Source organism: Mastigoproctus giganteus, chromosome 10 (assembly GCF_048544385.1).
Source record: "Mastigoproctus giganteus isolate SK-2022 chromosome 10, ASM4854438v1, whole genome shotgun sequence".
Taxonomy (NCBI): Eukaryota; Metazoa; Arthropoda; class Arachnida; order Uropygi; family Thelyphonidae; genus Mastigoproctus; species Mastigoproctus giganteus.
This window is the reverse complement of record NC_143584.1, coordinates 185,540,174-185,612,262: the sequence shown is the minus strand read 5'-3', so window position 1 is coordinate 185,612,262 and position 72,089 is coordinate 185,540,174. Positions and strand designations below refer to the sequence as shown.

General features: G+C 42.2%; 2 protein-coding genes across 2 annotated transcripts; both read left to right on the top strand.

Moving 5' to 3' along the window:
* The first annotated feature begins 18,901 nt into the window (after positions 1-18,901).
* Positions 18,902-24,867, top strand: LOC150079629 (thiol S-methyltransferase TMT1A-like). Its single transcript, XM_090383146.1, has 2 exons — positions 18,902-19,228; positions 24,634-24,867. Exons 1-2 carry the CDS (start codon positions 18,902-18,904, stop codon positions 24,865-24,867), a joined length of 561 nt encoding a protein of 186 aa, XP_090239272.1.
* Positions 24,868-49,966: 25,099 nt separating this feature from the next.
* Positions 49,967-55,068, top strand: LOC150079628 (thiol S-methyltransferase TMT1A-like). Its single transcript, XM_090383145.1, has 2 exons — positions 49,967-50,587; positions 54,835-55,068. The coding sequence occupies exons 1-2, from the start codon at positions 49,967-49,969 to the stop codon at positions 55,066-55,068; spliced, it is 855 nt and encodes a 284-aa protein (XP_090239271.1).
* Positions 55,069-72,089: the final 17,021 nt, after the last annotated feature.

Genomic DNA, 72,089 nt, shown 5'->3' with positions numbered 1-72,089 from the left:
TACCAAGGAACACCTGAATTTTATATCTGATCTACTGCACTCTGCAATGTTACCCTTTTATCCCAAAGACGTGGATGTGGATGACAATGCAACAGCGCATGGTGCCAGAATTGTGCAAGAAAGGTTCGAGGTATATGACACGGATTTCCACCATCTTCCCTGGCCCCTACATTCATATGATATCAATCCTATTAAGAATGTGTGGGATATTCGGGAGAGAGACATATGCTATGGATGCTGGATTTTTGCTGGCACTTGCTGGTGTCCTCCATGAGTGCGGGATTTCGTCCTTCAGGGCAGACAGTGATTATAGTAGCTGAAGTCCACCACGTTTCACGCTTAGTTGTGGCTCAACTCATCTTTGTGCAGACAGGTATTGGGCAGGATTTCCAGGTGGAGCCTTCCTTTTTTTTTTTTTTATGAAAACCCCAAACACGAAAGGTATCAAAACCTATAGTACTTAGTACCGTGCATGGATTGGAGGAGAAGTATGGGGGGAGGGGGAAGGGGATGTCGGAAACTTTGCTCTAGAGACTAAACATGGGTTTCACCACTTCAAGCCTCCCATAAGCAAAGTGGTGGTATTTCACCGGTTGATGAAAGTCATCTACCACCTACGGTGGAAAAGTGGCCAGAAACATTACAACAGCATACACAACCTGCAGAAATATCTGGCCGTTTTACAGATTCTGTATTCATCAGAGTGTATGAGGTCCTAACCCTACAACATCGAAGCACTTTGATAAGAATGAAATCCTGAAGGGATCCCAACTTGGGTCTGGGAAGGGAATGTTCTGCTTAGCAAATGTGGTTTATTAATATGATGAAGTACTAAAGTTTTGGACGATTTTGATTTGTTGGCCCATCAGGGACTAAGTGAATGAAAAGACAGAGGGTGGTAATCAATGGGCATTCTTCAGGGTGAATTAATGTAACGAGGTTTGTAATTTTGTTTAATAATATCGATAGTAATTTTTATTCTAACACATAGGCAAACTTAGATAAACAGTACCCAGATGCCACATTTTAGCTATGTTTATTATCTTTCAAAATGGCCGCCGTATTACTCTATGTACGCTTTCCTTTTTTAAATAGATTAACTACTCTTACCGTTAAAAAACGAAATATTAAATAACACATTAATTAATAAATAATGGATATAATTGTTATAAAGAATGCCTACCCTCAACCAAGGAATAACATATCGCTGAATTCTACAATACATTCTTACTTGGAACCATTTCAGGAAGTACACTAATACCTCCTTTGAATTTCAATAATTCCAGCGAGTAAAACAGTGATTAATTTTAATTTAGCTATTATGGAACTATGCCATAAATCATCTTCTTTTCCTATGGTTTCGAATCTTGGTATATCTACATACCAAGATTCGAAAATATACTGCGCTAGTGGCAAGAATCGCACGTCGGGACTGGGGATTGAAGCGACGCGCGCTCACCCTCTTCTATAAGGCTATGTTCACCCCCATAATCACTTATGCATCTGGTATCTGGTTTCCAAAGGCCACCACAGCAGTTAACAAGAGGAAGCTTGACTCGATTCAGCGTGTCATCCTGCTCACCATCACCGGGCCTGCTGCACAGTCAGCACACTTGCCTTGCAAAGTGTTGGCCGGCGTGCTACCTCTAGATCTAGAAATCATCAAATGTGGTTTGCTTTATATGCTTTCCAAAGGTAAAGCCATCTCCTGTCTGGATTTTACCACCGACCCCTCAAATAACATCAAGGCCGAGAAGAAGCGCCTCACTGCATACTTTCAGCAGGTCTGGCAGTCTAGGTGGACACAGTCTACAAAAGGAGAAGTCACCAGAAAATTCATTCCTACAATAGCAACAGTATACCCAAAATCTCCCACATGGTTCTCCCCTGGCCTATACGTCACTTTTTTGTTAACTGGCCATGGATCTATCAGAGGAAAGCTCACTGCACTCGGGATCACCGAAAACCCACAATGCCTCTGTGGTTCCCTCGAAACTTGGGACCACCTGATGTACGACTGTGAAATATATGAAGATTTGAGATGCCTCCTCCTGACTAGGATACATTACCTTCCTAAAAACCAAGAACAGCACATCCTCCAAAGAGAAGAAGATTATGTCGCCTTTACGCGCTACGCACAAGATTTATTCGCACGGCGGAAGACCCTACCATGGATATAGTCAATATTCCGATCATCGTCAAAACCAAGAGAAGCCAACCACCTATATTTTGGGAATCGATGCAGAGGCCTACCAGCAAATGAGACTACACCACCACCACCAAATCTAAGAAGATCCAGTATAGGACAACCACAGCTACATTCCTATCTATATTCCTACTGATTTAGACACAGATCACCGGATGACATCACCACTGAAATTGACATCACGACCGGACCTGAATGAGAAGAGCAAGAAGATTTTGCCAAATGGCGATCCCGCTTGTGCTTTCTTGCACGGCAACTTTTGTCCCTTACTTTCGCCTGATGGATGTATTCCATTGTACCTGGAGGATGCCTTCTTCATCCCCCATATTTCTACCTGTCCCCCCCCTTTCTTGACTCTAAAGCCCACCTGCTCTAACTTTTTTTTTTTTTTTTTTTTTACATTGGTCTCTGTCAGGAAGCTTAGGCGACCCTGCAGAGACTAGCCAGAGAATAATGGGCAGCCTGGCTACCTCCTAGCGGTGTGTGCGGGCAACGTGGGATTCCATCAGGGGCCCTGCGGCCAAATGCCAGGACACCCAACAGAACCCAACGCAAAACTACGTATTCAACACAGAACACTTTTCTGGCATTTACAGTAGTTCTGTATTTCTTCACAGTGTACATATGGCGCAGATGTGGGAAACCACAGGGGGCGCCTGACCCTAATACTATGCACACTATGCACACTATGCCTTTCGGAGCCTTCTAAATAGGTGCCTGACAGAAGGCACCTTTCCAACATCCTGGAAAACGGCAACCCTGAAATTTATATTGAAAAATCCCCCCAAGCCACCACAAATTCCAACCTCCTACAGCCCGATTGCCTTGCTCTCTGTAATGGCCAAGCTACAAGAACGCCTGCTCCTATTTCGCTTAACCGCCAGATATGAAGAACAAAAGCTTCCACGTGACAACCAATTTGGATTCAAAGCAGGTAGCAGCACAGAAGATGCCATTAACAGATTAATCACTCAAGCAACTCACACAGCCTTTAAGTACTCCCTTGCAATCATGGTAGACTTCGCTGGGGCCATTGATCAACTATGGTGGCCCAGTGTTCTTCGGAGGCTTGGGCAATCATATGTTTTCAACAATCTGTACAACAGTTTAAGGTCATATTTAACTGGTAGAAAAGTCCAAGTTACCAACAGATTCCAGACAGTGACCAGGTACATCGATCGAGGCTGTCCGGAGGGCTCTGTGCTTGGCCCTTTCCTCTGGTCTATTGTCCTGGATGAGTTCCTGGGCATGGACCTGGGAGGTGTTGAGTCCTTGGCCTTCGCGGATGATCTTGTCCTTTTGGTATGTGCTAACACCAGGACGAACCTGGAGAAAATGGCAAATGGAGCACTGGTAAAACTTCAGAACTGGGCAGCCTTGCACAACCTTACCATTTCAGGAGAGAAAACAAAGTCCATACTCCTTAAAGGCAGGCTACAAATCACAAGACCACCTACAATAAAATTAAACTTTATGCCCATACGGCTGCACACTGAAGTCAAGCTCCTAGGTATCTTCTTAGACTCGGGGCTTACCATCCACCACCACCTAAAGTATCTAGCCAACAAAATTCAAAGGTACAGTGCTATGATAAGGCGCGTCAGCAGGGCAGACTGGGGGCTGAAGCACAAAGCATTTACTCTGATATACCAAGCGGCATACGTGCCAATTGTGTGTTATGGTGCCTCCATCTGGTACCGAAAAGCCGTCCTAGCAAGAAATAAACGTAAGCTGGATTCAATCCAGAGATTCATGCTCCTTTCAATTTGCAGGGCGTGCCGCACCGTCAGCACCCCTGCTCTGCAGGTATTAACTGGATGTCAGCCACTATACTTAGAAGTGGTTAAAAGAGGGCTTTATTATCACTTAAGGAAGGGAGTTCCAACCCAACTGCTAAATTTTCAACTTGACATCACAAACGGCACCAGGCAGGAAAGACAACGGATAACCCAACATCTACAAGAGATATGGCAACATGACTGAGACACTACAACAAAAGGCCATCACAAAACGATTCCTTCCATCCATAAGTACAACTCACCCAGAACCTCCACCCTGGTTTTCGCCTGGCCTCCATGTGACCTTTATCATCACCGGCCATGGATCCTTCCAACAAAAACTGACCGCCATGGGAATCGAAAATGATCCACGTTGCCACTGCGGCGAAGAGGAGTCCTGGGGGCACCTCATGTATGAGTGCCCCAGCTACGACAACATTAGGCTTAATTTCCTCACCACAATACAGAGAAACCCTCGCAATCAAGAATCCACTCTGCTAATCGAGGAAGATACCTATAAGGCATTAACCACCTACGCGCAAGAAACATTTGCACTTAGGCGAGCTAAGATTGCAGAACTCAGAGCCCAAGAACTAAACAGGACCGACGTGGGATAACTCTCTATTCCTCCGGAAAAACGCAGACATAATCATGCAAACCCTAATAGGGTAGGATCTGTTGCGGGCACCATCCAAGGTGCGGGATGCTGGCACTCCTCGGAGTGCGGGATTTAAAAGTCATCGCAAACCCGAAATGGGTAGGATATACCGCTGGCACCGATCTAGGTGCGGGATTGCTGGCACTGACCTCAGTGCGGGATCTACAGTCACTATGCCATTGGCAATTACACAGGGGCACCTGTCCCCTGTGACTTTTAAACCCACACTCTTTCCTATACTTCGCCTAAATTAGGGTGGATTTATTCTCCCCTGTCAACCGACCCAAATTCATTTCCCCTCAAATCCTCTCTTCTTCTATGCCCCTCTCCCTCTCTCTCTTTTTTTTTTTTAATCTATTACTTTTTTTACTTATTTTATTTCTATTATTTTTATTTATTTATTTTTTTTTTTTTTATTTTTTTTTTTTTTGGTCTCCGTCAGGAAGCTCAGGCAACCCTGGCGGAGGCCAGCCAGAGTATAATGGGCAGCCTGGCTCACCTCCCAGTGGTGGTGGCGGGCAACATGGGGTTCTCTTAGGGGCCTTGCGGCTAAGCAGCCAGAGACAGAACAACAGACCACAGCACAACTCTGTCATAAACCAGACACCACACTTTTTCTGGCTTTTACAGAGATTCTGTAAATTCTTCACAAAGTACCATGGTGTAGATCTGGGAAACCACCGGTGGCACCTTCCACAAAACACTAGCCACTATGCCTTTCGGATTGGTCTCAGGCGCCGATAGCAAGGTTTCCTACCTAGAAACTGGGATTTTTCGTCCAGCAAACAGGCAAATCGACAATAGAACACACGCAATTAACAGACATCAGACGTAGCACGGCAGATGAATTTAATTATTCGGGTGGCCTAAATATAATAGTTTAGTTTTTTTTTTTTTTTTTTTCTTTTTGCCTTTCGAATTCTTTCAGAATTTTCCACTATACAAGTAGCATCGTCCACAGTTGTCCGATGCAGAAAATCGCAAAGTACTGTGCACCTAGCTGTTAAAATTGGGCCATAAAATGTACCTCTAAATTTTAGAAATTTTAGAAACTTTTCTATTTACAATGACATCATTTATATAATAAATTTTCTATAATGATACCAGTAGGAATGGTGCCATTATAGGAAATATTCATTTGTAATGATCATAAAAAATATTTTGTATTCAAAATCAAGATGAATTCCAGGACATCAAAATGTCTAAAGCTTTGGCTTCTCCGTTCCCAATTCTTTTAACCAGAGCTGTATACATTCATTGCAATCTTCTGCACATTTTGTGGTTGGCTACTCTTTTTGGTGCGCAGTTTATAGAACTCGAATACTTCATTTCTCTTTTCGTACAAAGCCGTTGTGGGTTTACAAACATAGGAACTCCCCCAGTGGAAGCTAAGACGTGTAGTGTCTTTGTTATTTGCTAAATTTTAATTATTAAAATCACTGATGTATTAGGATTCTATAAACTATATTTGGTTATAATTTCATCTGGAGGTTGAATATTTCGTTCTTTTGAAATGTGTTTTATCCCGCAGGTATTATCGACATTTTTATCTCTTCGCTACTCCTTACCATACGTATCTGACATACATCGTGTGGAGCGTCTATTATCGGCACGAACCCGTTCCTGGAATGCTTATTAATTTACTCAATATCTTCACCACCCACCAGAGACATGCATCAGTTAATATTTCCATTTTACTACGAAATTCTTCAGAATTTGTTCCCTATTACTTTGCACGTAATGTGTTTCCAGAGATCGGTGGCCAACTTCGTCAACTTCTGTTCTTTTCTTTCAGTGACAGCAGAATCGACAACTATAGCCATGGTTCTGATGCTTCTTCAAGTATTCAAAAGGCTATATGAGACCAAATGTGTCAACGCATTCTCCAATAAAAGGATCAGTATACTGTTTTATGTTACGTCCATCTCTTACTACTTCTCAATGAGCCTTTCGATTGTATCAGAGGCTCCTGGTTTTGAATATCAAGGTAAGAATTCATGGTTTGGTTCTATAATTGCATTCGATAAACTCTGTAGTAACAATTTTTTTCTCTTGAACAGGTGGAGCTGATACAGTTAAGTTCTCAGCCAGTTGGTTCTGTTGGAATCACGTTGTCGGTGTTGTCATCTTCCTCTGGGCTTATCGTATTCAGCACCAGAGTCATGTGATCCTGTTCAACTTACGCAAAAACCCAAAAGGTTAGTATCATTCACTCAAGTTAAGATTTTCAGAGTGCAATGAACAGGTAACACTTAAATACCTCTCATTCAAAGCTTTTCGTCCGAAAATTTTTTAAAATCATACTCCATTCAAGAATGGTTTATCCACCAGTAAAAATGTAATATTCATAATATTAAAATACTCATATTTATAAATATTAAATTTATTACTTATGAATATGTGTTCTTCGCAGTCATATATTAAATAATTTTATATAATCAGATTTTTATTAAACTATATTTTTATTTTTCATGGCTGCTTCAGGCAATTCGGTGGTGTCTTCGAAGTACTTTATACCAAGCGGTGGATGGTTCGAATTTATCTCGTGCCCACATTACACCGCCGAAATTATAATGTATCTGGCAGTTAACCTCGTTCTAGGAGGTCATAACACCGCCTGGTGGTTGTTGTGTGGCTTTGTAGCGTCAAACCAAATATTACTCGGAATATCCACGCATGCGTGCTACAAGAAGACCTTCGAGAATTATCCGGTGAACCGCCAAGCTGTAATTCCATTCATCTTTTAGAAATCGGAAAGATGAAAGAGTGAAGGATCTCAGAAGAATATTTAAGCACACGAATAACAACTGGTACAGTGTGTGTCTTTTGTTTGCTATGTATACATATACAAAGGGAAAATAGAGAAATGAAATCTTTTAATGCTTTAAAAATGAATATATTATGGACTTGAGTTTCTTACTGGTAGTTTTAGTCAGAACCATCAGAATTTAATTTTATGTTTTACAGCAACATCCCTAAGTTAGAATTTTCGCCAAGGGATGGCGTAAAGCAGGAAATAGGATATGGTGCAAGGAAGCATGAGGCTTGTGCCGCACCACCGAAAAAGAACCAAGAAAGAGAAGAATGATGATATTCAGCTCAGGACCCTGGGCGTGCCAAGCCCATACTCACCAGATGTGAACCCCTTGGGTTAACGGGCTGCTATTCTTAACTACAAACTGACGAGGTCACTTCTCAGTCCACTAACAATTCCAACGCCACTTACCGTGCATTCAATAACCACCAGAACAAGAAAAAAAAAATCCAAGTTCCATTAAAATGCATAAATTCACCTAATAATTAATTATATGTCACGCTGATGCAATGCACATTCCGACTGAGCACGTTAACAGGGCCCAGTCATACAATCAGCAGAAGGCTGGTGACCAAACACAGCTGCAATCTTGTGAAGTATTCCAACCAGAGAACCCCCAGAAAATAACGAACACTCCCTACAAGCCCAAGAACTAAACAGTAATTCAATTAACGCCTATCGAGCTCTGCCCACGTCATATGCTGTTATGCTTACCAACAACCCTTCCAGGGATATTTACGTCCCATCAGAAGATATACAAACTTCCCTCATTACAACTCTGGACCAAATTCCTCTGGATGCCTTCGAGATACCAATATTAATTGCCTTTCCCATCACGCAAATATTCATAACCAGATCTCCTTACTCCGCAAAGTCACAGCCTCCAAACTTCGTCTAACACTGGCCGAGAAATATAATATCTCCGTAGTTTCCACCAGAACCAAGATTTTCGCCTCCAGAGTTGGACCTAGAACATCTCCCGAATCTATAAGGAGAATGTTTAACGAGGAACATAAACCTCTCAGTTCAGGTTAAACGGCTTAAAGCCGGTAAACACTCTATGCCTCCTTCCTTATAATGTGTTCACCTGCTGTCTATCAAAAAGTTGTAGATCCAGCCTTCTGGCCCCAAGGTATATATATCAGACTCTTTTCTTAGAAAATGAACCCCCATCAACAACCTCAACTAATTCACACTCAATAGCCTCAACAACCTCAATAGCAATGAACCCTGCAAGGGAACAAGCATGAATGCCCCACATTCCGGGTAATTTCTCAGAATGTGCGCACCATAATTCAAAATTATACCAGTGGTGACAAACCACAACATCATCAAATTGGTACCATCAGCCTTCAATCACCGATGATTAACAGTTCGGTAATGCTCATCCCAACATGGGTCACGAATCGACAAACTGGAAAGCCTGCCTTGAACAAAAATACTAGAGACATCTGCCTTAAAAAGATCCATAAAAATTGCACAGAGTCTTGTACCAGAATGTTAGAAGCTTCCGCAACAAACTGGATACCATTGATCAAATTCTGCTCGCTAGTGATATTGATGTCCTCTGTGTCACAGAGACCTAGCGTGATAAAGATCAAGAATTTTTTATATCTTGTACTCCATCTGGGTATAAATCAGCGTTTACTTCTAGAGTTCGCCAATGAGGAGGCGGTGTTGCCATTTTCTTTAAGAGCTCACAGTCCTCACTTGTTAATCAAGTTTCTAGTCAAACACCAGCATATGAAGCTCTTGCTGTTACTCTCAGCTACCATAGCATCCTCATGACACTATCCATGAAAAATCAAACTGGATGATTAACCAGGTTCATCATTCAGCCTTGCACTTTGTCTGTGGAGACTTTAATCTTGCTCCCCAGCTAGCTAACCTTCAACAAATGCTCCTATCAAACCTATCTTGTACAGGGTAACAAATGATCAACGACCTTCCACCCAGAGGTAACAGCCAACTAGATCTCATCCTTACCTCCTTTCCTTGCACACCTGATTAGTCAAACACCAGCATATGAAGCTCTTGCTGTTACTCTCAGCTACCATAGCATCCTCATGACACTATCCATGAAAAATCAAACTGGATGATTAACCAGGTTCATCATTCAGCCTTGCACTTTGTCTGTGGAGACTTTAATCTTGCTCCCCAGCTAGCTAACCTTCAACAAATGCTCCTATCAAACCTATCTTGTACAGGGTAACAAATGATCAACGACCTTCCACCCAGAGGTAACAGTCAACTAGATCTCATCCTTACCTCCTTTCCTTGCACACCTGATTAGTCAAACACCAGCATATGAAGCTCTTGCTGTTACTCTCAGCTACCATAGCATCCTCATGACACTATCCATGAAAAATCAAACTGGATGATTAACCAGGTTCATCATTCAGCCTTGCACTTTGTCTGTGGAGACTTTAATCTTGCTCCCCAGCTAGCTAACCTTCAACAAATGCTCCTATCAAACCTATCTTGTACAGGGTAACAAATGATCAACGACCTTCCACCCAGAGGTAACAGCCAACTAGATCTCATCCTTGCCTCCTTTAATTGCACACCTGATTACCTGCCAGAGAATTATTTTAATTTGGACCACGAGCCAATTATTGTTCTTTTACACATACTTGCTCCAAACGTCAATGTTATGAATTCAACTAATACCAGAGTTATTCCCAGATTTTTGTATTTTAAGAGTTATTCCCAGATTTTTGAGCATTGCTAAATATGTTGAGGCTGCCTCTGACATTTCGTGGTCAGTGCTAGAAAACTGTGATCTTGAAATTGCAGGGAACTTGCTTACGAATTGGCTTAAGACGATTGCGACGTTTACAACATCGAAGAGAATTTCCATCATGCCTCGGTCCAGAGTACGATGGACTCCCATTCTTAATATGAGCTTCAGATTAAAACAGCAATTGCACAAAATGTGGAAGCAGTCGCAAATTGTTCAAGATAGGACAGCTTACTCTAGAGCCTGTGCAATATTCAACAAGCTGAAATCACAAGCAATTAAGAATTATATGGACACTACCCTTCGTAGAATAAAAACCCCCTACTTTGAGATGCCTTCTGATTTCCCTCTAAATCTTGTATCTCACCAGTGGCTAGATTTTATATCTAGATTTCCCTCGAAGTCAGAAGATGGTGCTGATCTTCAGACTCCGAGAACTGGAATCCCTCCTGCTACTGCAGACACCCTGAATGCAGTATCAGTCTTCAGAGAACAGCTTATTGCTACCATAAATTCTACACCGGCTTCTGCTAAGGCAGGTGCTGATGAAATACCCCAATTCATTATTAAACGTCTTAGCCCATACATTTTGGGGGTCCCCTTCTAACGATTTTTAATGCTATTTTGTGAAGTCATTTCTTTCCCCAGCAGTGGAACATCTACCTTGTGAAGCCTATACCCAAAATTCAATCTACTCCTCTTCTTAAGCATTATCGGCCAATATCAAACGCCTGAAGTCTTCTAAAACTTCTGGAGAAGGTACTTCTCCCCGTTCTAACTAAACAACTTCTTCCACATCAGCCTCATCAAATCTACTACTCCCTTAATCATAGATCCACTGTGACTAATCTCTTCGCCACCACCAGCTATATCCTCTATCCGTTTGAAACTCATGCAAAGCATGCAGTCACCTATGTAGACCTCGAAGCAGTTTTCGACTCAATAAACGTTTCTGCATTGACGAAGCTACTTTCAGACCATTATCAAATCAAGGAGACACTCTACAGTTCCTCACTTCACTCCTTCAAAATAGAATAATCCGGCTTACTGTCCACGGCTAAACATACGAGCGATGTGTCTCTTCAGGCGTGCCACAGGGTGGTGTCTCATCTGGGCTCTTGTTTACAGCGCTTATCTCTCCGCTTGTTAATTCCAGGCATGATACTCTATATTATGCTTATGATATGAAACTCTTCACACTGATTTCTCCACATGATGATCTGCTCACGATAACAGCATGAATTAACAATATACTCCTGGAATTTGCAAACTACCTCAACCAGTTCAGACTAAAAATGAAACCAGAAAAGTCTGAATTATAATATTCTCATTAAAGAAAACGCCACCAATATCCAGCCAACGCTATGTAATTCTCCTATTCCTATCGTCAATAAACATACTGATCTCGGGGCTGTTTTTGATCCTAAGCTCTGCTTTGGTAACCACATGGAAAAGCTGCTCCCCCAGTCAGCTCGACTCCAATGGATGGCCAAACAGCATTTGCATTATATTGATGAAGTAGCGACTACCAGAAGACATATAAAAACCACAGTATACTACTCCACTTCTATATGCTGCAGAGGTATGGGCATCTGCTGCCCCTAACATAATTCGACCACTGTTTTCTACTGAGTTTTGGCTCTTAAAATGGACCATAAACAAACATAAACTTCCTCCACAGTTAAGGACAACTGAAATGGGCAGTTTGATAAAACTTCACAGGCTTCCCACGCTGATTAAGGTGAAACGCCTTACCACAAGTGTAAAAATAATTACTGGGAAGATTTCGTCATCATCATTCTGGGACCTGTGCTCTTGGTGAGTCCGTCAGCCTTTCCTCAGAGCGACTCCAACTCTGTGCCCACATCGCAGCCATCTCCACCTATCCGATAGGTTTCTGCCATTTCAGCTACTTTCATGTGCCCAGTCTTTGGATGCTGACCTTAATAAGTTTTCTTGTGACAGGGAATACAGACGCCATATCCTTAAATTGTACTTTCCTGTCACTGATCCATCTCCTCGAAGCTCGCCTTAATGCGGCAAGCCAGCAATATGACATGAAGATGGCTTACTAACTTTTCAGTTTTCTACCTATGCATTCCTTGTGGCCGTGAAGGGCAACATTGCAATGTATCCATTTGTATTAGTCAACGTTGGTGAAGTCAACGCATATTAGAAGAAACAGTTGGAATACACTAGTAATAAACAATTAGCATGAAATATCACTGTGAGACCAAGAGTTCGAATCAGCAATGGAACACTTCGAATTCGCTTTTATTTGCTTTTCACTCAATTTCAATTGCTAAAGCATAAATATGAAGCAATTACAGAGCGCCATAACGTCAATTCAGTCAGAAACTTAACCCATGACGTTGCGTTAAGAGAACGCGAATTTTCACACAGAATTTAATATCGAGGCTCATCTATAGCAGTACAGCTCAGAAGTGCTGAATATCTCATCTTCAACTACTTGAAGACCACTGGAATTCATCAACAGCCAAGGGTGCTCTCTGACGACGGTGTGTTATCTTTCTTTGTGAGAAGAGGGAGCAGATTGCCATGGGTAGAACTCCGTGGAAAGTTTGGAGAAGCAAGAATAACGTCTTCCATGCAAATTTCCATCATATGGTGCCCTCGTGGATGGAAAAGACCTGAGTTCGAGTCCAGTCCTGTCGATGAAGTGAGGAATTTTTATTGGCCTATTTCACAACGTGGAACAGTTAGTCGGTGAGACGATGGTAGCATGCTTTTTTCTCCCAGAACCTCGAGTTTCGTCCAGCGAACAGAAATCAACAGCAGATAAATTTACAGACAGTATATTCATGGATCAATATGGCCTTAGTCCCTGACGCTCCTAAAAACCTACTACAACAACTATCGTACGGTATGTTTCCAAGAATTTTGTAATGCAGATTCCACTTTTCTCTCTAACCGCTAACTGTGGTCATGACAGACAACCCCATGTCTTCTAATTTCTCACTTAATTCTCGCATTTCCAAAGATTCTGTTCAATTCTCTTTCTCTTTCTCTTGTATATCAATGATCTTCTTCCACCGTTTAGAAACGCTGTAAACAGATTTTCTGGCGACCCACCCTACATTCACCTTCAAGGTTGAGAAACATTTCTGTTCCCGAACAGCTACAACTTCTGAAAAATCCACGACAAATTCGATAAATACTGATATTCAAATTTCACCACTCGGCATGGTTTCGATGTTCTTAAACTAATTGCTGTTTTTCAATTCAAAATTTTTTACGCTGATTTCAGAAATGGTATTTGTTTTTTTCTCACGTTTTTTATTCGTTTTTTCCTCTCGTTTTTTATTCGCTTTTTTCTCTTGTTTTTTTTCCCTCTCAAATCACTGAAATTGACGTCATAAGTAGTAGTAAATGCCCGGAATTTGTAAACAAAATCTTCACATGTTACAAACACTGCCTTTGGTCATTTGCTACTTGACCCTGAGAGCACCATTCAGCATTCAGAAGTGTTAATGTCAGTTTTTTTTGAGGTTATCGTGTCGAACTTGTGCTGAAAAGTTAGTAAACATCTCACTCAAGGGTTTAAACAATCCGAACTTATTTTGCTATTCTTATTGAAGTTATGTAGTCCTCAAGCAAAGGCAAGATATAGAATTTGTAAAAAAATTTGTATTGTGCTTATTTTGGAGTGAAACTCCGTGTCTAATGTAAACAATGGATGCCACACAAAGTTTGCCGAACCTGTATTGAAGCATTGAAATTGTGGAAAAATAGCAAAAAGAAGGCTATGCCATTTGCAAATCCCATGATTTGGAGAGGAAGCCTACAAACCACTGTGATGACTGTTACTTTTGCTTAGTTAATGTAGAAGAATACAATAAAAACAAAGGGTAGGAAGAGCATTGTGTATCCTAATGTCTCCTATGCCATTAGACCAGTCTCACATGGAGGTAACCTACCAGTTCGATGCCCTCCACGCATATTAAAGGATGTAGCAGTAGAGAGTGCTGAAAGCGACACTTTTGAAGGGGAAACTGAAGTCTGAAAGCCTGGAGACATTGAGTCCGGCCCTCAATGTTTTCAGAGCATGAACTCAATGATCTGATAAGGGATTTAAATTTACCAAAGGAATCTTCAAAACTCGTTGGCTCTAGACTTAAGTCAAAAAATCTTTGGGCACATGGGACGTTTTTTTTATGGTACAGACAGAGAGAACGAGAACTAGTCTCCGACCTTTCTGAGGATGATTCAATGTTTTTTTGCAGTAATATAAATTAACTATTTAGCAATTAGTTACAATCTAGCACAGAGGAGACTTTTTATTGACTCATCAAAGAAGAGACTCAAATGTGTGTTGATACACATTGGAAGTGAATATGGGTCAATTCCAGCGGCTCAATCTGTGCATTTGAAAGAAACATATGAGAAATTCAAAACGATGTTGACAAACATTAAGTATGAAGAACATGATTGGTTGAAAGAGCCGAAGATACCTCTGTAATATGCTTTTTGTGTGAGTGGGGGGAAGAGGTAAGCATTCGGGTGTCAGGGTCTGGCCAAAGTTGGGCAGTTTGTTGCCTGGATCAAATAACATAATTCATAAACCACTGGTACACTCCAAAATTGTCCTACTTTCACCCGTGCACATCAAACTGGGTTTTATGAAACAGTTTGTGAAAGCATTACATCAGGAAGGTCCCTGCTTCAACTACCTTTGTACTAAATTTGTTTTAGTATTAGTATTGGCCACATGGTGCAAAAAAGCCTATGGCTTATGCTGCACCAGCCAAAAAAAAAAAAAAAAAAAAAATCCGAACGAAACAATGATATAAACAAAATCAAAAAAATAATAATAATAATAACAATTAATAAAAAAAAGGAAATTAAACCTATCATCCTAAGCGCTTCCCTAACCCGAAAGTACTATCCAGATGACCTTTGAATTTCCCTAAACTGTCAGCCTCTACCACCCATGTAGGCAACTTGTTCCAGTAATTTATAACTGGCTGGCTAAAATAAAACTTCCTGCAGTCAAATCTAAACATTTCCCCCCCCCCTTAACTTGAATTTATGTCCCCTAGTTCTATCATCATTTATAATCTTGAAAATTTCGTCCTCATTCATTTTACTGATGCCTCTCATAGCCTTAAACACCTCAATCAAATCTCCTCTAAGGTGTCTAGTTTCCAAACTCTGCAACCCACATATTCGAAGTCTTTCTTCATAAGGACGCCCTTCTGACGATCTCACCAGGCGAGTTACCCGTCTTTGCACCCTTTCAAGAAGCTCGATGTCTTTCTTTAGGTGCGGTCTCCATATTTGAACACAGTATTCCAAGTGTGGTCTAACAAAAGCATTATATAATGGGATTATCACGTCCCTATCTCTACTTGCAAAAGTTCGATAGATCATCGATAGGACACCATGGGCCTGCCTTGCAGCCTGTTTACAATGCTCAGAGAATTTCATGTCTGACCGTATCGTAACACCCAAGTCCCTTTCCTCCAGTACTGGGTTTAGTTGAACTCCACCAAGTGAATAAGTTATTTTGGGATTACTGTTTCCCAGGTGTAATACCTTACACTTTGTTGGATTAAAGTATAGCTGCCATTTTTTTGACCATTCCTGAAGTCTATCTAGGTCTCTCTGAAGAAGCTCAGCTTGAGAGTGATCATTAACTACTCTACCAATTTTAACATCATCTGCAAATTTAGACATTACGCCCTCTATCCCTTCATCAATGTCGTTTATGAAAATTAAAAACAACAGTGGTCCTAATACTGATCCTTGGGGAACCCCACTTCTTACATCAACCCAATCTGAGGAATAGACATTTATCACAACCCTCTGCCTCCTGCCCTGAAGCCATCCATCTAAGGATTTTTCCAATGATTCCAACCTGTTCCAGCTTATAAAGCAACCGCTCGTGAGGGACTGAGTCAAAAGCTTTGCTGAAATCTAAATAAACAATGTCGATATTATTCCCTAAATCCAACTCGTGAGTGATCCTTTCGAAATAGCGAACCAGATTTGTTAAACATGATTTTCCCTTTACAAAACCATGCTGAGTATCTTTGAGAATTTCAATTCGATCCAAATGATCCTAAATTCCACCCTTGATCATTGCCTCCATGATTTTCCCTACTACTGAAGTCAGACTGACAGGTCGATAATTTCCAACTTCACTTTTAGAGCCACCCTTATGTATAGGAGATACATTTGCACTTTTCCAATCCAAGGGAATCTCCCCAGAGTCTAGTGATGCTCGCATAATTAGCCTCAATGGTTCATTGCACTCGCTTGCCGCCTCCCTTAAGATTATAGAGTATATTCCATCAACTCCAGGAGCCTTACTGGCCTGTAGGCTCGTAAGTTTTTTCATTAAATAATCTTGCGAAATTTCAATATCATTAATTACATATTTTTTAACTTCGCTCCCACAATTTCCCATTGCCACAAAAGGTTTTTCATTTCTAAATATCGATGCAAAATAACTGTTGAGTTCATCTGCAACGACAGCTAGTATATTTAATACTGTCCCCTTTCCTTTACGTAAAGGTCCGATCTGGTTTGTCCTGCTCTTCTTGGCATTTATGTGAAGAATTCTTTGTCTCCCCTCTTTGTTTTGTTTGCTAGTGATTTCTCATAAACTGCCCTTGCTTGTCGAACCTTTTCTGTGGCTCTCTTACACATCACCTTGTAGCTGTTATAGGCTTCAGTACTTTTTATCGCTCTGTAACCTTTCCATACCATCTTTTTCTGCTCAAGTAATGTGGTAACTTCACTATTCATCCAACTTGGAACCCTCCTCGTGGAGTATTTTTTTAATGGTATATACGCATTCACGGCATCTGTGATTAATGTTTTAAAAGAGTACCACAGTTCAAATGTATTCATTTTCTGCACGATATCTACCCAGTTAATAGAGGCCATGTAGTACCTTAAGGCATCGTAATTTCCTTTTCTGAAATTAAAACCCATTCCTTTGCCTTTTACTTCTGCTACCTCTCTCATCATCATCCACCATAGAACTCCGTGATCACTTCCTGCGACTGGTTCCTCTACTGTCAGCCCTGTTACGTCATCTGATTCATGTGTGATGATCTAGGATATTCCTTTCTCTAGTACTTTTCCTGACATGTTGATACAAATAACAGTCGTCTAGTTGATTTAAAAATTTTGTTTCCCATGTCGAGTTTCCTTCCCATTTATTCCAATCAATTAGAGGCAAATTGAAATCACCCATAATAAGACATTGACGCTTACTTGCCCATTCTATTTGCATGTAGAGGCTTTTGTCATAATCTTCACAATCACCTGGTCTGTAGATTACTCCTACTCGCCTTATACCTTTGTTTCCAACTATCTCACACCATACAGACTCTATACTAGCATGTGAAATGTCTGAATCCGGGAAGGCTATCATCGCACTCAGGCTGCTTCTGATAAGAAGCATTACTCCACCACCCCTTCTATCTACCCTATCCTTCCTAAATATATTATACAAGCCGTACGTAAACTCATCATCCCCAATTTCCGGGTGGCACCACGTCTCTGTAAGCCCTATTATGTCCGCGTTACTTGTTTTAACCAGCAGTTCCCATTCCCATTGGTCACCCAATAGAAGCAAAAACAAGGTACACGTTCGTATTTTTGTTGGACCTCAAATTCGCAAACTGATGCGGGACTGTGATTTTGAGAAAACTGTGAATAAAAGAGAAAAATAGGAATGGATTAGTTTCAGGTCCGTTGTTGAGAACTTCTTAGACAACAACAAGGATCCAGACTACAAGAATATAGTTGAAATATGTTGGCCAACTTCAAGAAACTGGGCTGCAACATGAGCGTCAAGTCATTTTCCAGAAAACCTACTAAGTGTTAGTGAAGACAGGGTGAGAAGTGACAGACATTGAGGTGAGGTATCGGGTGGATGGAACGTCAACATGATGGCTGACTATTGCTGGATGCTGAGGAGGGCTTGTTGAAAAATGAAATATTCTATCGTGATATTTGAATAAACCTGACATAATGGATGCCAGGTTTAATGTCCCATGATTTTTAATTTTTAGATTTTTAACTGCGTTTCACCCATGCCAAATGATATTGCAACACGTTTTAAGTGCTAAATTTATTAGTCCAAGTCTACTCCAGAAACGTTTTGCTCCATTGACAAGTTCATTATACTTTACAAGTCAAGGTTAAACATTTCTGTTTCATATTACAACTTTTAACCCCTCCTAAACATCCGGTATCTGTTTTCGATAATGTCACAAAGCATCTACCATTTCTTATCGCTTAACCTTTCCAGCCCTGGAATCAAGGACATTCTCAATGCTCTCAACTGCTATAGCTGACTGGTTAGAACTGAGAAGGCACTTATATGAAAGTAACATAAACGAAGTGTAGAGTAGATCGACTTTTAGCGACTGATTTTATTTATTACAATACTTCAGTAAAGATGGAAGGATTCGTGTCTTTGTGCTTAGGAATACTGCTATGTAATCCATTTAAAAACTTCGGATTCGCACAGCAGTTTGAAATTCCGTTTTATTTTTTCGTGGCATCATTTCTTTGTGTTGGAAGTTTTACTTTTCTGATGCCTTTCTTTCTGATGCTGAGATTCTCTGAATCGATCAAAAGGTGGTGGTTCGCGGCAATATTTTCCAAGGTGGCTGTTCCTATATTGCACGAACTGATTTTGCCAGTTCGGCAACGATTATTTAAAATGTGTGATCTGGAAGCTTTAACCAAGAAAAAGGGCCGCCCTCTGAGAATAGTAGAAATTGGCTTTGGCAGTGGACCCAACCTGCAATTCTATCCAGACAATACTCAACTAACTGTTGTAGATATAAATCCATTCTTCGAGAAGTATTTTCGAGAAACTTTGAGAACGTATCCACACCTCCAGTTGGAAAAAGTTCTAATTACAGGAGCCGAAGAGATGTCCGAAATTGCCAATGACAGTGTTGATGTCTTAGTATCTACTTATGTCATGTGTTCTGTTAGAGACATTCCTCAGTGTATGAAGGAGATTAAACGCGTCTTAGTTCCGGTAAGAATAAATGAACTTAGATAATTCTTTACTATATATTTTTTTAAGATTCTACTACCTAATATTTTGATAGTTCTAAGAAAATATACTTTGCCGCATGTCTTCGTGGGTAGTAGAGTTAGCAAAATCGCTGTCCTCCCCACACCGTGTGGAAAAGACCTGAGTTGAAGTTCCGTAGATGGCGTGTGGAATTTTCATGGGTCTTTTTCACTCAACGTGGCTTAGTTAGTTGGTTTCAGGCGACTGTAGCACCGTTTTTCTCCCGGGAACTCGGGTTTTTCATCCACAAACAGAAATTATAAAATGAATGGGATTTAACACCAAGTCATGAGGGATCCTACTTATAAAAACTTTCTGTCTCCTAGCTTTTAATCAGCCTCCGAACCACTTGCATAAGCGTAAGTGTGTTTAGGGTCAAGTGGCACCTGGGGTTCCCCCCATCTTCGCGTAGTTTACATTGTGGTGTGTTACAGTACGCTGTAAATGCCCGAGATTTAAAAGTGTGTGGGTCTTGGATCGTTTAGTGTAGTGTACCGTTGTTCTTCTGGTCGTTTAGTCACTAAACCCCAACTGGGGCCCAACGTTGCCCAACTTACGTCCCGTGGAGGCGGACCAGGAACCCAGTAGCTTATGTACACTGGCAGGTCCTGCCACCTAATTTCCTGAAATTTTAGTGGCTAGGACCTAAAAAAAAAAAAACGGGGCACACTTAAGTTTAGAAAAAGCCAGGAGAGGTTAATGTGGTTCAGGTTTAAATTAAGAAATTATTAATTTTGATTAGTTGTGTGGGGTTTACGCTGGCGTATTAGTCAGAGTAGGGGGAAGACACTGAAGACGGGGGAAAGCCAGAAGTATGGGGTCGATAGGGAAGGCAACCCCAGGTGGTCAGTAAGGCATGCCCATGCCTCTGTAGGCAAAGTATAGGGGTGGCAGGGGAGGGAAGAGACAGGAAGACCATCTCCTCCTTCCCCCTGCCAGGGATAGGAAAAAAGGTACCAGGCAAGGGAGCTGATACAGATCGCCATTTGGCTACATGGCATTGAGGCTGCATCAGTCGTAGTGTAGTCATAAGATCATGTCCGGTAGTAGAGTCACTCGTAGGACAGTGGCCCTATCCAAGTTGAATGTCTTTGTTTTTGGTTCTCTATCTTCATTTAGTATATTTGTCAGTTTCACTTAGGTCTTATATTTGTTGGTACATAGGCAGGGTTTCTTGGTATACAGCTAGTAGCTTCCACATAATTATCATTCCGGGGTGTGTCTGAAATGATGTTTTTATTTGTTATCTGGCTGGTCGTCTTCACTCCTGGTGTATTGCATATAGTGTTCTCCTTCTTGAGAAGAGTTGTTGAGCGAAGTTGGTTAGGGCTCTGTATTCCTCCTCTGAATCCAATAGGTGAAACACTTGCCCTTTGGGGAAGTATCTTATACTCGTGATTAGGATGCACCTGAGATCCTCGTATTGCGGACAGTCGTACATGAGGTGTTCCCAGGTTTTGATGTCTCCACATGTACAGTATGGGTCCTCTACAAGGGCAAAGTCCATTAACTTTTCGTTAAAGGGACCTTGTCCAGTTAGCAAGTATGTTGTTTGCAACCCCGAAAAGAACCAAGTAGGCGATTTTGGGTAGATTTTTTCAAGTTGCGGCAAGAACTTGTGGGTGATTTCTCCTTTGGTTGTTTCTGTCCACCTGTCCTGCCACACCTGCAGCAGGTGAGACTGAAGCCGGATCTTTTCTGCCTTATGGTTGTTTGTTGGGTCTATTGTAAATTCCAGGAAAGTGGTGGTTATTCCCTTAGATAAGTAGCAGACGAATCTTGTTCTTGCGATTTCAAGATCAAGTGAAGTACTGCTGCTATCACCTGAAGCGCTGGATTACTCACCGTTCTGCAGGTGAGTAACCCAGGTAGTAAGGAGGATGGTGCGTTGAATTGCATCCAGGGTTCTCTTATTTACGACTAAGGCAGTTTTGTCATACCAAATTGCTAAAGCATATGTAATTATTGAGAGGAAGGTTGTATTGTAGTATAAGGCTTGGGTACGCTTTCTGAGACCCCAGTCTCGCCTTGTGACCCTAGCTACCATGGCAGAGTAGTTTCTGATCTTTTGTCTTAGGAATTTGAGATGTGGTTGGAAGGATAAGTTATCGTCTAGTATGACACCCAGGTGTTTTAGTTGATTAGCAAACTTGATAGTGGTCCCATCAATCTTAATCTGGGGCGGTCGTCTCAGTTGCAGGATTCCTTTGAGCAGCGCCGACAATGTCTTTGTCGGTGAAATTGTTAAGAAATTCTACTTGGCCCACTGTTGGAGTATCTACAGGGCCTAATTAGCTAGGGTTTCCAATTGGGCTCTGGAGTTTGCTTGCACTGTCAAAATCAGGTCATCTGCGAAGGCCTGCACCCCCACTGCGTCTAGGTCCATTCTCAAGAACTCATCAAATGCCAAGTTCCAGAGGAGTGGGCCCAATACAGACCCCTGTGGATATTCTCTGTATACTGTTCTTGCGATCTTTTTGTATGGAGTGTTTATCTCAATTTTTCTTTATGAGAGATAGGTTTCTATGACTTTATAGAGGTTGATGGTTACTTTAGCTTTCCTGAGTCTGCCCAAGACGCTCGGCCACCAGAGTGAGTCGAACGCCCCGGCAAAATCAATCGCTATTACGAGGAAATATTTGTTGTCACATTCTTTGACCTTGTTAGTTAGGTTTCTGAGGGCTTCTGTTGTGGAGGATCCCGGTTTAAATCCAAACTGATTCTCAGCTAGGAGGCCAGCTGCTTCGTAGTGTTGGAGGATTCGTTTGTGCAGTAGCTTTTCAAATAATTTGCTAACTACTGAAAGAAGTGCGATGGGCCTGTAGAATTTCGTGCACTCTGATTTCTTAGTCGGACTCTTGATGATAAGTTTGATGTTAGCCGTTTTCCATTTTGTTGGGAATTTCCCTACCTCTACGCATCTGTTGAACAGGGTCAATAGAAGTTGTGGTGTATATTCTATTATTTGTTTAAGTATTTAGGGTTCTATCATGTCTAGGCCGAGATATTTTCTCTTTCTTATCCGGGCGGCAGCAGTACTGAGCTCCTCCATGGTGAAGGGGGGGCTCCATGATTTATGTATTGTAGTTCCGGTTTTCTTGACAGAGATGATTTTATTCCTGTAGAGTTTGGACCGCCGGTTCCTTGAATATGGCATTCAAGAAGTTGTCCACCGATTGTTCCCAAGTTGTTGTCATTTGACCTTGTGGGGTTCGTGTGGTAGTCACTACCTCCCCGCCTAGGGAGTTTGTTGGTAATAACCCTGTAGACTGTTCCCCACGGGTCATCATTTCCAGTTGTTGTCACTAAGCGTTCCCAAGTTTGTTCCTTACTTTTCCGGATGCGATCCGTGTATCGGTTTCTGGATTGCTTATAATATTGCCTGAGGGCTTCCACTTCGGCTTCTGGCCACGTCCTGCGCGCTCGTTGAAACTCCTTTCTTCTTTTGGTTACCACTTTGCGGAGCGCACTGATTTCCGGAGTCCACCAGGAGTTGGCTCCAGGTTTCGGGTTCTTCTTTTTGATAGCTTCGTTGCTTGTATCTGCGATTATTTTAGTTGTCTTATCTTGCAGTACGTCGGGGTCGGCTTGCGGGTCTAAACTTCCTGGATTGTGTTCCACCGCTTCATTCAGTAGGTTTCTGAAGAGCTCCCAGTTGGCACTGGTCATAGCGTATCTGTTTATCATCTGCTTGGCTGGTGGTGTTCTTGTTAGGACTCTTGTTATCTTGTAGGTTATGATCCGGTGGTCCGAAGTGGTACAAGAATCTTTGCCCCTCCAATCAGTCACCAACCCAGCAATATTTCTTGATGGCAGAGAGATGTCGATCGTGGCCTCCCACAGGGTATTACAATAAGTTGGCAGATGATGTGGCTGGTTTAGAACAGTAAATTGGGAGCCCATGAGGAAGTCCTCCAGAAGTTGGCCGTTTCTGGTACCTCTTCTGTCTGGCGTAGTACTATGCCATACTGGCGAACGACAGTTGACATCCGCGCCGCTGATACTTTTTTTGGTTAGGCAGTGTATCCAAAAGTCATTGTAAGTAGTTTATTGCGAAGGTTATTTCTTCTCCTGGTCGGCAATATAGCGCCACCACGTAGAAGGCATCCATGGCTGTGATAAGGTGTGCGCATGCGGCCCAGGTCGTGCAGAACTGCGTGATCCTGGTGGCCGTGATGTTCTGATTTCTGATCGATATGGCCGCCCACGGGGTATCCTAATCTGTCTGAATAAATTTGAAGTGCAGTGGATAGCCCCAGACCAACTTTTTATGTACATATGGCTCCTAGAGTAGTACAATGTCTGCATTTTCCTCCTCTGCTTTTACTCTGACCTGGTCGGCTACCGCTCTGGCTCGTTGTGCATTTGTCAGGAAGATCTTTATCATTGTCGAATTAAAGTTTTTAATTCGTGTCCCCATAGTTAATTCTTCCTTGGTAGACACTCTTGGCTTTCAGATAGATCGGGCATTTCGGGTCTCTGATGAAGTGATTATGGTATAGTTTCTGCGACTTACAATTTGCGCGTACAGAGTCTTGGTTGTTGTTTGGGCAAGCGTTGTAGTCATGCCCCATTTCAGACCAGTGACCGCATGTCTTGAGGTCCTGTGCGCAAGTGTAGGAGGTGTGGCCGAACTTGCAGCATTTGTAACACTTGGGAACAGCCGTTTGCATAATGCGCGGCTCTATAAGCTGGTAGACCTATTTCTATTAGATACTTGGAATTTTACAATAAAATATTCCTGAAAAACATTTCTGTTCTATTTTTAATATCTGGAATGCCTCGAGAAAATACTGTAAGAGAACAAAATATAAAAATTCCATTAAAATCCGTCCATTGGGAATGGAGTTATTAGATGAACCGATGGACGGACAGACAGATGGAATGACATGGTTAAGACAACACGCATTTTACGCACATCTGCCAACGCTCCTACAAAGATCTCTGAAACCACGATGTCATTGGCACGAGAGAAATTTCATTGCTCGAGTTGGAATTTGAGCCAAGTTTAAGTTTACTAGCCATCATATAATTATTGTAAATTGTGTGTACGGTACAGGTCGGTTTGTCTGTTTGAGTAATAGTAAACAACGACACAATTCGAGAAATCTATCTATGGAAGAAACGTCTTCAGGATTATTATTTAAATTTCAAAATCAATTAAATTAAAATATTTTATTATTAAGCAATGCCTTTGATGATTATTTTAAATTGAATATAAAAATCAAATTGAATCGAATTCATAAAATAAATTTAATATTATTAGTTTTTACGATTTTAATTAATGAGTTTTTTGTGGATATTTTAACTATTGTTTTTTAAATAAAATTTTAGAAATCCATTATTAACAATCTGTTTTTCCATAGGGTGGAAAGTATATGTTTGTGGATCACGTCTCCTGGCCAAAAAATACTTGTGGATTATTTCTACAGAAATTGACAGAGCCTTTTTGGGGTCTTTTCTTTGGTGGATGCTACTTCAGGTCTGTTGATCCACTACTGAAGAGAGCTGGATTTTCTCAATTGACCATCAACACAATATGCGAATCAGGAGCAAGTGTGTACCTCAGATATCAGACATTAGGCATTGCAACCAAGTAGCCTACCCCGTTTTCATATAGATCGCATCTTTTCAAAACCGGGTGCGAATCATTTTGGATTAATAAAAACACATTTTAATCAAATCCAGATTAATCTGCAATTTACTTAAAACGAAACGGTTTGATATTAGAGATTACAGTGAGTCATTTCACAACTGGAGAAACCTAAGGTTCTATTATATTGTCATATTCCAGTTATTTTATTAACGGAACAAATCCAGTAAACAACACCTCGTGGGAAGAAGAGTTGGTAGGATCGCCGTCCTCCCCATCCGGGTAGAAAAAGACCTACGTTCGAGTCAGGTCTTTTTCGACCCGGATGACGTGAGGAATTATGGGTCTTTTTCACAACGTGGCTGAGTGAGTCGGTCTCAGGCAAGTGTAACATGGTTTTTTCTCCCGGAAACTCAGGTTTTTCGTCCAGCAAACAGAAAATCGACCAAAGAACACACGACATTTACAGACAATATACACGAGCAATTTGGCTTAGTCACTGATGCTTCTAAAACCGTACTACAAATACAATAACAAGAAAATAAAAGAGAAAATTTACACCAAACCACCAACTTTTTATGAAAGATATTTGGGCGCATTCCATGATTCCGTGAGATCCAAGAAAACCTTTTAGTACTCGAAATTTTCAAATATCAAGCTACATGTAAGAGATTTTGTTTATTTAAGATACACAGGGGAAGGCGGGACAGCATGGAAAATTGGGGCAAGCTGTAACAATGGAGTAACATTGATATTACAGATTACATGGATTCCATAATGAGTTTTAGTGCGTTTTGGTCTAATTGTAACCTTTCTTACAACGGTTACAAAAAGGAACAAAATGGTGGTCTTATCAAGAAAGGCTTCAGTTCTGCAAGTAGCGTCTGGGGGACTAGGCCCCTGCGAGGAGATCTGATTGATTTGTTTAAGGCTTTGAATGGATTGAGCAAGCTCAGTGCTGATGACATTCTTCCTCTTGCTCGGATTACACACGTAAGGGGACATAAATTCAAATTGAGAAAGGATGACTGCAGGATTGATGTAAGGAAGTTTGCCTTCAGACAGCGGGTGGTTGATTGTTGGAACAAACTTCCATCCCTTGTTCTGGAAATGGGTAGGTTGAATAAGTTCAAGGAAGAACTAAAACTAGTGGAAGGGATGGAGATTGGAAGGTAATATGGTAAGTTTATCTTTGGCTGTTGCTTTGTAAGCTTTATTTCTTGCATCATTTGCCACTACAAATACTAATTCTGCAAAGCTCACCGGGAATATGCCCAAATATTGTGAATGGTAACAGGAGTGACTGGAATAATTATAGCATCTAAGTAAAATTAAAGGCAAGAGAAGAACACAAGAACGTTTACAAAACGAAGCTTTCATCTTTACAACAAAAATATTTCAGATGAAACAAGAAAAATAATTTCCTTTTCAGAAAAAAACAAAGAGAAATCTGTACCAGCAGAGTGGATTGGATAACTTCTTCATTCCCTATAATGATGCCATGAAGATTTTGCTTTTATATAGCATGGAAAATAGAATAAAACAAACTCGGTAGAAAGAGTCTTGAATTAAATTTATTTAAATTATTTTAACATTCGTGACCTATTTTAATATTTGTTACTTTTGCTCTTTAATATAGGCCACGAATGTTAAAATAATTTAAATAAATTTAATTTAAGACTCTTTCTACCGAGTTTGTTTTATTCTATTTTCCATGCTACTGTTGTAATTGAGGAAACACCAGATAACATCTCATCTTTCTTCAAAAGAGGCAAGATGTCACAAAGTCTATTGTGAAACGGCAGTTTTGAAGTTAGGAGGATGCATAACAATTAGGCTGCTTACTCATCCAGAACCTCACCAGGAAAAATAGTGAAACGGCAAGGTTATAGTCGAACACAATAGTCGATTGATTAACATAAACACAATAATTGCAGCAGGAAAGGGGAGCCCTTAAGAAATGAAACACTTGGGAGACCACGTGCATCCTGCCATGGTGGCAGGATGCACATGGTCCCCCAACCTGTTCCCCTGTGATTTGAATTCATGGTCCCTAGTAATTGAATTTTCTATAACAGTGAAACCCTGTACCACCCTTTTACCCATCTCACTAGGCGCCTCCGTAGCCAGGTGGGAAGGAGCAGCAGTGCGTAGCACACGCTTCTTGAATCGACCGGGGTTCGAGCCCGTCACCACCAAATACGGAGGATGCGGAAAGGTCAGGGAATGACCACCGCATATCCCGGAGCAATATGGCCTTAGTTGCTAATGCTCCTAACAACAACCGATCTCACTATCCGAGCTTCCCATCTCATCTGTGGACCATTTCAAGAAGCTAAATGCGTTGTCTTTTTCAGATGAGGTCTCCATACACAGTATTCCAAATGTGGTCTTACAATAGCCTTATACAAGGATTATATCCTCCCTGTGGCTACAGAATGTTGTTCGATATATCATCGAAAGGACACGATTGGCTTTCCTGCCACCTGCCTACACTGCCCAGAAAACTTTATATTGCTCGTATCGTAAATCCAACATCCCTGCCTTTCTCTACTTTAGTTAATTCAACCTCACCAATTGTATAAATTATTTTAGGGTCGCTGTTCTCCAAGTGTAACCTTGCATTTTTCTACATTAAAACACTTTTCTGACCATTCTTGAAGCCTGTTCAAGTAGCGCTACCAGGAACTGATCATTAACAATTTACGACTCCCGCAACATCGTCTACAAATTTTGACATCGCGCTCTTTATACATCCGTCGATGTCGTTTATGCAAATCAGACACAACAGCGGTCCAAGAACCGATCCTTAGGGAACCCCTGTTCTGACGTTAGACCAATCTGAAGAATATCCATTGATAACATCCCTCTACCTTCTGCTCTGCAGCCACCCAGCAATCCATCTTAGAAGCTTTCCAGTAATTTCAACACGTTCCAACTTAAACGCTAACCCTGTCTTGAGGGACTGAAATAAAATGCATTGATAAAATCCAAATAAACTATGTCGAGATTATTCCCTAAATCCAAACCATGAGTAACTGTTTCAAAATAGCCTACTAAGTTAGTTAAAAGAAAAGAGGATCCATTTTAAGAATTCTATTTTTGAATAATTTTCCCATTAGAGTAAACGGTAGAGCACGAAGGCTGTCGTATTATCCTCTAGGAGAGCTGTTAGGCTTTGACAACACAGGCTGTGACTTTGAAGGAACTATGTACTCCGCATGTGTAGCACAGTGGTATTGTCACCGTCCTCCTCACACTGGATGGAAATGGCCCGAGTTCGAATCCTGTCGATAACGCGAGGAATTTTAATGGGCTTTTTTCACTCTGTGGCTGAGTTAGTCGGTCTCAGGTGTAGATAGAACGGTTTTTGTCCCAGAAACTAGGCACCTGGATTTTTCGTCCAGCAAACAGACAAATTGACCATAGAATGCACGCAGTTAATAGACTTAAGACACACAGCACGGCAGATGAATTTCATTACTCGTGTGACCTAAAAATAAAAAATACGAGTCAACTCGTATTTCGTATACAGCAGCATGATCGGAGACCACATTGTTGGAAATACCAAAGCTCTCCTCTTGCGAGTTGTTCCATTCAGAAACAGATGCGAATTCTCGGGTCTAGATTATTACCCATTGCTACTTTAAACTTTTCCCTCCATATCTATTCAAATGAACACAGACAGCAGGCAGCTTTTCCCGTTCAGACGAGGGAAAATTCTAATTAAGTTGTATTTCCGACCACAATGAATGCCTACCTACAATACTGCCATGTACAGGTGGGTGGAAGTCCATACTTTGCGTGGCCCCCGATCCAGAGAGGCCACGCGTTAGGCAGTCTTTTCCATTCAGTCTACACATTTCTTTCTCCACTTCTCATACCCGCCGCCAGGTTCATCAGTTGCCAGGTGCTGCCCACTGGGAGTAATATGGTCGACGATGTTATTTCTGAAGCGCCCATGAACCGAGTGTTTATAAATCGAGTACCTGAAATTGGACAAGCCATTAAGCAAAAAGTCCGCAATCAGAAAGGAGGTAGAAGTCGGAAATATCGAGATATTTTTCGTTAATGGAACTGATGAGGTCTGAACTGGATCTGTTCACCCAGCCCACAACTAATCTGTCTGTCGAACGTACTTCCTATATGACATTCCTATCTATTGCTTCTGTGTACAGGACTGAACCAATTGAATTTTTCATCCCGGGAACATCGGAAAAATATCTAGACCTAGGAAAAAGTTATTCACCCCTAAAAGTGCAGCTCACCCAGGTCTACGCTAAAGACGTGCAAGAGAACGTAGTTGTTGTTAATAAATTGTTCCACTGATTATTTAGCATTGTCGATCTTTTTTTTTTTTTGCAAAAGATACGCTATCAACTTAGCTTCAGATATGTGTGCTTATAGAGCTTATTGAGAAATTCTTCTGAATTTTGACAGCAAGAAACGCAAATTGTAGGTGCTAAAAACTCTCAACTTAGTACACAGTTGTTTGTTAAAGACAATGTTTGCGATGTGGGATAGATGCTTTCCCGAGCTGATAGTGGCATGCATCAACGGATGAAGCTCTTTTCAAAGTCAAAAACTGAAAAACTGCTGGGTCGTCTTGGACTAGATTTGTGCCATCAAGCCAAATATATTGTTAACAAATTTTCACTTCACCTGAGAGTGGTTCGCAGGGGCACAGAATTTTGTCCGTTATCTCTAGACGGAATGGCAAAAATACAAATACGAGAAGCATGTCTATTTGTCAGCAATGTTATGCTAACTTGCTCACATGACTGTTTTAGAAAGGAACTCCAGTCCGAGGTCCCCACGGACTGGAGATGTGCAAATGTATCCCCAATTCACAAAGGGGGATCGAAGGGTGACACGAGTAATTACAGACCAGTTAGTTTTTTTGGTTATCGGTAGTTGAGCAGATTTGGAAGGGATCAGATGCAACCGAATTATGGCTAGATAGTTTTCCAGTTTCATTATCTGTGTAGAGGCCTGTTGGTTAATATCCAGGATCTGATCAGGATGGTTTGAACTCACGTAGAACTTCAGATCATCGGCATAGGAAACAAAGTTAGGATTACATTCTAGGAAATGTTCCAAAACTGCTGCGAAGAGAATTGTTGAAAGCATAATCCCTGCGGGATGCCTCTTGTGACGTCGAAAGTTATCTGGAAATCGTTGACAGTCACAGACAGATGCCTGAGAAGGAGGATGGACTTCAAAATTTGTAGCAAGGTATCTTCCAGGCCGAAGTAGTGCTTCAGAATAGTAAAGAGAGCTGGTAGGTATATACTATCGTATGCCGATTTAATGTCCAGGAAGATGATGTCAGTCTGGGATTTGTTATTGATGGCCTGTTGGATTCTGAAGAGGGTATCTAGAAGATTTGTAGTTGTTGAACCCTTGTGCAGAACGGTATGAAGGAACTCGGGCCTGTGACCAAAGCAGTGCTGGGCTGAATAGCTTTTTCAAAGATTTTAAGTAAAGAGCAACTGATGTAAATTGATCGCAGATCTTTCGGAGATTTAGGTTTCCTAATCTTTGCAATGGGCTTGACAGTGTAAGATCTCCAAATTGAGGGAACTCTTCCAGATTGTAAGGTTTGGCTGAAAATGTATAGTAGAAGGTCAACAATGTACGTGTTGCATATATTTACTATGAATAATGGGAAACCGTCTGGTCCTACAGTAGCTTTGTTAGGTAATTTGTTGATGACATCAATCAGGGTCTCCCTAGATATTTCTATATCATTCATCTGTGCCCTAGGTAACCAGTCCTCCTGTGAGGGAGGGGAATCTGGATCTGGAAAATTTGCCTGCAGGAGGTTGCACTGTACCCATTCCTGGACAAGCTTTTGATCAATGATATGATGGTTTGTTTCGTGTGATAGAATCCTTGTACCCCTCTTCAACCTATCAAGAACAGCTTAGTTTAGGACTTGTCCTTTCTTTTTTTGGAAGTAAGCTCTTTCTTTCTTAAATATAGTGAGGTCTGAGGAAAGTTGAGATTTCTGCCATTTCCGGTAGACCTTCCGCTTCCTGATGAAGGCCAATTTGGTTTCCTTATTAAAACACCGATTCGACTTGCTACAAATCCTAATTTCCTTGGATGCACCACGGAGTGCAATTAACTTCAATTGTTTGGACAAGGCCATAGTGGCATCCTCTATCGATTCAGAATAGAGGCATCCTAGTCAAATCCGCTCAGACACTGTAAAATGATGTCCGGCTTGAGATATTTCGTAGAGAAGGCAACTCTAGGCAGTTCAGCAGCATACTCATCAGGTAACTCAGGGGAATTGCCATGCATGGATAACTGGCATGCAATTGGCAGGCGATCCGATTGAAATTGGAAATTACTGGGCAGGAACTTGATGTCTGGTAGGTCATGGAATATTAGGTCGAGCGCTTGGCCTCCTCTAGCAGCTGGCGCTAAGAACCGTGTAAGGTCAAGGGTCTGAAGAGTGACTTCAAGACCCACAAGGGCATCTTCGTGCTTAGGGATCGGCAAGTTGAAATCGCCCGCAACTATAGTTGGAGTTTTAGGTACTAAATTTGTTGCCAACCAGGTGAGCAGCTCAGATCTAGAGTCTTCATTGTGATCTGGGGGAATGTAAACCAGGCAGCACTGAATTTGAATAAGAGGATTCCTTAGCGTTGTACAGATTGCATCAAAGTTGTTCGACTGGCTTACTCTTGTCCTTATTGGCTGAAAACGACCATTAAAAAAGATTTCTACACCACCACCTCGTCTGGTGTTTCTTAAATTCTCAATGTGCTTGTAGGGAGTGTTAAGAGGCACAAGATCAAGCTGCCTATCCGCCGATAGCCATGTTTCAGTAAGACAAATGACGTCAAACTCGTCATGAAAAAGAAGGATCTCGAGGGAGTGAAGCTTGTTTTTTATGCTGCATACATTCTGCATGAACCACAAAAGCTTTCCGCCCGTGAACCTGGTTGCATATGGCCCTTTTGTTGCTATGCCTGTATGTCCTGTCTGGGTCCGTTGTACGTGATCGGTCTACTTCTCTCTTGATACAGCTTAATGAGGGTGCCTAGGGGCCAGCAGCTAGAATCCAAGACGATATGCTTCGCATTCGCTGGGCAGATGATAAAGGAAGAGTAGGTCGGAAACCTCGTTTTGATAGCCTTTGCATTAATATTAATTCCATGTTCATGGGCAAAGAGGGCCTTGATACTTTCTGCTTGCGTTGAAGGACCCAGTCTCGAAACAAATATTCTTGCTCTGGTCTGCGCAGCTGATATATTATAAATCTCTTCCAGTCTTCTCGACTGAGTGGCCGAAACCAGTTAGCGAGGGGAAGAAACTTGTGCCTTTTGTATTGGTAATCTGTTCCCTTGAGGTTTCGCTGTCAAAATGTCTTGGGTGGAAATAGCCATTTGGGGATTATGGCTATAAGATTGTGCTTGAGGGTTCAATTGATGAAGATGACTCGAGGCAACCACCTGAGCAAAGGTCCGTCCGTTCCTGTTTTGGCGTGGGGGTTCTCTCATCTCCATCATGTTGTTATCATGGTTGGGCTGATTCGAAACCAGGCGACCATGCTTCTTCTGTTGTAATCTGCAGGGTTGATACGAGTGAGGATATTCACCCAGATTCCAACATTGATCCTGGGTACGTTGACTATCAGCAGCCATGGGCAGATCAAGTCAACAGGGTCAGAATGCGAAGGATGCGTATCCAGTGGGTTCAGCTGAACGGCACGAGTGGAGATCTGCTGAGTCAACCACTCTGTAGCTAGAGGTGAGCTCAGTAGTTTTTTTGGATCAGTTGTCCCTTTCTGAAATCGAACAGTTTGGGCTGAGGATCGCGGGGGCCTCATCCACTTAACTTAAACCCTCCTGGGGTTCCCGATGGTTCATCACTGATGTCTGACTAGAAGAAAGACAGCATTCACTAACAAAGATTTTGAAATCTCTTAGTTGTTTGTTCGTTCAGCCTTATCCTTATTCCTCTATACGCATCACAAATCTGGTCTTCAGCTCCTGAAAGCACTATCAAGGCTTTTGAGATGGCTAAATAGAATTACAACTAAGCCTTTTACCATCTCAAGAGCTATAATATACTCCAATTTAGAAGTCACTCCCTGGAGACAAACGATCACTACAAAGAATATAATGACACTTGCTCAGATCTTAACGAGACGGCTGGATTCACCGAAATCCTGAGACTGGATAGTAACACCCAGGCGAGTTGCAGATAAGGAACAGCAACTCAAGCCCGCATTTACGCAGTTGGATAGTCTGGAAGATTCTTTCCAGCAAACACTCTAAAGCTGTTTAATACCTTAAATATCAACCCTGAAAAACTCTGCACAAGCAAAACATACAGTAAAGAAGTTCTCGAAAACTGCTACCTGCAGATACAGATGTAAGAAAAAAATAATCAGCACTAAGAACCTCCATACAACTGTTGACAGGAATCCCGACCTCATTTGTAAACACTCGCCTGGATATGTCTTACCTACTCCACTCTACTCCCACAGAAGAAACAGACTACTGAAAACTGTAAAAATAAACTTTTACGTTTTTATTCTGTATTCTGTTCTGCTGCGAATATCCGTGCTAATGTAAATATGGTGATGTTACGCTTTAAACGCAGCAGTATAAAATTTTACTCGGTTATTTATTAAGTAAGCCTTAAGCAGATTACAAGTTATTAATGTATCGTTTAATTCTGATAATAATAAGTATTGTATAAGTTAGTAACGAGTGTTGCCTATAATGTAAAATTGTATATAATATTATTCTCTGTTGCGTAACACAATATGTATCTACACCCCCTAGCCAATGGCTGTAACCGGGTGAGGTCTCCTAGGAGAAATAATAATAGCCGAGGACCGTAAAATATTAAAAATTTTAAAATGAAAGGTAACCATAATTTTAAATGAAAGGTAACACGAACAACTGCTGACGTCATATGGCAAGGAAAGGAGTTAGGAAGGTACCTAAAACGAAAAAGGTTTTATGTCTATGCCAGAGGTTTAAAAATGTATCGGTCATGGGGTATGTAGTTCGTTGCGCACATTGTTCATCCGGCTTGTTGGCAGCCGGGCCCCTAGTGGGATCCGGCATTACCATACCTAGCGACGGGGACGCCGGCCGGGTGTACCAAGACACTAATTATACTCTGGCAGGTCCTGCCACTTACTTTCCTGAGATTTCGGTGACTAGGACCTAAAATAAAAGTTGGAGCGATCGCGGTTGATTTCAGTAAAACTGAATTTAAAAAGCGCTGCGTAGGGTTTACCCTGAAAGAACCATTTCTAGAGAGCCTAAAAGATCGGGCAAAATTTGATGTGATTTAAATTTGGACATGTGGGGAGTCGCTGTACAAAAGAAAGTGATGGGAAGGGAGGGTGAAATAGGAAGAAGAGGGGGATAGGAAGGTGACCCCCATTTTCAGTGGGGAGTGCCCATGCTCCACCAGAGTGAAAATATGGGGAGGCGAGGAGGGGAGAAGTGCAAATACCCTCCTCCCCCTCTCCGGGAAATAGGAAAACACAAGGAGGGCAGCCGTGTAGTCCCCTTGAGTGTCTAACAGTCTCAGTTCTTGGTTGTCTGGTATACAGGGTGTTTCAGTTAAACGTTTCAGAACTTCTAAGAGGGGTAGGGTACATCCTGACAACTCGAAATCATATAGCAATGTGGGGTCGGAAATGCTTTCCTGAAGCGGTGTTGTACACAGAAGCACTATAAAGAAAAGAGACCGTAAGTGAGAAATCGTTTTAATAATACATGAAAAGAAGCAAAAGGTACATGGATTAAAGTAAGTGTTCGAAGTTTCTTCCACGGACTACAATGCACGCCTCACATCTCCGACGCATGGACATCCGAACATTCTGGAATACTCCAGGCGAATTTCGAATTTCTTCGGCAGCTACTGCGATTCTTGCAACCAGCTCCTCAGCATTGTCAACAGGGGTGTCATAAACTAGCGATTTCATATGACCCCAGAAATAAAAATCAAGACATGATAGGTCGGGTGACCGAGCAGGCCAACGCACGGGACCACCACGTCCGATTCACTGTTGACCAAATGTGACATCCAGGTAGTTACGAACATCTCCGCTATAATGGGCAGGGGCTCCATCGTGTTGGAACCACATTGTCTGTTGCGTCGATGCAGAAATCTGTTCATCTCTCAAAAGTTGTGGCAATACTTTCTGCAGAAAGATCAAGTAGATAGGTCCGGTTAGACGACACGGTAACAGGTAAGGTCCGATGAGGTGATCTCCCATAATACCGGCCCATACACTGACCGAAAATCGAATCTGTGTTGCACGATGTCGTATTGCATGCGGGTTCTCGACCGCCCAGATATGGTCGTTATGCGTGTTGAAAATTCCTTCCCTTGTGAAGGAATTTTCACGATCATATGAAATCGCTAGTTTATGACACCCCTGTTGACAATGCTGAGGAGCTGGTTGCAAGAATCGCAGTAGCTGCCGAAGAAATTCGAAATTCGCCTGGAGTATTCCAGAATGTTCGGATGTCCATGCGTCGGAGATGTGAGGCGTGCATTGTAGCCCGTGGAAGAAACTTCGAACACTTACTTTAATCCATGTACCTTTTGCTTCTTTTCATGTATTATTAAAACGATTTCTCACTTACGGTCTCTTTTCTTTATGGTGCTTCTGTGTACAACACCGCTTCAGGAAAGCATTTCCGACCCCACATTGCTATATGATTTCGAGTTGTCAGGATGTACCCTACCCCTCTTAGAAGTTCTGAAACGTTTAACTGAAACACCCTGTATATTGGATTGCTGTTATTAGGCGTCGTCGTAGGTCGTCATACAACTCGCACTCAAACATTAAATGTCTCCAGGACTTGCCACAGGGACAGTCCGCGTTATCTATTATGCCAAGTTGGTGAAGCTTAGCTTTAAACGGGCCGTGTCCTGTAAGGAGGAAGGTGATATTTCGACCGGGGTGAAACCATGCTGGAGCCTTAGGGTACAGCTTGGTGACAGTGGGGAGGAACTTTCTAGTCACTGCGGCTTTTTATGTGTCGCTCCAACTCCTCTCCCAAATCTATACGAGGTGGTCGGTGATTCTTCTCTTCTCACAGTTTCGGTCATTAGTGATGTCAGTGGTAAGATCATACATTGTAGCCGATGTGTTTCTGGCAAGATGGTAGAGCAGACCGCAGCGGGTAGCCTCGAAGTCTAGGGGGAGAACCCCTACCAGGAATTCGAGGGCAATCGTGCTAGTCGTTCTAGTTGCTCTCGTCATGGTAAGGAGGATGGTCCTCTGAATGGTTTCGAGGATCCGTTTATTCACTTCTAGTCCCGCCCTCACGTACCAGACAGGGGAGCCATACGTGATGGCAGGGATGAAGAGAGCTTTGTAGTAGAGGGACAGGGTAGTACGGCTAAGTTACCAGTCCCAGCGAGTGACTTTAACGACGAGGGCCGCATATCTTTTTATCTTTTGTTTAATATATTCTAGGTGTGGCTTGAAATTTAATTTTCTGTCCAGGATTATTCCTAGGTGTTTAATCTGTTCGCACAGCTTAACTGTTTTGTTCTCAATCTTAATTTGTGGTGGTCTCCTTAAGTCTAGCGTACCTTTTAGCAGCACCGATTTTGTCTTGTCGGGTGCTAGTTTTAGCAAATGTAGCTTCGTCCAATGTAGCAGCTTTTGCAGGACATCATTTGCTTGCATTTCTAGGGAGGATCTGCTGTCACCCTTGATGGTCAAGACTAAGTTATTTGCATAGGCTTGGGCCTCCACACCACAAAGATCCATGGCGAGGAATTCATCTAGGACAAAGTTCCATAGGAGCGGCCCCAGGACAGAGCCCTGGGGGCAGCCCTGCGGACTGGGCGACTGAGGCATTTATATGGTAAGTGTAAGTATGTTTAGGGTCAAGCGGCACCAGGGGTTTCCCACATCTCGGCGTAGTTTACATTGTGGTGTGCTACAGTAAACTGTAAATGCCAGAGATTTAAAAGTGTGGGTCTTGGATCGTTTAATGTCATGTACCGTTGTTCTTCTGGTCGTTTAGCCGCTAAACCCCCAATTGGGGCCCAATGTGCCCCACTTACGCCCCGTGGAGGCAGACCATGAACCTAGTATCTTATATACACTCTGGCAGGTCCTGCCACCAATTTCCTGAGATTTCGGTGGCTAGGACCTTAAAAAAAAACAAAAAAAAACGGAGACACTTACGTTTAGAAAAGCCAGGAGAGGTTGATATGATTCAGTTTTCAGTTTAAAAATCGTAACTTTTGATTAGTTATGTGGGTTTACGCTGGCGTATTAGTCAGAGTAGGGGGAAGAGACTGAAGACTGGGGGGAAAGACAGAAGTATGGGGTCGATAGGGAAGGCAACCCCAGATGGTCAGTAAGGCATGCCCATGCCTCACCAGGTGAAATATATGGGGTGGTAGGGGAGGAGGAAACATGAAGACCATCTCCTCCTCACCCCTTCCAGGGATAGGAAAAAAAGGTATCAGGCAAGGGAGCTGGTAGAGATCGCCATTTGGCTACATGGCAGTGAGGCTGCATCAGTCGCCGTGTAGTCATAAGTCCGGTAGTAGAGTCACTCGTGGGACAGTGTCCCGTCCAAGTTGAATGTTTTTGTTTTGGTTCTCTATCTTCATTCAGTATATTTGTCAGTTTCACTTAGATCTTATATTTGTTGGTACATAGGCTGGGTTTCTTGGTAGACAGCTAGTAGCCTCCACATAATTTTCATTCTGGGGTGTGTCCTAAAGGATGTTTTGATTTGTTTTGCTTAGTCGGACTCTTCATGATAAGTTTGATGTTGGCCGTTTTCCATTTTGTTGGGAATTTCCCTACCTCTAGGCATCTTTTGAACAGGGTCAATAGAAGTTGTGGTGTATATTCTATTACTTTTTTAAGTATTTCGGGTTCTATCATGTCTAGGTCGGGACATTTTCTCTTTTTTATCCGGGCGGCAGCAGTACTGAGCTCCTCCATGGTGAAGGGGGGGGGGGGCTCCATGATTTGTGTATTGTAGTTCAGCTTTTCTTGACAGAGATGATTTTGTTCCTGTAGAGTTGGGACTGCCGGTTCCTTGAATATGGCATTCAAGATGGTGTCCACCGATTGTTCCCAAGTTGTTGTCATTTGACCTTGTGAGTTTCGTGTGGTAATCACTACCTCCCCCTCTAGGGAGTTTGTTGGTAATAACCCTGTAGACTGTTCCCAAGGGTTATCATTTCCAGTTGTTGTCACTAAGCGTTCCCAGGTTCGCTCCTTACTTTTCCGGATGCCGTCAGTGTATCGGTTTCTGGCTTCCCTATAATGTTGCCTGAGGGTTTCTACTTCGGCCTCTGGCCACGTCCTGCGCGCTCGTTGAAACTCCTTTCTTCTTTTGGTTACCACTTTGCGGAGGGCACTGATTTTCGGAGTCCACCAGTGGTTGGCTCCAGGTTTCGGGTTCTTCTTTTTGATAACTTCGTTGCTTGTATCTGTGATCATTTTAGTTGTCTTATCTTGCAGTACGCCGGGGTCGGTTTGCGGGTATAAACTTCCTGGATTGTGTTCCACCGCTTCATTCAGTAGGTTTCTGAAGAGCTCCCAGTTGGCACTGGTGATAGCGTATCTGTTTGTCACTGGTGATAGCGTATATGGGTTGGTGTTCACCACTGCGTGGCTAGTGGTGTTCTTGTTAGGACTCTTGTTATCTTGTAGGTTATGAACCGGTGGTCCGAAGTGGTCCACGAATCTGCGACCCTCCAATCAGTCAGGAACCCAGCAAGATTTCTTGTTGCCAGAGAGATGTCGATCGTGGCCTCCCACAGGGTATTACAATAGGTTGGCAGATGATGTGGCTGGTTTAGAACAGTAAATTGTGAGCCCATGAGGAAGTCCTGCAGAAGTTGGCCGTTTCTGGTACCTCTTCTGTCTGGTGTAGTACTATGCCAACGACAGTTTACATCCGCGCCGATGTAATTTTTTGGTTAGGCAGTGTATCCAAAAGTCGTTGTAAGTGGGTTATTGCGAAGGTTATTTCTTCTCCTGGTCGGCAGTATAGCGCCACCACGTAGAAGGCGCCCAGGGCTGTGATAAGGTGTGCGCATGCGTCCCAGGTCGTGCAGAACTGCGTGATCCTGGTGGCCGTGATGTTCTGATTTCTGATCAGACAGATGAGGATACCACGGGGTATCCTCATCTGTCTGAATAAATTTGAAGTGCAGTGGATAGCCCCTGACCAGCTTTTTATGTACATATGGCTCCTGGAGTAGTATAATGTCTGCATTTTCCTCCTCTGCTTTTACTCTGACTTGGTCGGCCACCGCTCTGGCCCGTTGTGCATTTGTCTGGAAGATCTTTATCATTGTGGAATTAAAGTTTTTAATTCGTGTCCCCATAGTTAATTTTTCCTTGGTAGACACTCATGGCTTTCAGACAGATCGAGCATTTCGGGTCTCTGATGGAGTGATTATGGTCTAGTTTCTGCGACTTACAGTTTGCGCATACAGGGTCTTGGTTCTTGTTTGGGCAAGCGTTGTAGTCATGCCCCTTTTCAGAGCAGTGACCACATGCCTTGACGTCCTGTGCGCAAGTGTGGCAGGTGTGGCCGAACTTGCAGCATTTGTAACACTTGGGAACAGCCACATGCTCCCTGAAGCGACAGGATCCCCAGTCTATGTAGATCCTTGATTGATTTCTTAATACTTGCCAGGCTTCCGGCACTAGTTCTACTATTCAGTTATTGCTGAAACCATCCCTTGATTTGATGGCGTATTTAGGAGTTATTAATTGTTGCGATTTCCCTTCCGAATATATCCCCTGGAAATTTCTTTGATATATTTCTTCTGTCAGTTTTGATTCGGTAATATCTTTGTTTACATCATAAATAACTATGGATGGGCCCCTACTTTTGGGTGGCTCCGCGCTCAGTTCAAGGATTACAAACTTTGGGTTTTCCATTAATTTCCGTGCTTCTTCTTTGGTCTCTGTCTCTATGACTATACCCACACTTCACATTTTCCTAATTCCCTTTACTCTTGTCTGCTTTAAGTCTTCTTTTAGGTTTGTTATTATTTTGGTTTTGATTTCATCACTAGTTTTTATTTCTTCCAGGTTTCTTGGTCTTAGGATGACCAAATTTGGCGTTGGTAGCAGCGTTTTTCTCTTATTCTGCTCTGTCCCCGCTGTATCAGTTGCAGTAGTTGTTATTGTAGTCCTCAGCGCATCTGAATAAGAGAGAGAACGCTGTGGCATTTGTTTTTCTCTCTCTTCTAAGTAGGCCTCCATCTTAGCTTTCATCTTTTCATGCTCCACGTGTTCCTTGTTTAGGATTGTCTCCAGCTTGGTCCATAAGGTGACAATCTGTCCCCTGAGGCTAGCTGAGACTCTACTACACTGGTCCTTCAATAGGTCTTCCAACGCAGTTCTGAGGACGAGTGACTTCTCTAGTACAGTACCCTCGGGCAGAGTCGGGTTTAGAGGGATGTCCATTGGCCTGGTGTCTTCATTTGGATGTTGTGAAGCACAGCCTTCCTGACCCTCCTTCAGCTCACAATTTACCTGAACTGTGTACTCTTCTTGCTTAGTGCCAGCTTCAGCTTCAGCTTGGCTTTGTTTACCAAGCTGGTTCATATGCACGTGGCTGTCACTGACGTGTCGCCTTCTACTGCCGTTATTTAATAATCGTGAAGTAACTGGATTAATGGAGGTTACTTCGTAGTTGTCATTAATATCGGAGTTGTTATTTACCGGTGATTTTATCTGGGTGATATAATTTTTATCGTGAATTGGTTTTGAGGAGGAAGGCGTATTATGCTCGCTGGCTACTTTCATGATCTCGTGAAATCTCTCTGATTTTATCGGCGTCTGGTCCTTTAGTGTACTTCCGTCCGCAATGTTGTTGTTGTTGTACGGCACCCCACGCAGTATTTCATTGTCATTACTTTCCCCTAAGTTCCCGTGAGGCAGATCCTTAGTTCGGAGTGTCCTGAAGGTCTGGCAGGTGTCTATTTCTGGCAATTCAAGAGATGTGACCGACTTTTGGGGGGATTTGCAGCATTCCCCTAAAAAAGAACTCCGGGATTTTGCTGGCAGTTTATTTATATGCGCAATCTTGCTGCAGGAACGGCAAATAAGGTTATTGCACCCGATGCATTTGATACGCGAGTTTGAATCGAGGTTTTTTTCGGATCTACATAGGTGACAGATACCAGTCTTGCTGTAACCACGTATACGCTTGTTTGCACTTGACATTGTTTGGTTGTATATTTCAGCGTGGCTAAGAACGGAGACAATGATTATCAGTCAACAGAGGGGTCGCAGAAGTTCCCTAGGGATGCGGATTATTTTGGAAGGACTGAGTGCAAGCAGGTGTATAGCTGGAGGCGCTTGGTCGCGTCTAAAAGGCGCACATTGACAGGTAGGCAACAGCAAAGAGACAGGCAAAATACACGTGTCGTCTGGCTGGCCTAGTAAGTCTAACTCAGAATACAATGAATGGAGTCCGCCATTACGAACTACAGTACAAATTGCTATCCGAAAAATAAGTCAAAAAGTACTTAACTGCATCTTCGGATCCAACGTTGAAAATGTTCTCAGCAGGTAAGGATGACCTTGAGTAATCACTCAGAGCTATAGCATATCACTAAACAGCGTTAAAACTAATTGATTTCAGTTAAATTTAAGAGAACAAATTAACACGCAACTACATACTCGCCACCTAGCGGCATTTCTAATGAGCTGGCGAACTCGGACAAACATCATCATTGCCTCGTTAGCGCGTGGCCGCGAAGACAAAAAAAAAGATCCTCCTTCTGGCATTTATATAGTAAAGTGTAAAGTGTAAAGTGTGTTTAGGGTCAAACGGCACCAGGGGTTTCCCCCATCTCCGCGTAGTTTACATTGTGGTGTGATACAGTTCACTGTAAAGGCCAGAGATTTAAAAGTATATGGATCTTGAGGTGTGTGATGTTGTGTACCGTTGTTCTTCTGGCCATTTAGCCGCCGGACCCCAGCTGAGGCCCGACGTTGCCCACACTTCGCCCCGTGGAGGCAGACCAGGTACACTAGTATTACAGTTATTTACTCTGGCAGGCCCTGCCACCTAGTTTCCTGAGATTTCAGTGGCAAGGACCTTAAAAAAAAAAAAAAAAAAAAAAAAAAAAAACGTTTGCGTGGGTTGAACGCTAGATTGAAAGACCGAAATGTGAGCGAACTTAATTTGGAGCTATTAAATTTTGATCTGTGGGATATACGCTGGCGAGCAGGTAGAGAGGGAGAGGAGACTGAAGACTGGGGGGAGAAAGACAGAAGAAATGGGGTCGATAGAGGAGGCGACCCCATTATAAGTCAGTGGGGCACCGGCATTTATATAGTAAGGTGTAAGGTGTAAGGTGTATTTAGTGTCAGACGGCACCAGGGGTTTCCCCCATCTCCGCGTAGTTTTCATTGTGGGTGTACCAGTTCACTGGAAATGCCAGAGATTTAAAAGTGTATGGATATTGTATATGTGTAGTGCCGTGTACCGTTGTTCATCTGGTCGTTTAGCCGCTGGACCCCTGCTGAGGCCCAACGTTGCCCCACCTTTGCCCCGTGGAGGCAGACCAGGAACCCAGTAGACTTAAGTTACTCTGGCAGGTCCTGCCACCTAATTTCCTGAGATTTCAGTGGCTAGGACCTTAAAAAAAAAAAAAAATAAATAAATAAATAAATAAATAAATAAATAAATAAAATAAAATAAAATAATAAAAAAAAAATAATAAAAAAAAAATAATAAAAAAAAATAAATAAATAAATAAAATAAAATAAAAATAAAAAATAAAATAAATAAAGAAATAAAATAATAATAAAAGGATAAATAAATAAAATGATAAGAAAAAAAAAAAAAATGTATTTATATTGCATGCATATATGCATGTATACAAGCACATATATGCACACACAACGTGCATACATGTGCCAACGTTAATCGTGGGGTTGACGTCACTTGAGTTGGGTGCATATATGTGTACATACAAGTACATATATACACACATGCACATATGTACACACAACGTGCATACACATACCAACGTCAATCGTGGGGTTGACGTCGCTTGAGTTGGGCCAGAACGTGGGTGAAGATATTTTGGATGTATTTAAATTTAGGTGTGTGGGACTTCGCTAGCGTGAAGATAGAGAGGGGGGGAAGGCTGAAGACTGGGGGGAGAAAGACAGAAATATGGAGCCAATAGGGAAGACAGCCCCAAGTTTAGTGTGGCATGCCCATGCCCCACCAGAGTGGAAATGAGGGGGGGCGACGAGAGAATCGTCTCCCCAGGGGAGTAGGGTTTAAAGGTGAAGGGGGCTAGGGTGCCCTCTTCAGGCTGCCGTGAGGCTTTGGGAGCTAAGCTGCAGTTTGTTGTTTGTTGTCTCTATTCTTGTCCACTTGATTCAGATTGGGACACTCATGAGGCAATCCCTGTCCCCCTTTTTTTTTTTTTTTTTTTTTCTCCTCCGTTGATTCTCTTTTCTTCTTCTTTTTTTCCTTCTTTTCTTTATTCCTTTCTTTTCCATTCATTTTCTTTTCTTCCACAGTTTTCTTTTCCAGGAATTGTCTCTGTCTTATGCGATTTATGTTACTGTACTATCAGTCTCGATGTATGGCAATTAACACCCTTCTCCTTGTGAAGAGGTCCTGTGCATACTGGGAGAACGCTCGGTACTCCTCTTCCGTGTCAATGAAGTGATGTTCAAGTCCTTTGGGGAGGTAATGGATTTTCGTGATGAGGGTGCATCTGAGGTCTTCGTATTGTGGGCAGTCGTAAAGCAGGTGGTCCCAGCTTTCGACCTCCCCGCACGTGCAATTTGGGTCATCGACGAGGCAGAAGCTGAACAGTTTCTGGTTGAAGGGTCCATGTCCTGTGAGTAACGAGGTCAGGTGCAAGCCCGGGAAGAACCAACCCGGTTGCCTTGGGTATATTTTGTTCAGTTCTGGAAAGAATTTACGAGTGATCTCGCCCTTTGTCGTCTCTGTCCATCTTTGCTGCCACTCCTGAAGGAGGTAGGTCTGTAGTCGGGCTCTTTCCGTTTTTTGACTGCTTGCTGGGTTGATTGTGAAGTCCTGATGATTTGCGGCCACTCCCTTTGAGTGCAAGTAGAGCAGTCCTGCTTTCACAGCTTCTAAATCCAGGGGTAGCGCGCCAGCAAGCACCTGCAGTGCAGGTGTGCTTACCGTGCGGCAAGCTCGTGTGGTTGTCAATAGGATGGTCCTATGTGTCATATCCAGGATTTTCTTGTTGGTTACCAGTGATGTTTTGGTGTACCATACTGCAGCTGCGTAGATTATTGCTGGGATGAAGGTTAACTTATAATATAGCAATAGGGTTCGTTTTTTTCAGTCCCCAATCCTTCCTCGTAATCCTAGCCACTAGGGCTGAGTATCTTCTTATTTTCATTCTTATGTGTTTCAGGTGAGGTATGAAGGATAGGTTATTATCTAAGATAACTCCTAAGTACTTCATTTGCTTGGTGAGTTTGATGGTCAGGCCATTTATTTTTATTTGGGGCGGACGCTGTACCTGAAGAGTTCCTTTCAGCAAGATGGATATGGTTTTCGTCGGTGCAATTTTTAGCTGGTTTTTTGTGGCCCAGTATTGTAATTTCTGCATTGCCTGATTGCCGATGTTTTCCAGTTGGACTGTGGAATCTGCCTCAATAGTAACAATGAGATCGTCCGCAAAGGCCTGGGCCTCAGCCAGCCCCAAGTCCTGGCACAGGAAATCGTCCAAGACCATGTTCCAAATGAGAGGACCCAAGACAGACCCCTGCGGACATCCCCTATGTATGTTTCTTGTGATTTTTTGATAATTTGTATTTATTTCCACTCTTCTGCCTGAAAGGTAGTCTTCCATTGCTTTGTATAAGTTGATTGGTACTGCAGCTTCTCTCAGTCTGTTCAGGACGCTCGGCCACCAAAGTGAGTCGAACGCCCCGGCAAAATCGACTGAAATGACCAATAGATATTTTTTCCTGCACTCTTGTGCTTTCCTAAGCAGATCTCCAAGGGCATCCACCGTAGAGGATCCTGGCTTAAAGCCAAACTGATTTTTAGCTGCCAGGCCTGCCCTTTCGTAGTGGTTCTGTATCCGCATGTGGAGTAGCCTCTCGTACAATTTACTGACTACTGAGAGCAGAGCGATGGGTCTGTATGATGATGGATATTCTGGGTTCTTAGTAGGATTTTTCAGAATTAGCTTGGTGTTTGCAGTTTTCCATGCTGCAGGGAATTTCCCTGTTTCCAAACATCTGTTGTAGAGGGTGAGTAGGATTTGCGGAGCAATTTCTACTATTTTTTTCAGTATCTCCGGTTCGATCATATCAAGTCCCGGGCATTTGCGGTTTTTGATCCTGGTAGCAGCCGCGCCGAGTTCCTCATGGGTGAAGGGGGGCTCGAGCGCAGGGGTGATATATTTTTCATTTTCTTCGCAAATCTTATGTTGTTCTTGCAGAGTTAGGGTGGCGGGTTCCTTGAAAATTGTGTCGAGTATATTACCCATTGATTGCTCCCAAGTGGTTGTATAGTCTCCTTGCGAGGTCCTGGTGGTGCTGATCACCTCCCCCCTGGGCAGTTTGTTTGTAGTCACCTTGTAAACTACACCCCAGGGGTCAGTTCTTCCTGTCGTGGATACTAGACGCTCCCAGGAACGCTTCTTGCTTTTCTGTATCGCGTCCGTATACTGATTTCTGACTTCTCGATAGCGCTGTCTTAAAGCCTCCACTTCATGTGCAGGCCAAGTCCTACGGGCTCTCTGGAAATCTTTCCTAGCTTTTTGCATCTGGCGTCGAAGCACGGCTATTTCTGGGGTCCACCAAGGAACAGCACCAGGTTTTGGGTTTTTTCTTTTGATTGTTCGATCGCTAATGGTTTGTATTAGGTCTGTAGTCCCCCTCAGAAGGTCATCCGGGTCATTTTGTGGGTTTATACTGGCTGGGTTGCTTTCTATGGCTGTGATGAGCAGGTTTTTGAATGACATCCAGTCTGCTTTGGCAACTGCATATCTGTTTTTCTGTTGGTTTGTTCGTGTTACTGTTGTCAGTTGTCTGATTATTTTAAAGGTGATTGCTCGGTGGTCTGAGGTAGTCCATGCCTCCTCCACCTTCCAGTCAGTCACAAATCCCTCCAAGTTCCTAGTAGCTAGGGATACATCGATCGTAGCCTCCCAGAGGGTGTTGCAAAAGGTTGGCAAGTGGTGAGGTTGATTTAGCACTGTCAGTTGTGATCCTGCCAAGTAATCCTCAAGGAGTTGACCATTTTGGGTTCCACGCCTGCCAGGGGTAGTACTGTGCCATGTCGGGGATCGACAGTTCACGTCAGCTCCTATGATGATTTTTTGGTTTGGTAGGATGTCCTGCAGGCATTGAAGATATTCGATTGCAAAATCTATCTGTTGTCCTGGTCTACAATAGAGTGCCACAACGTACAGGTTCCCTAAAGCTGTATTTAGCTGGGCACAGGCGGCCCACTCCGTGCAGAACTGCGTGATTTTAGTCACTGTGATATTGCTGTTCCTTACCAGGACAGCAGCCCATGGGGTGTCTTCAACTGTGTGTATCACTTTGTAGGTGAGCGGGTAGCCTACAACCCGTTTCCCATGCGAGTATGGCTCCTGTAATATGATGACATCGACGTTTTCCTCTTCAGCTTTAACTCGGATCTGGTCGGCTACTGCTCTAGCCCTCTGCGCATTTATTTGAATTATTTTTAGTATATTTGTGTTGTAAGCTTTAATTTTCGTCCCCATAGTTAATCCTACTTTGGTATAAACTCTTGGCTCGTTGGTATGTGGGACACATGGGGTCTCTCAGTGAATGCTTGTACTCTAGCTTTAAGTTTTTACAGTTTACGCAGGTAGGTCCCACACCTTTGTGGGGACAGGCATTATATTCATGGCCTTTTTCTGAGCAGTGGCCGCATGTTGGGGTGGTTTGTGCACACGTATGCGTGGTGTGACCGAACTTGCAGCAGCGGTAGCACTTCGGAACGACCACACGTTCGTGATATCGGTAGCAGCCCCATTCTATAAACACCCTTGTTTGGTTCTTCAGGGTTTGCCAGGCTTCCGGGGTTAGTTCTACTACCCAGTTTTTGTTTATTCCATCCCTCGCTTTAATGGAGTATTTGGGCATTGCTATCTCTTGTGGATTTTTGTTAGGGATTTTACCCTGTAGGTTTCTATGGTAGAGTTCGTACGCTAATTGGTTCGGTGTGATGTCTTTATCTACGTCGTATATTATTATGGCTGGCCCTTTTCTTTTGGGTGGTTCAGCTGTTAGACCCAAAGTGGCTATTTTCGGGTTTTGTATTATTCCTAGCATCTCTTTCTTTGTCTCGGTTTCTATTACCAGTCCTATGCTCCTCATCTTGCGTATTCCTCTGATTTGGGTTTGTTTGAGGTCTTCCTTCATGGTGCTTATTAGTTTTGCCTTAATTTCTTCACTTGTTGTTATTTCCTCGGCATTTTTGGGCCTTAGTATTATCAGGTTTGGCGTTGGGAGGAGTGTCTTTTTCTTTGGCTGTTCGTTTCTTGGCATCTGTGTCACAGTTGGTGGATTACTCAGTGCACTTGCATAGGTAGGTATGCGCTGTTGCATTTGCTGTGTGACCCTACATTCCTGGTAGGCCTCCAGTTTGGCTGCATTTCTTTCTGCCTCACTGCGAACCTTGTGGAAGACCGTCTCCAGCTTGGTCCATATTCCTACAATATCAGCCCTAAGGGCAGCTGAGATTCTACTTGCGGAGTCTTTCAGTTTGTTTTCAAGCTCCACCCGGAGGGCCAAAACCTGGTCCAGTACCGTTCCATCCGGCAATCTGGGGTCTATGGTAGGCTGGGGCTGCTTACTTAATTCTTCGCTGTTCTCTGGTTGGGGGTCCTCATTGTTTTGCTGGTCTTTCGATTCACTTTGCGATCTTGTCTCCATTCCCGTACTCGGGGCGACATATTTCTTGTATTTCTTTTTTGAAGTTTGTTGTGGCTGTGCTCCATCGCCGTGGTCATTCTTCTCTATAATTTGCAAATCATCATTTTGCTCTAGGATAGGTTGTTGCCTTCTTCGTTGGTGTTCATCTTCTGGCTGAAGTTCAGTCAATTTGTGACTATGGCTAATCATTTTGTCTCAGGTACGGTTTATCGAGACTAATCCGGATTATCGAGGTAGGATCCACACACTCAAGAACCGGCTAGGAATGTTTACAAATGTTGCCGATCGTAAGTCCGTGGCACAATTTCGGGCCTAGCAGTGGTCAATCTAAACTTTTGATTCCCCATCAATGATTGGGGGGGGGTTTCACCCAAGTATAGTGGGAAAGTTAATGCTGTGAAAAGCAGGTGGTCGCTGCTTTTTGTGGCGATGACGAAGCTACTGCCGAAGGCTGTAGATGGCAACCAGGAGCTCTCGCTAATAGAGGCTTAAGCATTTACACACATGGGGGTCACCCTCCCCACTCAATAATGCAGATCACTGTAGTCACACCCTCCAGTTCAAGAACAATGGGTGAAGCAGAATGTGTGTCGTCGCAGGCCGTCCCAGTGTAGCACGGCGCAGTAAAAAATAGTTCTCTACACTAAGTACATGTTCGAAGCACACGATTTTACAAAATTCGGCGGTTTACGGTACAGTTTGGTGGAGCGGTCCTTCAGCTCAGTTTTAAACACAGTTTGGGCAACTCCCCAGTCAAGTGTAAACTACCAACGTGGCTTCTGCTTTACATCAGTGCCTCTCTATGGCCCTTCTGCCAGCCACATGGTGACCATTGTAGTCTGACAACAAAGGACACAGATAGAAACGCTGGTAATTTACTAAATTCCCAATAGATATTAAAACTAATCTCACCTACGGAATCCTCCAGATAAGCTCTTTCAGGTGGAACACTTTTTTAGACTGATTTAACATTTTAAACACTTCATTTCCACACAAATTCAGGAGCGCGAAATAACGTGTCCGGTCGTAACGGCCGGCCCTGCTATGGCGTACAAGTGCAGGTATTAATCGGCATTTATATAGTGTGGTAACTTGCACTGCTCTATCAGCCAGGTAATCCTTCACGCAATTATAAAGATTCAATGGAAAGTTGGCAGCTCTGAGTCTCGCCAAGACGCTCGGCCACCAGAGGGTGTCGAACGCCCCGGCGAAATCCATTGCGATGACGAGAAACTATTTCCTTTGACACTGGGTGGCTATAGAGAGGAGTTTCTGTATTGCTTCGATAGTGGATTTGCCAGGAATAAATCAGTATTGCTTTGTCACGTTAGGATTTATTTCATCATTATCACACGATATGTTGTGAATTTCAGAAGAGAACAAGGTCCTTGGTATCGTACGCGCATGCGCAAAGACAAATAATCCCTATTTAAGTTTCACGCTCACCCCTATTCGGTAATTTTGGTTCCTGTGATCACGACATGCGGTCGAAAAGCGTTTTGCAATTTTTTCATTAAATTCTTTTAATTAATTTTCTTATTTTTAACTGCGTTAAATTGATTTTTAGTTGTGTTGTATTGATTTTCAATTATTTATTACTCTAATGTAAGATTTTCGATTTTTTCGAAAATCTTACCTTAGGGTAATTTCTTTTAATTTCTGGGGAGTATCATACGGAAGTGTTCGACGTACTACATTGAGGTAAAATTCTCTTATTAAATTATTTTTACAACTTTTTCCTCCAATTCTGTTGTTTATGCAACCAGTTGTAATTTTAAATTCAAATTTAAATTTAAATATTGCGTGGAATTCCACGCAATATGCCGGTTATTCAAGGAAACTGCGGTTCGGCCTACAAGGAAAACCACGACACCAACAGTGAGAGAATGTTGATAGAGGTAGCATTTTTCAGTTACTTTCTTTGATCATTATTAAATTCTGTCATTAAATCTTCAATGACTATTATAATAATTATTAAAATAACCATCCAACCAGTTTTTCCATGAATGCTGACGTGATAATACGTCATCTCCCAACGTTGTCAGGGGCTGAAGCTCATCTGTGTTATGATTGGCTCCATTTCCACTGTCTTACTTTCCTTATTATATATAGCAGAATCCGTTTTGCGTAACCACACATATCGATTCATTCTGCACGTAGACTTATTCTATTGTCCTCAATGGAGTATCTGTTCCTTATTTGGTCGGCAAGTTTGACTCTTTTGTTACCTTTTGGCTTCGTGATAGTGACTTTCGCTCCGACAAAGAAATTCGGGATAAAAATAGAATTTCTTTTATATTTCTTACTTAATACCGCGGTTTGGATTGTATCCCTTACCATTCTATCACCTTTCATGCTGTTGTTAATATGCTTTGAGTCACTTAAACGACACTCGTTTGCAGCTTTATATTCCAAAATACTTCTGCCCTTGTATAACAAACAGATCATTCCTATCCGAAAACAACTGTTTAGCATGTGTGATCTAGATTCTATAGCCAAAAAGGATGGTCGTTCTCTGAAAATAGTAGAAATTGGCATCGGAAATGGAGCCAATCTGCAATTTTATCCAGAGAATTCACAGCTAACTGCGCTGGACGTGAATCCATATTTCGAGAAGTATTTTCGCCAGACCATGAACTCCTTTCCACACCTTCAACTGGACAAAGTTGTAATTGCCGCTGCTGAAGACATGTCCGAAATTCCAGATGACACTGTTGATGTTTTGGTGGCGACTTATGTCATGTGCTCTGTTAGGGATGTTCGTCAATGTCTAAAGGAAATCAGAAGAGTCTTAGTTCCGGTAAGGACAAATATAAGATTTTTTTTTTGTTTAGCTCTGTCTAATTATTCAATTTGGGGAAAATATAATAACATATTGAAAAGTTTATAACGCATTTTTCGAATTTCATTTACAAGATCTTAGAGAAATATCTTGTTAAAAAACCATAATAATAAATACAGGTAGTCACCGGTTTACGTCAGGGTCATCATCATCATCATCATCAGCCATTTTCAATCCACTGCAGGATGAAGGCCTCTCCAGCAACTTTCCAGTTCCTTCTGTTTTGAGCACTGGCCATCCATTTACTACCCACAAACTCATGAATTTCATCTATCCATCTCCGTCTTTGTCTTCCAGGTTTTCGTCTAGCTCCTCTTGGATACCATTCTGTAATTTTCTTAGTCCATCTGTCATCATGTCTTCGAGCTACGTGCCCTGCCCAAGACAATTTTAGTTCTTTAGTTTTGATAAGAATGCCCTTTACTTGAGTTTGCTGCCTAATCCATGTGTTTCTCTTCTTATCTAACAGTCTGATTCCCAATATAATTCGTTCCATTCTTTGCTGTGTAGTTCTCAGTTTCTTTTCCATTCTTTTGGTGAGTGCCCAAGTTTCACTTCCATAAGTCATGGTTGGGAGTATACATTGGTTCATTATTTTACGTTTCAGACAAACTGGGATATTGCTCTTCAGTATGTGACTATATTTCCTGAATGCTATCCATACAAAATTTATTCTTCTCTTGACTTCCAGCCATTTATCATTATTACAGCTAATTACTTGTCCCAGATAAGTATATGACTCCACCTTTTCAGTTACTGCTCCTTCAATCATTATTTCCCTTTCTGTGGCATACTTGTTCATCATTACTTTTGTTTTAGCCATATTCATCTTTAGTTCAAAATCCTTACTAACTCTGCCTTACTGATTCAAATTTTCCTCTAATTCTTTGGGATCGTGGCTTATGACCACAATGTCATCTGCAAATCGTAAATGGTTTAGGTACTCTCCGTTCACATTGACTCCTTTCTGCGACCAGTTTAATCTTCTGAGAACTTCCTCAAGGGCTGCAGTAAACAACTTCGGAGATATTCTGTCTCCTTGTCGAACTCCTTTCTCAATTTTAAATTTCCTACTCTCTTTGTATAGTCTAATAAAGGAGGTAGCAGTCTCATATATTTTCTTCAAAATCATAATATATGGGGTATCTATGCCTTGTCTTTCCAGTACCCGAAACATTGCCTTATGCTGTCTAGAGCCAAATGCTTTTTCATAATCCACAAATGCCAGGCTTAATAGTGTTTTATATTCATTTGCTTTCTCCATTAGCTGCGATATTACGTGAAGGTGATCCATAGTTGAGAATCCTATCCTAATACCAGCTTGCTCTTTCGGTTGATTCTCATCAAGTATTCTTTCTAATCTGTTAGTAATGACCCTTGTGAACAACTTGTAGATGTGGGACAACAAGCTAATTGGTCTATAATTTCCAATTTCTGATTTATCTCTTTTCTTATACAGCAAAACTATGATTGCATTATTCCACTGCTTAGGCGTCACACCTTTTCTAATGCACTTTGTGAAGAGCCTTGTCAGTTTTTGTGTTATGTCTCTTCCTCCCAATTTTAAAAACTCTACAGTAACTTCATCTTCCCCCGGGGCTTTCTGATTCTCAATTTTCTTCAATGCATGTTCTACCTCATCAGGAAGAATATCGGGTATGTCGTATGTGTTGCTACTTTCCAATCTATCTTCCCCACTGCTGGCATCATTCCCTGGCTCCTTGCATAATTCTCTATAATAGTCTTCTGCTATTTGAATTTTGCCTTCTTTCCTATTTATAAGTACACCGTCGCTATTCTTCAGTTTCAGTATCATTTGTCTTTTTGTATTACTGCTCATCGCTGCTGATTTAAATCCTTTGTTTTCCCTTAATGCTTGTTCTACTTTTCTTGTGTTAAATCTTCTTATGTCCTCTCTGAGTCTCTTTCTAATGGCTTTGCATAACTCAGTATACTCAATTTTCTCCTTGTCAGTGTTTATCTTGCTCTTCATTTCTCGCCTTCGGTTCATCATGACAAGTGTTTCTTGACTAATTTTTTATTCTTTGGATTTCTTTTTCCCTATAAGTTTCTTGGGCTTTATCACTTTCAGAAAGTTGTAATATTCCTCGTCGATATCTTGGTCCTGAGCAGTCTGCAGAAGCTCAAACTTGTTCTTAAGTTCCAGTACATACTGCTTTTTCTCCTCTTCTGTTATCTCAAAGACCTTTGTATTATTTTCTCGAGTCAGTTTTTTCCTTTCCTTTCCTACATCTATATCAAGTGTACATCTTACCATTCTGTGATCACTTCCAACATTTACCTTATTCAGGACTGTAACATCACTCACAATACATCTTCTGTTAGTGAGGATGAAGTCGATTTCATCAGGGTACAATCCCTTAAATGGTCACGTTTATTGAAACGCATTTCTCCTTCTCGAAAAGGAATTATCATTTCGAAATATTTTAGTATAATTTTATTTTCCAGGGCCTTGGAGGGTGAAAAAGACACGATTGTGAGCTGTTAAATGGAGACAAGAATAACAAGAGGTAGGGCAAAGAGGGTGAACTGAGAGTAAACAAAATAGTGGCCGGTACTAGGGAAGAAAGGAGTCAAATTTGCGAAAAGGCGAAAAAGGGTTCACTAGGAGCATAGATAATATGACAGAGAAAGGCAAGTAATTAAGAAGCGTTTCATCTAAGCGTCATCTAGACATAAGCCACAACAGGCTGGCGGTTGCATCGAAAAAGTCCGAGCCACTCTGGCGGAATTTAGGTAAGTTGGCGACATTTAGCGAGGAAAGTGTAAACAAGAAAATACCTATTTTTGAAGGGGTGGCATACATAAAAGGATTATAATGCTGCCGTGTGAAATAAACAAGAAAATTGCAAGAGAAGGGTTGAGATTTCTGCACGAGGGAGACGGTTGTGGTCATTGTTTTTAGCAAATAGGAAGGAATAAAAAAATTAAGCATAGTATTGCGTTTTGAATGAAAGTCCTGTGAGGCGTGCCAAACTTCTGAAATAGAAAAAAAAATGTTCAGAGGAGACAAGGGGAGTGAGTCATGAATTGCTGGTTGAAGTAGAAGTAACTAAGATAGAAATAAGTGATTTGCAGTAAGTATTACTGATATAAGGCGATGATAATAGTAATTGATTTCATATGTGTCGAATACATAGGTGAATTGATAGAAATAAGATTTGTATTAAGTACTGATGATGTAAGGTGATAAGTGTGATTGATTGGATACATAGGTGATTTGACAGGCATTCGTTATTTGCAGTAAGTAAGAGACAACTGATGATGTAAATTGCGTGTGTTCTGTGGTCGGTTTCTGTTTGTTGGTAGATAAACCTGAGTTTCCGGAATTAAAAACCATGCTAACTAGCTCGGGACCTACTAATCAGCCACGTTGTGAAAAAGACCCATAGAAATTTCTCATGTCATCGGTGGGATTCGAACTGGGGCCTTTTTGACCCGGTTTCGTGAGGACAGCGATTCTACCAACTGTGATACCTGCCAGGACACTTGCCGCTTTTTTACCACGCTTCAGACATCTTAAACGGAATGTCCGACTCTCTCTACAACAAAATGAAGACGCCTTTCTCTCTCTCTCTCTGCAGAAACTGTGAAGCCTATATGGACGAAGCGGCCAATATAGGTGGAGCCTATATGGCCACTTCGTCCCTACTACCATGTTTCAGACTGTCCAGAACCTGGAAGAAGATCTCTATCAATTTATATGTAACAAAAAGTACAGAAAAGATGCCATTTAAAGCATAATATTATGAAGCAGAGGATTTACAAGTCTAGAGATGCAGAAATTCGATGTGAGCCCTCTTGCTTAAGTTCAGCTTTCTCGATATAAAACCCCGAGCCGTGAAGGTTGTTTGTTATGTGGTATTTAGGAGTATTAGCAACTAAAGCCATATTGCTCCGGTGGTCATTCCCTGACCTTTCGCATCCTTCGTATTTGGTGGACACCGGCTCGAATCTGGGTCTAATCAAGAAGCGTGTGCTACACACTGCTGCTCCTGCCCACCTGGCTACGGAGGCGCCAGCCGTGAAGGGTTTTGAAGTGTCGTATTATTGTAATGTATTGTATTGTACTTGAAGGGTCATATTATTTTAGTGCAATAAGGCTTTATTAAGATTTATTAACAATTTATAAGATGATGTTAAATGCAGATGATTTTAAACTTCTTTTTTTTCTTCAATGTTAGGGAGGAAAGTATATTTTCATGGACCACGTCACCTGGCCAGAGAACTCATGGGGGTTGTTTATACAGCGAATGATAGAGCCCATCTGGACTCTTTTAACTGCTACCTGTCACTTCAGGAATATTAAATCTATCGTGGAAAAAGCTGGATTTTCTCATGTGAATTGTCAAACTATAGAGAGCTCCATCACCAATTTGTATATTAGGTATAATATTATAGGCATTGCAACCAAATAGTTGACACTATTATGTATTTCATTGAATAAATTTTGAATTGAAGTTTATTTATCATGACTAATTTAACGTGCATTACAGATTAATTTAACAGTCTGTTATCTACAACAGTCTTCTGGATCAGCTGACAATTTATATGCATCCCATGCGCTTTTCTTCTCTGCAACGTGTCTCAATAGTTATCTCTCATCCATTTAGATCTAAGCCTCGAAAATTATTTCTCAGTTGGTGGGAAAAGTGTAGTAGCTTCTTTGATTACTTCCCATTCAGAATTTGATATTGGTAGCATCATCAGTTGGTCCGTCTGCATAGTATTTAAAAATCAGAGACCCCTGTAGTTATCCTTAGAAAACAAAAGCCTTTCACTTTTTTCTTGACACTATTTCTGTCTTTAATTAAATTACACACGAGTACACTGTGATCGCTGCCGCCCAGTGAGTCTTTTAATTGCAGATTCTTAATGCACGAAGAATCACTACTGATAACCACATCAAGTGTATTGCTTCCTCTTCTTGCCTCTCTAACATGCTGATGTAGAAAACAGTCATCCAAGAAAAACACAAAAATCTTGTTAGTGTGTGAGTGACCAATTCACAAATTTCAGTCAACATCTGGAAAGTTAAAATCCCCCATTATAAGACATTCTGATTTGCTTGCCCACTCTCATCGGAGTCATTAGGCATGTAACAAACTCTACTCTTCATTTTGTTTTCTCAGTGCTTATATCACACCAAACTGACTCAACATTGCATTCATAACCCAAGTCAACTGGGTGCACTCTCTTAGATTTAAATTTCTTAACTAAAAGCATAACCCCTCCACCTCTCCTGTCCTGTCTGATGATTTAATCAGTACTGCAAATTCATCAAATTTATTTACTATGCTCCTAGCATTAGTGTACATGCAAGCATATAAAAAAGTAAACTTTTTTATATGCTTTACATTCTACCAACCCGCCCTGTTCAGTGCGGGTTGGAAGAAAACTTCGATTCAACGCCCACATGGACATGCTCCTCACACGTGCTTCAAGACTCCGGTGGATAGCAAAACAACATCTCCTTCATATCACAGATAAAAAGATAACCGTGAGGTACATAAGAACAGTTATCTTTCCGCCTTTACTCTATGCTGCTGAAATTTGGGCGTCAGCGGCACCATCAATAAAGAAACCATTCTTTGCCACAGAATTCTGGCTCCTAAAGTGGGCTAACAGGAAGCACAACCTTCCAGCTCTGATTCGTACCACGCAGCTTGCCAACTCTCTCGGAATTCCACGGCTTCCCACCTTAGTCGACGACCAACGCCTCCTAGCAACAGTCAAGATGATAACAGGCATAATGGCAACACCTTCATTCTGGGATACCTGTGGCTGGAGGATCCCCCCTGCTGCTCTTAGGGCCAATCCCGAGCTCTACTCGCATTCAGCACGACTCCATCTCTCGGACAGGTTCCTTCCTCAGCAGATGCTCAAGCAAACCCAGGCACTGGACGCCGACCTCAACAAATTCGCTGCTGACCGGACTTACCGGAAAAAAATTATGACGAGTAGGACTAATCAGCAATGACTGATGTATACCTTGCATCTGTTCCTGTCTGATTGAGCTGGTGCTCTTATCTCGATGTTAAGCCAGCTCAATCAGATTTAACTCTCGTAAGGAGTTCTCTCCTTTGTATTATAATATGTTTTCTTTGTAAAATTACCTTTTTGTAAATAATTGTTCAATTTTCCGGGAAGTTTATGAAAATGTAAGCCCCTGGCTTTATGGCCGTGAAGAGTAATAAAGATTATCTCTCTCTCTCTCTCTCTAGCTCGCCGTATTTAACAATCAGACTCTCGAACTCACGTCCTTCAAAGAGGGTGTGTTACTGCACTCCCATGCAAGTATATTCGCACCTATTCTTACTCTTATTTATCATGATGATCCACTGTAGTCCTTGAAATCCTCTACACACAGTTGATTAGCAGGAGGAGAGAATGTCTCTTGGGTCGTCCGCTGCGGAACTCCATAGGCCTTACGTGCTCCGCGCTCTCCTGGGTAGCACAGTTGGTAGAATTTCCATTCTCCCAACGCCGGGTGGAAAAGACTTGGGTTCGAGGAGCTGGCCCATAAAAATTTCTCCTATCATCGACGGGATTCGGCTGAGGCTTTTCCACCCGGTGTGGGGAGGACAGTGGTCCTATCAACTGTGCTACTCACGAGAGCATTGGATTGGTCCTTGAGGTTGTCACAGACATTCTCTCAGATATGCCAGACAAGCTGTACTTGCTACGTGGGAGTCTAAAACGCTGATGGAACTGATATTCGGGTGGCATTCAAGTCAAGTGCACCCAATTTCGGCGAGTTTCAGACGGTCTGTGACAGCCAAATCCTTTGCTTGCACCTTCACGATGGTGGGACTGTTAGTAATCCTGGGTATAACCTCCATGCACAAGTACATGGTGGGTGACCACCCAAGTGTGAACCAACGTAAGCAGGGGTCGAGGTGTGACGGCCACACCACATGGAGGAATGCCGCCCCTCTATGTTACCAGGCAGTACTAGGTGGTAAATGTTTCTCATCAACCGGTTCAATACCACCACTTTGCTTTTTGGAGGCTTGAAGTAGTGGAATCCATGTTTAGTCTCTAGAGCTAAGTTCCGGTCAACCCTTCCCTATCTCTTCCATCATGCAGTATGATTCATGACTTTTGGGGTTATGATGAACATTGTGGCGAGATCCAATGTTCCTTACATTTCGAGGGTACAGCTCTAAAACAGTGTTCGCAGGCCGGCCGGTAGTTACTACACCGGACCGAACCTATTGGTAACTCTCTAGGAGGCTTCCGGATCAGCTAGTGTATAATCTGCTACCTCTACTCTGCCAGATAGTGACTGTAGGGAGTTCGAGTAGTGTGTTTCCGGGAGCATTGTCGAGGCCACGTTATGTCAAGGATCAGGGTATATTCTTACCATGTGTATGCCATATCCAAAAATTTCATTACTTCATACAGCATGTCCCACCCACTTTTTCTTACTATTGAACATACCATGAATTGTCAAACTAATAGAGCAAGCTTATCTGCGAAAAGATCTAAACCTCCCAAGCACTTCCTAATTTATTTCACAAATAAGTTGACTCTGTTTCACGAAAGAAATGATGATATTGTACCTCACGACAGACATGACCAAGCTACTGAACCGAGAATCGCTGACCAGAGATGTGTATCGAGAAGCAAGAGCCCCACCCCATTTTCTCCCCTACTAGAAGGCAACCAAAGAATTCCGACAACATTAGCAAACAAGCGCTTATCAAAGACTCACCCTAGTAAACAGAGAAATATGACATCTCTGTCGCTTTGCCCAGAACCAAGATTTTTGTCTCCCGGTTTGGACCCTCAACAAGCCCCGATTCCATAAAGAGAATGTTTCTTGTGGAACACAATGTCCCCATCGAAGTAAAACAGCTTAAAACTAGGCAAACTGGCTACGCCTCATTTCTAGTAAGGTGTTCACCCTCTGCCTACGAAAAAGTTCTGGATCCCGACTTCTGGCCTCCAGGCATACTTATCAGACCTTTCTCTGACGAAAAAAGGCTATCCCCTCAGCAATCCCTGCTTACTCGTCCTCTACAATAGCAATCATCTATTACAAAAAACCTCCATCCATGCCCCACAATCAGGGTCTTCTCGCAAAATGTGCGCACTATTGTTAACAAATATGTCCCTCTGCAATCTCTCCTCCTGCTCGACTAATATGATTTCATCTGTATCCAGAAAACTTGGCTTAACCATGGAAGACAACTCACCCACTTGGCCACTCCCCACCATTAATAAAATAAATAAATTTTCTGTTTGTACTCCGGGACGACCAAATGATCAGAGGAGTTCACAAGATAAACAGAATACAAGAAACAGCACGCACCGTATTCAGCAGTCACAGGCTTGAACCCCGGTCACTCAAGGCACGTGTACTTATGCACCCGCGAGCCTGACCACTAGGCTACGGCGGCCTTTACAGAAATGTTTGCAACGGCAGGGACCACAGACGTGGAGGTGGTACCTCCATCATTTACAAAGACATCCATCACCTTGTGTGTGCACAACTCAGCGACTCCCCTGAATTTGAAGCCATTTCTGCAATTTTTAAAGTTAAAGAAATGCGAACTCGAGTTGTAGGGGTATATTTACCTCCTGACCATAATCCCGACACAAGGGTTGAGCTAACTACCTGGATTATAACCCACCTCAAGCCTCACATGCTCACCTTTGTTTTAGGAGATTTCAACATGCCCTTCCCAAGACACGAAGCTGCTATGAAGGACGTCGTACGCTCCTTCTCATCTCTAGGCCTTAGACTAACCCATACGCAACCTACAAACCTACAAGACGACATCAAAACCTCGACCTCTTATTCCATAACCTTGACCATCTCACTCTCACAACGCCGATTTTTAAGTTTGCGTCAGATAACCTCCCAATTTCCTTTGATAGTGAAAGCCTATGCTCTCCCCGACAACTTGAACAACATAACCATAAAGAATCCCAACTCAAGATCTTCTCATTAAAATATATGCAACCTCAAATCATCCTACAAAGACTAAAAGCTACAGACTGGAAAAAAATTGCTGCTAGCCATCCTCATCAAAAGCTTACCAATTTAGCTAACTTGTTAAAAGACATCGCCTGTGAAGGGGCCTCCAAATCTGTACGCCTGTCTCCCAGGACAAGAACTGGTTTACCAGCGACGCAAAACTCGTCTTCATCAGGAAACAGAAACTATACAGGAAATGGCAAAGAACACGGGATCTAGCCGACTACCAACTCTATAAAAAAACATCGGGCACGCTTCCTACGCATTCGGAGGAAGGCGCAGAACGACTGGATTGCACACCGAATGAAACTTGGGAAAAAAATCTTCACCAACAAGAACCAACAGTCCCCCATGACCACTGACATCTTCCTCGAATGGGCTAACTCGCTCGCAACTAAGCCCCTGTCTGCCCCAAACCCTTTTATTCGGGTAAATCCACCAGCTAACTAGACATCACTGGATAAAATAGCCATCACAAAGGAACGCCTTACTGAGGTCATCAACAGTCTTCCCAACAAGTCTACCACTGGCCCGGATGGATTCCCTATTTTCATGATTAAACTATGCAGTGTATATATCATTGACCTCTTGCTTGATGCATTCAATTCCGTCCTCGTAACAGGAGTTTACCCTGCTATCTGGAACACATATTATGTTTCTCCCGTTCCAAAAAAGTCTAACCCAAAATCGCCTAATGACTACAGACCAATTTCCGTAGGATGCACTTTCCTCAAAATCTTGGAAAAAGCCATACTTCCTGCTCTCACCCATCACATGTTCGGCCACAAACCTCCATACCTCCATAGTGTACTTACTACCTGGACGTTCCACGATCACTATCCTCTTGGACACGCTGTTCAGAATTGCAAGTACCTTAAGCAACAAAGAGCAACTGGATATTGTGTCCCTCGACATTAAGGCGGCCTTTGACAATCTGCCCACCCATGCATTATGTACCATACTGTGCAACTACTTCAAAATCTCTGGCAACATCCTAGTTCTCCTTAGGAAACTCCTTCAGTCCAGGACCTTATGGATCAGAAATCAAAACCATAATCACCACATTCTCTGCTCCAGAGGGCTCCCCCAAGGGTGCGTTCTCTCCTCCGCCCTCTTCGCCGCATCTTTAGAACCCTTCCTATCAAATCGTACTAATTTTACCACCTACGCAGATGATATTATGTTCTTCATCATCACAAAATGCCCCCAGTCTCTCCAGTCTATTACTGTGAGTTCCAACCGACAGCTACATGAACTGGAAAACTACCTTCATGCGATTGGGCTCTCCATTAATAAAGAGAAAACTGCACAACACTCTATCACCAAGAAGAAAAATACCAACAATGTGAACATCATTATCGCGAACTCTCCAGTTAAAAAAGTCAACCAACATAAGGATTTGGGTGTAACCTGGGACAAAGACCTCACCTTCTTGCCTCACTTTAATGCCACTCGAACTAAAACATATTCGGCTTTATGGGCAGTAAAACAAGAGATCTCGAACTTCCTTAACCCGGACCTTATCATCAAATACATTCTTCGTTGCATTTTCCCAATTCCATTATATGCCTCGACGATATGGTCCTCAGCACCCTCATTATATCAAGCCAGGTTCCTCTCCCTGGAATTCTAGATCTTGAAATGGCTAAATAGGGTTGCCGGGCTAACACCTACAATCTCAAAATCGGTTCTGGCCACCAATCGTAATACGCTTCCTTGGAGGTATCTCATCATCTCCAGGAACTGTCTTACCCTCTCTCAGCTTCTATCCAGAAAACTGAGGTCACCCGATATATGGGATATCATCGCCAGACCGTCCGAGAGGAGAAGATGCCAGTCCAACACCTCCCCATACAGATCAAAGCTGCGTAGCATGTCCTCCCTGGACAACATGTTTCCACATAACTCCTTCCAAATATTTAATAGATTGGCCATAGACGTTGCGAAACTTTGCAAGGATAGAACATACAGAGCTTCCATTCTTGCAGACATGTATGCCTTAGTCATGCTCTAGGTGGACTCTCTATGATGCGGTACTATCCACTCTCCGATGTATCCGTATGCACTTTTATTCGTTGTAACTTTATGTTTTTGTATTTGTTGTAACTTTATGTTTTTGTATCTTCACCAGTGGCTGTTTAAGGCCGTATATTGTATCTGGCCCTGTATACAATGCATTTGTCTGTATTTTATGTTTTATCTCTGTATGTAACTCATGTCCTCTAGTTGCATAGCTGTAAAGGACATTTCTTCGAAAATAAATTGATATTAATAATAATAATAATAATCATAATAAATATACGTGGTCTCAATTCTAATCTCAACGATGTTCATTTCCACTTGCAGTCTGCCAAACCTCATGTACTTTTTCTGACAGAATCTCGGTTATCGGTTGATTCAACTACTGCTCATCTCAGATGCCCAAATTATTCGCTGTATGATTCCTTTCGCCTCAAAGGTGGTACTTGTGCATATGTTCGTTCTGATATTCCCTGTCAGAGACTTGGCAATTTGGAATCTCCTCTCTTTGATCTTCTCTGGCTTAAAATCTCTCTACCTCATTGTGTCAAATTCATCTGTTGTCTCTACCATTATCGCAACTCCACTAATCACTTGGAGCTCTTTTACTTCTCTATGTGCAGCTTGACTTTCTCCAGCACAACTTTCCTAACAGTGAGGTAATTTTTCTTGGTCATTTTAATGTTCACAACTCCAGCTGGCTTCCATTTTCTAGTCACACCGAACCCAGCAGGTCGAGATGCTGAGGCTTTTGCAATTAGTAATGACCTTGCCCAGATTGTTCAGTTACCTACAAGAATACCGGACAATCCTAATCATACAGCCAATACACTTGATCTTTTTCTCACAAACAACCCTTCTAAGTACACGGTCGAAGTGAGAGGTCCTTTAGGCACTTGAGGTCACAACTTGATGATTGTCTCTTCTCCAATGGAACCTTTATCTCATGGCTGTTCCCAACCTCGTGTTGTTTGGCATTACAAGAATGCAAAATGGGATGACCTGCGAGACTTCTTTTCTTCTTTTCCTTGGTCGGATTACTGTTTCAAAACTTCTGATGCCAACGCTTGCTCAGATCGTGTCAGTGAAATTATCCTTGGTGAGGCACTGGGCATGCCACACTGTCATCAGGGGCCATCTTCCCTTTTGGCCCCTTTCTTCTGTTTCCTACCCTCCAGTCTTCTGCCTTCCTCCCTTACTTTTCTCTTGCACAACGTTTTTTTTTTTTTTTTTTATTTAGTTTATATATATATATATATATGTGTGCGTGTGTGTGTATATACATATATTTATATATACACACACACGCATTCCCCACAGGTCTAAATCTAAAAACATCAAAATTACTGCCCGACCTATTTGGCCCTAGAACAAGTTATCAGCGAACAACCCTACGCTCTGTTAAAATTACAACCGTTGCTCAAGAAACAGCGATCATCTCATTCTCAAATCTGGTTCTAGCCACTGAAATCCCAGGAAAGTAGGTGGCAGGACCCGCCAGAGTACTCTAGCTACAGTGGCACACCCGGTCAGCCTCCCCGTGGCATGGTGTGGTAACGTCGGGTCCCACTGGGGGCTCGGCGGCTAATAGACCGGAGGAACAAAGGGCACAACACAATATACAGCACATGACCCCCACACACTTCAAATCTCTGGCCCCGATACAATGTACACCCGCGGAGATGGGAGAAATCCCAGGAGCCGTTAGACACTAACATACCTTATACCTTATACCTTATACCTTATATATCCTTGCAAGAATGGAATCCTTTATCCCACTCTCCACTTTAAAATCTCGTCCTTTATCTAAACCTGGTTTTCCAATAAATGTGCTAAGGCTGTTCAAGAGAAGAATGTTGCATATCGTAATTGGCTTGTTTCTAATTCTTCAGTTTAATTTTCTGCCTGCACCAAAGCTCGCAACAATTGTAAAGCAGTTATTAATCAGTCCAAACTAGTGTTTGAACAGGCTAAGAGTAGAAAACTTGCACCTTGCTCAAATGGTAGCCGAGCATTCTGGCCTCTCGCCAAAGCTATTGGCCGCAACTTTTGCCCATCTCCGCTCCCACCTCTGTCCAAACCAGATGGTTCTGTTGTAACTTCAGTCAAGGGTAAAGCTGACCTGCTAGCATCCCATTTTTCTTCCAACTCATGTATTAATGATCTTGGAAAAACACCTCCCACCATTCCCAATATGCTCCATTTAATGCCTCCTGTGGTCTTCCGTCAAAAGGATGTCAGAAGGATTTTGATGGATCTTGATGCTACGAAAGCTACAGGTCCCGATGGCATTTCTCCACTTGTTCTCAAAACCTATGCTCTTGAACTCACTCCTATTCTTTGCCGCCTTTTTTCACTTTCTTATTCCAAAGGTGTTTTTCCTTCTGCTAGGAAATTTGCTCCTATCCAGCCAGTTCCTAAAAAGGGCGACAAATCTCTCCCATCCAATTATCGTCCTATTGCAATTACTTTTACTCTTTCTAAAGTAATGGAGAAATCAATTAACCGCCAACTCTTAAACTACCTAGAAACCTTCCGTCTGATCAAGGATCGCCAGTATGGATTCCGTCAGTGTCGATCCACTGGTGAGATTCTGACTTACGTTACCCACTTATGGACTGATTCAATGGAAAGGTTCGGTGAAACACAAGTAGTTGCTCTTGACATCTCAAAGGCTTTTAATCGTGTTTGGCCTAAAGGCCTTCTAAACAAGCTTCCATCATATGGTTTGCCAACTGTTTTTTGTAATTGGTTATCCAGTTTTCTCTCTGATCGCTCACTGAGGGTGATGGTAGATGGCTCTCTGTCTTCTAACTTCTCCACCAATGCCGGTGTCCCCCAAGGTTCAGTTCTTTCCCCCACTCTTTTCCTCTTGTATATTAATGACCTTCTTCCATTGACTGCAAATCCTATCCATAGTTTTGCTGATGATAGCACATTGCATTCCACTTTCCATTTTGAGAAACCTTGTCCTGCTCAATCAGCTTCAACTTCTCGGAAATCTGCTACCAATTCCTTAAATGCAGATCTTCAGGTAATTCTCCAGTGGGGCAAAGACAACTTAGTTACTTTTCAACCTTTCTAAAACTGTCTTGTCTTATATCTCGCAAAAAGGATTCTTCTGCTCCTATGCTTATCTTTAGTGATACTCCGATTTCTTGGCAAAATCGTATATCTCTTTTGGGGATTACCCTGACTTCTAATCTCTCTTGGCACAAGCACATTAGAAATATTGCTTCCTCTGCATCTAAAAAACTTGGTTTTCTCTTTCGCTCTCGGCGTTACTTTTCTTCCAAACAGCTGCTCACTCTGTATAAATCGCAAATATGCCCTGCCATGGAATATTGGTCCCATATCTGGGGTGGTGCCCCCAAAACCTCTCTCAGGTTGCTTGATTCCATTCAGAAGAGGGCAGTTAGGTTAATGAATGATTCATCTCTAACAGAGTCTCTCCACTCGCTGTCTCATAGACGTACTATTTCTGCTGCATGCCTCTTCTACAGATACTTCCATGGGCACTGTTCTTCTGAATTGGCTTCTATAATTCCCCCTCTCTCTTTCAAAACAGTCCGAACACGTGCCGCCACCAGCCAACATCCATTTACTGTCCAACTTTAAACTCACAGAACCAACTTTTCGCCTTCCTCGTTTATTCATTCAACAACCTTCCTTCATATGTCTTTCCTGAAAATTACAGTCTGCAGAAGTTCAAGTCGAATGTCAACAAATATCTTCTTTTGTCTTGTCAACCTCCAACCCAAGCACGATACTTAGTACTATAGGTTCTAATACCTCTCGTGTTTGGGATTTACATAAAAAAAAAAAAAAAAGAAAAGAAAATATTGTGTTTGCTGCCATGCGCTGATTGGAGGAATGAGTGGGCAATGTGACGAATGCACAGAATTTGAGGCTGGCCCACAAAATGTGGTGTGGACGAGTACCAAGAATCATCTCTCCAGGTGATTGATGTTTCCGGCTAGCCAAGTGCGGTCTGCGCGCTTAGCACAGTGGTATCGTCAATGTCTTTCTCATACCCGTTGGAAAAGGCTTGGGTTCGAATCCCCACAAACCGACATTACATCACTACATTACCGCTTTTTGCACTAGTACTGTTCTCTGCAGAGATAGGAGATGGAGTTGAACTGGCGTTCTAGAAGATGCCCTGTACAAAATCCCATGTCCACATATCTCTTCTATTGAGATGACTTCGAGAGGGACAACCGTTTGCTGGATATTATATGGTTGTTGAACTATTATTGGTATAGTCTACAGGGGTGGGCGACAGCCGCCCCGCGATGATGTTGAATCCGGCCCCCTCGGTAAATGCATAAATATAGAAAATCCATACCTGACTACACTCGCCGTAAACGTTCGGCTTAATTCGGTTCAATCGGGAATCGCGGCCAGTACAACAGTAACCAAGTGATTCTACGCAGCGTCAAAGAGTTATTTCCAAATTATTATTATAGCATCGATCGAACGAAGTTCCTTTGGGTTTGACTTCTTATTGAAAAAAATAATATTGGTGCGAGATATTTTATGTTTTATGCCTTTTCTAATTATTACAATTTTTAATTTAATATAATTTATAGCCCATAAAATGAGCCAATTAAAAAAAAAAGAAAAATTGATGCCGAATGCCGCATTTTCAATGATAATTGGACATTCAGATATTTTTTTTAAAAATACATTAATAATTTGGTAATTCAAGTAATATAACATTTTTTAGGTTCTGATTTTTTTTTATTAAATCGTTCAATCTATTCCGGCCCGCATCATGATGCGAAAATTTCATTCGGCCCGCTGACGAAAAAAGTTGCCCACCCCTGCCCTAGACGATGCTGTGCGCGAGCTTTTCAGCAGGATAATGTCTGTAATGGTTCCCAAGGTCAGTTATGAAGGAAACTACGTTCTTTTAATCTTTCCAAAATCACTATTATTATGTCACTAAGATGGCTTTGTTGCCCATTTTCACGCCACAATTCGCTCACGTGCACACACGCACAATTATCCGTTCTATCTAGCGTCACAGAGCAGCCATTGAGAATTAATAGCGACAGTGATGCAAGAAAGGAAGCATATCCATCATCATTCAAAAAAAGAGAAAAACTAGTAACACTTCCCACATCATCTGTCCATCTTCTCCAAGCTGTTGGTATTGTAGGATTATATGAACATCAGCGATTAAGGCCATGTTGCTCCGTGTATATTGTCTATAGACTGCGTGTGTTTTGAGGTCGATTTTGTTGGCTGGACTTTTCGTCCAGACTTTCCGAGAGAAAAAACCACGCTAATCTCGCCTGAGACTGACTGGATCAGCCACTTTGTGAAAAAGACCCATAAAAATTCCTGCTTGTCAGCGACGGACTCGAACTCAGCTCTTTTCCACCTGGTGTGGGGAGGACGGTGATCCTACCAACTATTCTACCCACCAGGGGCCCCTCCAAGCAATTCCAACCATCAACTACTGCTGACTAAAGGTATTTCCGTATGTTTATCTCGCATCCATCCTTCCGCCATTTGAATTTATGCCCGCTCATACCCACAGTCTGAGAAGGAGGAAGAATCCCATCACCATTGGGCTTGTTCAATTCATTCAAAGCTTTAAACAATCGTCAATCGGAACACTCGCAAGTGCCTAATCTCCAGACGGTGCAGTGTGAAAAATTGAAACTTTCTTGGAATGATCTTCCCATTTGTTCCCCCGCACCAATCTCATTGCCCTTCTTTGCACCCGTTCCTGCAGCCCTACATATTTCTAAAATGAGATCTCTAGACCCGCATGCAATACTCAAGTTGTGGCCTGACCACCTGACGACCCAAGAGACACCCTCTCCCCACCACTCACCACTCCTCACACCCTCTCCTCAATGAATTTCGGTGCTGTGATATTTTTTATCTATTTGGGGCTTGAATATCGAAGTTACGTGCGACTAAGTGAAGGAGTATGGCAATGGCTTCGTGATCGCATTAAAAGAGGTTCTTAGGACTGCCTTCGAGTTCGCATGGTGGTGAGTAGAATATCAAATCCAAGGGATTAGATCCTCTCGTGGAGTGGCAGTTAAGTAGGCTGATACCCATTGAATCCATACTGGTAATGAGTTTCCTACTAAGATTATTGAGCCAGTATTACTGAGGATACTTTAAAGGTTTAGGGAAACTGCCAGTTAGGGGGGATGTGGGTAATACTGACACGCGTTTATCTGATAATATTGGTCAAAGTAACTCTCGCACATACCTCAAGAGTTCTTATCTGTTACCCCAACTGGACATATTATCTAGATGTCCACTTGGAGTAACAGGACATATTATCTAGATGTGCTGGGTACAGAAACGTTTCAAGAGAGCGGATAGCTAATGTCAGGGAAGTGAGCCTAAAAAACTTAAAGGGTTGTGTTAGGATTGTTAAATATACAAGAACAGTAAGTCTTGATTGTTTATATAGTAATGTTAGAAGTGTCGTCAGTAAAATGACCGAATTCGAACTGCTGATTAAAACAAGTAACGCGGACATAATAAGGCTTACGGAGACGTGGTGCGACCCGGAAATGGGGGATGATGAGTTTCAGTATGGCTTGTATAATGTATTTAGGAAGGATAGGATAGATAGAAGAGGTGATGGGGTAATGCTTCTTATCAGAAGCAGCCTGAGTGCGACGATAGCTTTCCCGGAATCAGACGTTTCACACGCTAGTATAGAATCTGTATGGTATACGATAGTTGGAAACAAAGGTATAATGCGAGTAGGAGTAATCTACAGACCAGGTGATTTTGAAGATTATGACGAAAACCTCTACATCCAAATGGAATGGGCAAGTAAGCGTCAATGTCTTATTATGGGTGATTTCAATTTGCCTCTAATTGATTGTAGTAAACGGGAAGGAAACTCGACATGGGGAACAAAATTTTTAAATCAACTAGATGACTGAAATTTGTATCAACATGTCAGGGAAAGTACTAGAGAAAAGAATATCCTAGACCTCATCATCACTTATGAATCAGATGACATAACAGGGCTGACAGTGGAGGAACCAGTAGCAGGAAGTTATCACGGAGTTCTATTGTGGATGATGATGAGAGAGGTAGCAGAAGTGAAAAAAATTAAATTATTATTTTAGGTTTGCTCGTAATTAAATACATTAACCCGTATTTGTGTCTGTAAATTGCGTATGTTCTATAGTCGATTTGCCTGTTTTGCTGGACGAAAAAACCCCAGTTACTGGGGAAAAAACCTTGCTATCTACGCCTGAGACCGACTAACTCAGCCACGGAGTGAAAAAAGCCCATTAAAGTTCCTCGCGTCATCGACGGGATTCGAACCCAAGCCTTTTCCACCCGGTGTGGGAAGGATGGTGATGATACCACTGCGCTACCCGCGCAGACTAGCAGTAGTGAAAGGCAAAGGAATGGCTTTTAATTTCAGAAAAGGAAATTACGATGCCTTAAGGTACTACGTGGCCTCTATTAACTGGGTAGATATCGCACAGAGAATGAATACGATTGAACTGTGGTATGCTTTTAAAACATTAATCACAGACGCTTTGAATGCGTATTTACCATTAAAAAAATACTCCACGAGCAGGGTTCCAAGTTGGATGAATAGTGAAGTTGCCACATTACTTGAGCAGAAAAAAGTGGCATGGAAAAGTTAGAGAGCAATAAAAAGTAATGAAGCCTATAACAGTTACAAGATGATCTGTAATACAGCCACAGAAAAGGTTCGACAGGTAAAGGCAGTTTATGAGAAAACGCTAGCAAACAGAGCAATGGGGGGGGGGGGGGTAAGGAATTCTTCACATATATAAATGCTAAGAAGAGCAAGACAAACCAGAGCGGACCTTTACGTAAGGGAAAGGGGATAGTATTAAATACACCAGCTGCCATTGCAGATAAACTCAACAGTTATTTTGCATCGATATTTACAGTAGAAAAACGTTTTGATTCAATGGGAAATTGTGGGAGTGAAGTTGAAAAATATGTAATTAATGATATTGAAATTTGGCAAGATTATTTAATGAAAAAACGTTCGAGCCTACAGGCCAGTAGGGTTCCTGGAGTTGATGGAATATACCTATAAGCTTAAGGTAGGTGGCAAGTGAGTGCATTGAACCATTGAGGCTAATTATGCGACATCACTAGACTCTGGGGAGATTCCGATGGATTGGAAAAGTGGCAATGTATCTCCCATACATAACGGTGGTTCTAAGAGTGAAGTGGGAAATTATCGACCTGTCAGTCTGTCTTCAGTGGTAGGGAAAATCATCGGGGAAATGATTAAGGGTGGAATTCAGGATCATTTGGATAGAATTGAAATTTTCAAGGATACGTAGCATGGTTTTTTAAAGAGAAAATCATGTTTAAAAAATCTAGTTCGCTATTTTGAAAGGGTCACTCATGGGCTGGATTTAGGGAATAATTTCGACATTGTTCATTTAGGTTTCAGCAAAGCTTTTGACTCAGTCCCACATGAGCGGTTGCTTTATAAGTTGGAACAGGTTGGAATCACTGGGAAAATCCTTACATGGATAGCAGGATGGCTTCAGGGCAGGAGGCAGAGGGTTGTGATAAGATAAATGGCTATTCTTCAGATTGGGTTGATGTAAGAAGTGGGGTTCCCCAAGGATCAGTATTAGGGCCACTGCTGTTTTTAATTTTCATAAACGACTTTGATGAAGGGATAGAGGGCGTGATGTCCAAATTTGCAGTTGATGTTAAAATTGGTAGAGTAGTTAATGATCGCTGTCAAGCTGAGCTTCTTCAGAGAGACCTAGATAGACATCAGGAATGGTCAGAAAAATGGCAGCTGTGCTTTAATCCAATAAAGTGTAAGATATTACACCTGGGAAACAGTAATCCCAAAATAACTTATTCACTTGGTGGAGTTCAACTAAACCCAGTACTGGAGGAAAGAGACTTGGGTGTTACGATACGGTCAGACGTGAAATTCTCTGAGCATTGTAACCAGGTTGCAAGGAAGGCCCATCGTGTCCTATCGATGATCTATCGAACTTTTGCAAGTAGGGAGAGGGACATGATAATCCCATTATATAAAGCTTATGTTACACCACACTTGGAATACTGTGTTCAAGTATGGAGACCGCACCTAAAGAAAGACATCGAGCTTCTTGACAGGGTGCAAAGACTGGTAAATCGCCTGGTGAGATCGGCAAAAGGGCGTCCTTATGAAGAAAGACTTCGAATATGTGGGTTGCAGAGTTTGGAAACTAGACACCTTAGAGGAGATTTGATTGAGGGATTTAAGGCTCTGAGAGGCATCAGTAAAATGAATGAGGACGAAATTTTCAAGATTATAAATGATGCTAGAACTAGGGGACAAAAATTAAAGTTACAGGGAGAAATGTTTAGATTGGACTGCAAGAAGTTTTATTTTAACCAACGAATTATAAATTACTGGAATAAGTTGCCTACATGGGTTAGAGGCTGACAGTTTGGGGAAATTCAAAGGTCATCTGGATAGTACGTTCGGGTGAGGGTAACACATAGGATGATAGGTTTAATTTCCTTTTCTTTTATTAATAATTAGGTTTTTTTTTTATTATTGTTGTATTCGTTTTTTTTTTTTTTTTTTTTTTTTTTGGCTTGTGCAGCATAAGCCATAGGCTTTCTTCTACCATGCGGCCATTACTAATACTAAATACTAAATCTTTTTCACTCTCCACTTCCCTGATTGTAGTACCACACAGTTGATACGTTTCCCTTGGGTTCCTGCGACCCATATGCAGTACTGTACTTTCATTTGTCAATGTTAAACTTCAGTTGCCACTTCTCAGTCCATTTATCCAACTTATCTAGATCCAGTTGTAGTAGCATACTGTCTTTACTGTCATTAACAACCCTGTCAACCATTGTATCATATGGAGACTTTCACATTAAGCCTGATATACCCTCATCAATGTCATTGATGAATACACAAAATTACAATAGGCCCAGCACCAAACCCTGGGGAACTACACTAATTGTTATTATTGTTGTTGCTCTTATATTATTTCTCCCTGATTGGGAGATTCCACTCCGTGAGGGGTACTGTTACCAAGCACACAGGGTGGTTGTAATGTCTGGTGTTACTCTTGGTGGAGGAACTCTCTGACTATCCTACAGGTATTCAGGATTGCAATTTTCTGGAGTTCCTTGTATGTGTCCTCTAGGAGACCTAATACTGCTAGGCTGCTATGTAGGGTCTTTGGCACCATACCGGTGGTCGACACGATGAGCGGGATGGTCATCCAGTGGTGGTCGTCTACGAAAAACAACGCCCAGCGGTGACCGCTATATACTCCTACAGGTCAAGAGGGCCCGACACCAGACAGCAGGACCCATTGAAAGCTAGCTGTGTAGGAGCACAGGACGCAGGATATCGAGGTTTACTGTGGCCAGGCGACTCCACAAAGGTGGACTGTTTGCCCGACGGCCAGT

What these genes read in the sequence shown, in the direction of transcription:
- LOC150079628 (XM_090383145.1), top strand. Translation starts at nt 49,967, where the DNA reads ATGGAGTATCTGTTCCTTATTTGGTCGGCAAGTTTGACTCTTTTGTTA. An exon ending in TCAGAAGAGTCTTAGTTCCG is followed by an intron (nt 50,588 to 54,834) that starts GTAAGGACAAAT and finishes CTTCAATGTTAG; the next exon opens with GGAGGAAAGTATATTTTCAT.
- LOC150079629 (XM_090383146.1), top strand. Translation starts at nt 18,902, where the DNA reads ATGTGTGATCTGGAAGCTTTAACCAAGAAAAAGGGCCGCCCTCTGAGA. An exon ending in TTAAACGCGTCTTAGTTCCG is followed by an intron (nt 19,229 to 24,633) that starts GTAAGAATAAAT and finishes GTTTTTCCATAG; the next exon opens with GGTGGAAAGTATATGTTTGT.